Source organism: Asparagus officinalis, chromosome 4 (genome assembly GCF_001876935.1).
Source record: "Asparagus officinalis chromosome 4, Aspof.V1, whole genome shotgun sequence".
Classification (NCBI taxonomy): Eukaryota; Viridiplantae; Streptophyta; class Magnoliopsida; order Asparagales; family Asparagaceae; genus Asparagus; species Asparagus officinalis.
Window position 1 is genome coordinate 21,137,397 of NC_033797.1, and position 72,089 is coordinate 21,209,485.

The following is a 72,089-nucleotide window of genomic DNA, read 5'->3' on the forward strand; positions in this document are numbered from 1 at the left end:
TGTTGAGTTATTTCATAAAGTTAGGTAACATTTAAGGTACCTTAGGTTACACAACTCAACGTAACGGGTTATGAAATGGATTTTATGCAACATAACGAGTTAGGTAATGGGTTTTTAACCGAAAGCGTATTGTTACAATGTAGCGATAATGAAACAAATAATTCCAACTGAGCAAAAATAATCTAGTTGCATGTAAGTGTTGGAATAGTAATAATAATTTGCCCTTGAACATCCAATACAAATTATGTAATAATATTGTAATGTTAATAAATTTAATTGTTGCACATATAATTTGTGTGTTATTTATATAATTGTTATATATCCTTAGAAGTTATTTTGTTAGATCATGCACTGTGATGGTCACTTGCTTGGAGATATGATCAAACTTAGAAACTTTCTTAAATTTGTGCTTAACCTATAACTAGTAGAGGATAACTTTGTTATAACATGTTATTATGCATGACACTGATATATGAGATGTGGTGGTGGGTCTCAACCACCGAGAATGGGGATTCTCCGGGTGTATGTCATAAGCATACATTATGATGTGTGTAGCACTAGACCGTATTTGAATTCTCTAGGACGAGTCACCTAAGAAATGGAGAATTTAAATTGTTACATGGTCCTTTTGACTTGATGATATTGTTATTTTCGATTTAATAATTTAGTATGCTTTGATGTGATGGTTAAACTTGTTTAGCAAGCGCTACACAACCTGAAACATTGGGTTGCTAAATTTCGTTTAGAAAAATGATAGATGTTTAAATAGGATCCAGTATGCTCATTATGATGAGTTAATTTATTATGCAATCCCATGAAGCTATTAAATTCCTACCGGAAGGTGGTTTTAAAAATATTTTTTAAATTTACTTTCTTATAAAAATAAAATATTTTGATGTTTCAAAATGATTTTTATTCATGTTCATGATGAGAATTGCAATTTAGGCAAATATGTGAGTTGTCTTTCTTAAAAGAGTTGCCTATAAAATAAATAATGCTGGAGGGGGCTGAATGTAAGATATTATTTATTAATAATTAATCCCATATTATGGAAGAGCTTTTATGAACAGTTGGTCGGATAGGGATTTAATTGTTAAATTAAAATTATTAATTTGATTAATAATTGGTTCTCGATATGGGACCCAATTGGTCTCACTAATGTCATTAAAAGAGGTATACATGCAATGCAATTCTATTTCTATCCTTAATTGTTATGGATAAAGTTTTTGAACAAATTAAATTCTATTTCTACCTTTAATTGTTATGGATAAAGTTTTTGAACAAATTCTATTTCTATTCTTAATTGTTATAGATAAAGTTTTGAACAAATCTATTTCTATCCTTAATTGTTATGGATAGAGTTCTAAATAATTATGAATTGTTTAAAGTTAAAATCTCTATGACTAGTTTGGTCCTATAAATAGAGTTCATATGTAGTCTTATGATGAGACATAAAATCTTACGAAGATAATATGAAGAAATAGAAATTTGAGAGCCTATCTCTCAGTATTGCTCCTCTTCGATGACGGGTGGATTTCAATTGGAGGTGTTTCAGTTATAATTCTAGATTTTAATTAATTTTAATTAATAGTCATGATATATGCTTGACATCTGCGACCTCTCTAATCTCCTTCATCCGCTAACTACGTACATTGGTGAGGCACCAAACGTATAGAAATTGAGTTGAGAGGAAGAAGAGGTCAAAGCCAACAGCTTCGTCCAAACATGTGTCTTCAATTTTCAACGGAAGCCCCCTGAGTCCCCGCGCAATCCTTGGACATAAACTTAAGGAGAGCCATCCCCTCGTAGTGAAAACTCCTCTTGTTAACACAACGAACTCTCCCTCCTCAAAATTACAAACTCCTCTCCATCCTCTTTACTCTTCATCTCCCATTAGCATTCGTAACACTTCAGGTTTATGTTACCTCAGCGTTAGAGAGGTTTCAAGAGGTAGAAGAAAGAAATAGAAAGATGAGACTGGTCGTCGTCTCCGTTGTCCTCCTCTCCCTCCTCGGCCTCTCGCTCGCTGAAGACCCCTACCTCTTTTTCGACTGGAATGTCACCTACGGCACGATCAGCCCCCTCGGGGGCCCCGAGAGGGGGATTTTGATCAACGGCCAGTTCCCGGGTCCGGAGATCAACTGTACTAGCAACAACAACATCGTCGTCAACATCTTCAATTTCCTCGACGAGCCCTTACTCTTCACCTGGTATGCTAGCTAGTAGCTCGTTTTCGCATTATTATTCTTGTTCCTCCACATTAGAAGTTTAACATTAAACGTGTTCGACCTCAGCTAAGCTACTATGCATAGTATATGTCAATCGTATATAAATATCCGCTTCGCTGGAGACCATAACGAGATGACTAGCAACTTGTTTGCTCGAACAGCATCGAACCGTATATGGAAAAAAGAAAAAAAAAATCGATTTTATGAAAATTCTGAAACGCTGACTTTGACAGTATCTGCACATGCATCGATCGTTAAAATTTTCGAGTCTCGCTTCTAAAGATTTGAGTTCTAGAGGGAATTACGTCGAACGATGCATGTTTATGTAGGAACGGTATCCAACAAAGGAAGAACTCATGGATGGACGGAATGCCGGGAACAAACTGCCCGATTCTCCCGGGCACAAACTACACTTTCCACTTCCAAGTGAAAGACCAGATCGGCAGCTACTTTCCTATTTCGCCCTCCGTCCCTCAATAGAAGCCGCGGCGGCTACGCAGCCTCAAAATCCACAGCCGCCTCCTCGTCCCCGTCCCTTCGACCTCCCCGCGACGACTTCTCCGTCCTCATCGCGACGACGTACTCCAAGAACGCACAGGCGTCCCTCGGCGCGCATCCTCGACAGCGCCGCAGCCTCGGCCCGCCCCTCCGTCGTCCTCTCAACGGGAAATCCAGGGCACGGACGTTCACGATGGAGGCCGTCCCAAAACCTACCGTTACCGCATCGCAACGTCCGGACGAGGCTCCACGCTCAACTTCCCGGCTCAAAACCACGACATAGCGTCGTGCGAGAATCGACGGGTCCCAACAACCGTACAGAACACGTACGGCTCGCCGACGTGCACCCGGCGGCAATGCTACTCCGTCCTGGTCACGCCGCAGAGCCGTCGCGGACTACTACATGCGTCGACACGACGGTTCTTGAAACGCGTGACGACCGGACGGCCGTCGTCACAGTATCGAGGCGTCGCACGGATCCCCCCCCCCCAAGAGGCGATCCCGACGCGAGCCGCGACCGGCTGGGCGTGGTCGTTCAACCAATGGCGGTCGTTCCGTTGGAACCTGACGGCGAGCGCCGCTCGGCCTAACCCGCAAGGGTCGTACCATTACGGGTCGATCAACATAACGAGGACGATCGTGCTGGACAGCTCGACGGGGATGGTCGACGGGAAGCGGAAGTATGCGCTCAACGGGGTTTCGCACGTCGACGCCGAAGTGCCGTTGAAGTTGGCGGAGTACTACAACGCCAGTGAGAGGGTGTTTCAGTACGATTTGATCGGGGATTTGCCGCCACAGAAGGAGAGTCGGGTTATTAAGGTGGCGCCAAATGTGGTTAGGATCGAGTTCAGGACTTTTGTGGAGATCATTTTGCAGAATTCGGAGAGGTCACTTCAGTCCTATCATTTAGACGGATACTCCTTTTTCCCTGTTGGGTAAGTTGCACATTTCTTTTTGCAGATAGACTCAGTGAGTGAAATCTTTAAAAACTTTTTTGCTTTGAGGGAAATGATAAAATTGTTTTGGGAAAATTTACAAAATAGGCCGTTTTGCTAATTATTTAGCAAAATAGACCTCTTTTTTGGCCAACAGGCCAAAAAGATGTCTGTTTTGCAAAACAGCTCAGAAAACATACGGGACTAGCAGTCCCGTATGTTTTAATCACAGATTAGTGAACTCAGAAAATTTCACAAAACATTGAGATGAACTCAGAAAACATACGAGACTACTAGTCTTGTATGTTTTCTGAGTCTTGTTTTTCAAAATCGACCTTTTTTTTTTACAAAAGAGGTCTATTTTGCTAATTATTTAGCAAAACGGTCTATTTTGCTAAATAATTAGCAAAAACAGACTATTTCTATTTTGCTAATTATTTAGCAAAACGGTCTATTTTGCTAAATAATTAGCAAAAACAGACTATTTTGCAAATTTTCCCATTATTTAGCAAAACGGTCTATTTTGCTAAATAATTAGCAAAAACAGACTATTTTGCAAATTTTCCCAATTGTTTCCTGACAAACAGACCCTCTGAGGGTAAAAGAGCCTCAGGGGATCCATCCGTCAAATAGACCTCAACTTCTTCCGTGAAACTTTCAAAATCACAGGATTCCCTCCTAAATTTGGGAAAGGTTTCAGAAATCCTATTTAAATTTCGAAAAATTCTGCAAACTGAAACACCTCATATATTTCATCGGTGGGTGATTGTGATCCGTTCTAAATTCTAACACCTACCATATCTCATGGGCATCGTATGTGCAGAATGGGACCGGGCAAGTGGAAGCCAGAAAGCAGGCAAGGATACAATCTCCTCGACGCTGTCAGCAGGCACACCATCCAAGTGTACCCAAAATCCTGGACGGCGATCATGCTGACCTTCGACAACGCCGGAATGTGGAACCTGAGATCCAACATCCTGGAGAGATCCGTGCAGGGACAGCAGCTCTACATCAGCGTAGTGTCTCCGGAGAGATCCCTGAGGGACGAGTACAGCATGCGCAACGAGACTTTGCTCTGTGGATTCATCAAGGATTTGCCGATTCCTCCTCCATACACCTAAATGGTTCAGCATAGCACGTCGCAGTGATAAGAAATCGATTCTGGATGAATTGTTCTCGTTTCATTTTTTTTTCCTGCTCTTATTCTTTTTTTTTCTTTCTTTTGATAAATGTATCAGTGTAATCTGAGAAATTTAAGCTTCCATTAGGGCTGATGAATAAATAGATCGGGATCCGCCTATTTTCGTTACAAATCGTGTGATGTGAATAAGAACTTGTTGGGGATTTAAAATAATCAAATCAAATCCGTACCCTTCCGGATCTTGTGTTTGAGAGTTGAGCAAGATGTTGGGGATTTAAAATAATCAAATCAAATCCGTACCCTTCCGGATCTTGTGTTTGAGAGTTGAGCAAGAAAGAAATTCACCACAAATCAAAGATAAAAACTTGTAGGAAAGTAAACAAGAAAGAACACACCAGATTTAACGATGTTCGGCAACGTGCCTACGTTCTCGGGAGTCACACCACACAATTCTTTGATTACTTGAAGAAGATTACAATGCTTGCAATTGGCCTCTCTTTCTCTAAGATTTCTAATATCAAAAAGCCCTCAAAACCCTCTTTTTCGTGCTCTTTTTCTCTCTTAAACAGATTAGGATTCTAAAACAGATTAGGATTCTAAAACGAGTCTGTCATACCCTGGTGTGGCGCAGACCACACCCATGACAAACAGGGCAGACTCTGCCACACCCTGGTGTGGCGCAGACCACACCCATAGCAGACAAGGCAGATTCTGCCATACCCTGGTGTGGCGCAGACCACACCCATGGCCTGTCTTAAATTTTTATGTAATTGTTGATTTTGATTCTAGGTTTGGGTCTCCACTCTCAAGACCAACAATCTCCTACTTGGAGATCAAACCATCATCAATGAGCTCTCCCAAACTCCACCTTCTTCGCAAACATCTTCTCCTACTTGAAAAATCCATTTTTCAATCATCAATATCCCGACGATCTCGCCAATCCTCGTAGTGTGGCTCCGCCTTTGTTTTCTACTTGTGAAGGCCAACTGAAGTTGCGCACAACTCCAGTTTTTCAATGGTGACTGTCTTTGTCAACATGTCCGCAGGATTTTGACTCCCCAAAATCTTTATCAAATACAACTTTTCGTCTTCAACTAGCGAGCGTATAAAATAATATTTGACGTCGATGTGCTTCGTTCTGGCATGATATACTGGATTCCTAGCAAGATGTATAGCGCTCTGGCTATCACAATAAAGAACTCCTCTCCCTTGCTTCAGATCCAACTCTTCATAAAGAACTCCTCTCCCTTGCTTCAGATCCAACTCTTCCAAGCACCCGTTCAACCAGATCATCTCCTTGCTTGCTTCAGTCACCGCGACATACTCAACATCGGTTGTAGATAAAGTCACAATCTTCTGCAGACGTGAGATCCAGCTCACTGCTGTCGACGCTAAGGTATAAACATACCTCGTGGTGCTTCGCCTCGTATCATGATCACCGACGAAGTCCGCATCCATGTATCCCTGCAGCATCAACTCCTTCCTCCTGAAACATAATAGCTTGTTCGTTGTCCCTCTCAAGTACCACGTTATCCATTTCACGGCCTTCCAATGCTGCTTCCCTGGATTGCTTGTAAATCTTCTCACAACTCTCACTGCATGGGCGATGTCCGGTCTTGTGCAAATCATCGCGTACATGAGACTCCTAATGGCCGAAGAATATGACACCCTACTCATATGCTCTCTATCTGCATCTGTCTTAGGCGATTGCTCCTCAGATAGCTTGAACTGACTTCCAAGGGGTGTGCTAATAACTTTAGCATTATGCATGTTAAACCTCTGAAGTACCTTCTCAACGTATTTAGTTTGGCTCAATCTCAATGTTCCTTCAGCTTCATCCCTACTGATTCGCATCACTAGAATCTGCTTCGCTACCCCAGATCCTTCATTGTAAACTCCTTTGCTAGCTGCTTCTTCAAACTGTTTATCTCCTCTAAACATGGACCTACTACCAACATGTCATCAACATATAATAACAAAATAATAAAGCTGGACTCGAACCTTTTGAAATAACAGCAATGATCCGAATTACATTTTCTGCAGCCATTGTTCTGCATGAAGTTATCAAACTTCTTATACCACTGTCTCGGAGCCTATTTCAAACCATATAAGCTCTTCTTGAGCTTGCACACCATCTCTCCTTTCCTTCTTTAATAAAGCCAACATGCTGCTTCATGTAGATTTCTTCATTCAAATTACCATGAAGAAAGGCAGTCTTCACATCTAACTGCTCAAGGAAGAGGTCTTCTACAGCTACCAAACTTAACACCACTCTGATGGTTGTGAGTTTCACAACAGGGGAAAATATCTCCATGTAGTCCACTCCTTCCCGCTGTTGAAACCCCTTCACTACTAATATGGTCTTAAATCTCTTGTTTCCATCACTCTCCTGTTTGACCCAGTAGACCCATTTGTTATGTAAGGCTTTCTTCTGTGCAGGTAGCTGGGCTAACTCCCATGTCTCATTAGTGAGTAGAGAATCTATCTCCTCCTGCATAGTAAGCTCCCACTGCTGAGATTCACTCACTTGCATTGCCTCTTCATAGCACTCCGGCTCACCGCTATCTGTCAACAATAGGTAGATAAGAGATGAAAGATATCTGGGATTTGGTTTGGGTACTCTGGATAACCTCCTAAGCTCCACGTCCTGGGTAGTTTCTTCTGCACCTGAATCCTTCTCCATTCTCTGATCAGAACAAACATCATCACCCCTATCTGGAAGTTCCTCTAAATCCATGTACTCGGATCCACATGTATCCGTAGTGCTGCTCCCACGGCTTTGGCTATCCTTAGCATTTTCCTTGTTCTTGTACATCACCTCCTCATTGAATATCACGTCCTTGCTTCTGATGATCTTCATGTTCTTCTCATCCCAAAGATGATACCCGAACTCATCAATACCGTATCCAATAAATGTGCACTTCTGTGACTTAGCTTCTAGCTTGTCTCTGACATGGTCACTGATATGAATATAAGCCACAACCAAATACCCGCAAGTGTGTGAGATTTATCTTCTTTCCACTCCAAACCTCCTCTGGAATCCCAAAATCCAATGAAACTGATGGCCCGTGATTAATAAGGTAAGCTGCCGTATGCATCGCATCCGCCCAAAATGTCTTAGGCAGACCTGCATGTAATCGCATGCTCCTGGCACGCTCTGTCAAGGTTCTGTTCATCCTCTCCGCAATGTCGTTCTGCTGCGGCGTCCTTGGAGTAGTCCTCTCTAAGCGAATATCATTCGTAGCACAGAACCTCTTGAACTCCTCTAGCTCGCATTCTCTACTCTCTAAGCGAAAGTATTGAGTCAGTCGTAGTAGTATTAAAGACTCAAACTCGAGCTCCCCTCGAACAAAGATGTCCTCGACCAAGATTTCATCTTAAAAAAACCCTTAAATTTTGAAATTTATGTTCCTAATTACAATGCTAGGCGACCAATAACATGTAAAATTTAAATAACACAAACCAATAATGTAATGATCATAATTTTCTGATGCTGGTTTAAATAATTTTTCTGGTATTTAAATATTAAATATTATTTTCTAAAGAGTATTTATATTTTTCCCTAATTTTCTAGAATTTTCTAATGCAACTGTATTACAGTCATTAGTATTAGTCATTGTTTAGTCACTCATACACGTATTTTCTACATTAGTCACACACATTTCAATTTGCATATTTTATACTATTTTCACATCAGTAGTCTCAAAAACAGTGACAAATTCAACAACTAATATAATATCACACTTATCTATATTTTTATATAACAGCTAGTATCACCACACAACGTAAGCATCAGTATCACACAAATCACACACTTATTTAATAACAACTCTCTCTCTCTCTCTCTCTCTCTCTCTCTCTCACTCCCTGTAAAAAGAGAAAGAACCTATAGTTCTTCGTCTAGACAGAGGACAACTCAGCACACCCACTTCTTTTGACAAAACACACTCCACCGAAGAGCCGCACGCAACCTCAAGCCGCCCACGAGGTACACACCGACTTCACCACCTCCTGTCGCTCTCTCCCTCTCCTACAAATCTCTTCTCTACGTTCTCTCTCCAACTCCATCTCTCACTCCCTCTAATCTCTTCCTCCAACTCCTGCTCCTCTCTCTCCCTCTAAACCCATAGCCCCACCTCAGACCCGCCTCCACCTCCAGGCTCGCCGCAGCTCACACCCAACCATCGTCACCTCTCTTCTTCGCTGTCCAACTCCACCGCCCTCAGCCCCGACGACAGCCGTCTCCTCCTCCCTCCTCAACTCCTCCCTCAACCCTTCATCACCCCTACCTCCATATGACGCCCATATTTTCACATATGACTGCAGTCCAAGATGAACCCAGATATGTTAAACCTGCCATGCACTCACACTGTGTAACAATAAGTTTTACCAATCATAACAATATCCTCTAGTGGAATCAAAATAAAATACAGGTACAAAACAAGCAAAAGAAAGGAAATAACTACAATAGACATGATATAGAAAGAAAGATCTCATAAATAAATCATGTCTCAATGAATAACCTGGAATACATCTGATATCCAAAATGAATAAATATAACTCGACAAGAAACAACTGAAAATCGTACTAAGGCATACTGTCTTTACACTATGAAATAAACTCTAAGGCCTGAAAAAAAAATATAAAACTACGGTAGAGCCTTTAATAAATCTCATGTGACGGCGACTATGTAAGAACTCCGTCATCCTGTGACTCTCTGGTACTCTGAATTACCTGAAAGAATATTAAAAGAAAAAGAGCAACAACAAGAGCGTCAGAGCGTTATAGCAAGATCACCTCCATCCGTCCCCAGGGAAAGGGCTGCTAGAGGGAGTGGAGGCTCTATCTATTAAGCATAGTCTATCAAGATTATTTTCCCCCGTATCTAATAGAATTAATATTTAGACACCTACAATATGAGACATATTACGTCGACCGAAATAATCCAAACAAGGAAATCCTTATGTATATACCATATATCCCAAATTGTAAACATCTAAACATTAATACCGAACTAAAGATAAACAATCTAAATAAAATCAACAATTAAAAATTCACAACACGAGACTGGTACGACGAGCCCCGCTGGAGCCCACCGAGACACCCCGACAACCCCGGAAACCTCCTCCCACCTTCGGCAATCCCAGATAACGGGGAAAGGCTTCGAACAACGAGGAACAAGCTCGATCGGTGAACAATTGCACTACAGAAAACTGTAGCTTTGTGCCGATTTTACACGCACTTTCCGATCACCCCGACCTTTGTTTCTGTCGATTTCTTCTCCTATGAGTAGCCCTATATGTTGTCTATTACCTCCAATTTGTATCACGATCTAACTCACTCTCTATCTCTCTCGGTATCGTTCGAAATATCGCCCGACGGTAAGCAGTTCGCAGATTCTTACAGTTTTGTGCCGACTTCGCACGCGCTTTCCGATCATCTCCGTTCTCTATTTCCATCGATTTCCTCACCGGTGTGTAGCCATTTATATTATTTATCACACGATATCTCCCTCTTACTTGGGCTCATTGTCTACCTCTTGTTATATCACTTTGAATAGCGCTCATCGTTACTAACATCTCTCTTTCGTATTCTAACCGATTGACTTTCCACCGAGCTCGCGGAACCCGTTGTGACCCGTGCAGTCACCCCGACGACCCCCGCTGCTCCTCGACTACTTGAGGAAAGATCTCACTTCTTACAATTATCTATAATTCATCTTTCTTGAAAATAGGTACAGTTCAAGGGAAAAGAAAAAATAAAAGAAAAGAAAAAATCACTGTTCACAAAAAAAATCTAATTTTTTTTTAAAGATTAATTAGAATAATTATAACGAGAAATAATTTAAAAGAATTTATTTTTGAAAAGAGTTATTTTGAATTAATAAATTTATAATCATGTAATTAATGGTTGTAGAACATGACATTTCATGTGTAAAACAATCGTTGATTTCAGATTCCTCTTGCACTGTTGTTATACTAGATGTTACCTAGTTACTACTAATTTCTATGAGAAGTTTAGAGATCCGAATAGTAGAATATTGATGAAATCGGTTTGCATGCATAAATATATTAAAGTTACTGTTCACAGATACTGTTCAGGATTTACGGTTCTTGATTTCAATTATGTGTCATTGCATAAAATTAGTTGTATTTATTTATTATTTCTTGTTGTGATTGAGAATCATTAGGAGTTCATGATTTTAGTGACTTTGCACGTCATGAACAAAACCTAGAGACATGGGATGGGAAAGTCATGGTTCATATGATCGGATGTGGTTGTTGATGTATCTTCCAGATTCGCACCAGTGACCTGTTTCGTCCTGGGGTTGGTCTGTTGGGCCAGTGGTGTGTTTCATCACTTTGGTCAGCGACCTGTTTTGTCACCCGAGTTTTGCTTGAGTTCAAATAGGCCGAAATTGGATTGCGTGTAGTCCTCTCATCGACTGTTTCCCGGGATTAGATACGCATAGAGGATTTGTGAATAGTCAGTTATCCGATGATATGAACGTTGACTCTATGTGAGATGTGGACCAGTGAACCATTACATGATGGCTAGTTACATGACCTTGTTACTTGGATGATTATTGTTTCTTCTGATTGTTATACTTTAGTGGTGGATTGCATCTAGATTGTTAGTAGTCTAGTTGTATGCTTCTTTTGTTATTATTGTTATTGCATTGGTCGTTCAACCATTTATATTCTTCCTTGTGGGATCTTTGTAGGCGTCAAAAAATGCTGAGAGGTATCCAAACACAGCTCAAAAGGAAGTCATCCAAAATGTCAAACGCAGCGAGACAGTGTTTGCTGTCCCGCCAGCGAGACAGTATTTACTGTCTCGCCAGCGAGACAATGTTGAAATGGTCAAAACCGCCTTTGTAACTGCCCTACACGTGTCCACTAACTGTTCAAGAATGTGGGAAACATCGTGGGCGAGAATCACGTTGATAACTGCCAAAAAAACGGGTTTGAAATGTGGAAAGGCAGTTACAGCGAAAACTGCCAGGAATATTCCTTTTTCGAGACAGTGTTTACTGTCTCGCGGGCCGAGACAGCAAACACTGTCTCGCCCGCCGAGACAGTAAACACTGTCTCGCGGCCTAATTTCACCGTTTTGTTGAGTTTTGCAGTTACAGACCCCTGAGGCTATAAATACCCCCCTAGGGTTAGTTCTGACAAAGGCTGATCATTTTTGAGCACTTTGGAGCAGACAGAGCAGAGTTCTTGAGCTTCTGGCAATTCCTTAAGATTCGAGCTTTGACTTGATCTTAAGAAGAACGACTATCTTACTTTGATAAGATATCGTTTCAAGTTCTCACTTCGATAAACGAAGTAAGAATCAGTAAAACCCCTTCACGATCTGTGATTCGGCGGTCCACGAACCAAAGCGTTCCCGGTACAGGCAAAGATCCCACACAAGCAGCGATCCAAACAACGATCCTGCGTTTGTTTCTAAGAACTTGTAATTTTTATTTTGTTATATAAAAGAGGTCTTATAAAAAGACCATTTCTTTGAATTTATTATAATCGATCGAAGATATAATGAATTCCACAGCAAGAGCAACTTTTGACGCAAACAAGCTGGCGACCACAGTGGGAGCCAACGGTCTCGCTGCCGAGCCGTCGTGTCACAGCCGATCAAGATACTGGTTGAGTCCATGGTTGAATACGAATTCGACCAAACCAAGTTTGAGGAATATCTCTCATCATCCTCTTCAAGATCTTCATTGTCTCGTAAGTACAAGAGGATCTCACAATTGAGGAAGACTTACATGCCAAAGAAGGCACAAAATAAAAACTCTCGCCTGATTGTTGCTGAGGATTTTACTTGCAACACCTCTGCTCATAATGACTCTTATCTAGTTAAAGATTAATCAAATAAAAGCCCACCGGCACTGACGAAGAGGGCTCGTCAGAGACAACGTCAGCGCCACGCTCGTCAAATAGCTAAGACCTTGGAACAACCCGACGGAGTTCGTTATCATGCGGACTTAGAGTCGAGGAGGCATCGAGTGGTTCAGTTGTCTCAACGACCAATCATTCATGTCTCTGCTAAACTCACGACAGGGGAATGGACTATTGTCAAAAGGACTCGTTCGACCCTCAAAGAACGCATACAAAAACGTCGTGCAAACGCCTGCTAATGCCCATGCTCTCTCACAACAAAGACGAGAAAAGAGAAAGGAAATGGTGACCAAAGAATCACCAAAACTTCGTCAAGTTTGGATTCCAAAGTCTGGACTTAGACGAGAAAGGAAGAAGGAAACGGTGGCCAAAGAACCACCGAAACTCTGCCAAGTTTGGATTTCAAAGTCTGGACTTATGCAAAATCAGCATTCGGAGCCCGTTAAGACTCCATACCCGCAAGGGGGTGGTTTTAAACGTGCGACTCCCGACATAACCTTGGATCGCTCAAAGACAGAAATAAGTTGTCTTGAGAATGCCAACAAGGTTTTACACCCCCAGAAGAAGACGCATTCATCAAATGATATCGTCATACCTGGGAGGTCATGCCAACAGACGATACGATTTTTTGGCAATCATACCGATGAATCGTATTATCAAGTTGGGGTTGTGAATAATTTTTGAAAGAGAGTTATTCGAGAAATAAACTCTCATTGTTCCTGTGCGCGACTCGTTAAAGCAGCATTATCAGAATGTGACTGTTTCAAACGAGAAGCCATCCCACGAAGAGTCTCTGTATCGTTGAAGCCTAAGCCGAGACATTTTCACAAAAGAAAATCAGCTGCCCAAGATGATGAATTCCCTGAAGTTACCATCAACGTGGCTGATAAAAGAAAGTCTAAGCGGTATTCAAGTGACTCAAATCCTGACTTTTCCCCGAGAGGAAAAGTCAATCCAAGAATTGCTCAAAGGATGTCTCGACTCCAATTAGGAGCCATCAGACGCAGAGATTACAAAAGAATGCAAGAAGGAATGTCCTCGGAGGATGAATTCTCGGACACTTATTCTGCAATCGCTTCTGATGATACAATGTCTAGCACAGGACAAATCAGAGAAGTATTCACAATCACTGCTGATCAGTTCACTCAAATACTTCAGGAAGCTCTAGCCAAACAACGTGAAGAAATTAGAGCTGAAGTGAAGACAGAAATGAAGTTGGCTATCCAACAAATGAGAGAACTGTTAACTCAACAGCCTCAACCTCCTGAGTCCAATCAGCAATTTGAATCCAGCCACCACACTCGGAATGTTGTAGATGACAGTGATCCAGAGGTGGATGAAGTCATTATGGCTGATACACCTCCCAATGGCAATAACGCTGGGGGTGGTTTAACGGATCCTCCCAATAACGATATTGGGGGTGGTTCAATAGCACCTCTCACTGGGGGTGGTCCAATTATCTTTACTCGACATCATTCAGAAAGAAATGAAGACGATGACGGGAAAATGCAAAAACTTGAAGACAAAATCAATGCTTTGATGACGGCTCAAGAAGTTAAGAAGACGGGTATTCCATGTCCTTATCCGAGGGAATGGGATTCAATACCATACCCGACCAAATTCAATCTGATTAACTTCACACCGTTTGAAGGGAAGAGTTCGCCGATTCAACACTTGATTTATTTCAAGTCTCATTTGGGCATAATCTCTGGAAACGAGGCCTTAATGATCCGGTCATTCGTTGGCACCCTTCGTGGGCCCGCCTTCGATTGGTACCCCATCCAAAACTTGGAAAGATTTAAAAATACGCGGTGAACAAGCTGAATACTTTCTTAAAAGAAAGAAAGTTGAGAGAGGTCAACCGACGACATCCACAATTCCAGTGAACGCGACTCTCGATCCGAGGTTCCAAAAGGAGTATTCTTTCGAAGATGATGAAGCTCCAACCATATTGGAATACCTCCTCGCCAATGACAAAATTGAGCTGTCACCTATTAAAGATCAGGAGGGAGATAAAATGATTACAGATCCAAACTACTGTGCATACCACAGAAGGGTTCTTCATCCCACCAATATTTGCTTTGGACTCAAAAACAAAATCCAAGCCTTAATTAACTCCGGCGTCATAACGGCAAAACAAGCCGATTAAAGACGACCTTACTCCATTGGATACACGAGTATAAACTATTTTCCTTGACTCCGATGAGTATACGAGTATAAACTGCTTCTTCACGCCACTCCGAAGAGTATACGAGTATAAACTGCTCCTCGATACTCCAACAGGTATATGAGTTTAAACTATTTCCTTTCTTTCACGGGAAATTCCTGGAGAGCGCCATGCATAGTACTCTTAAGGATAACCTGATCATGCAGCTGAATATAATGATAAATCCAGTTTCATGAGAAAAGCTGGGGGTGGATGGTTCATGTAAACGGGAAGTTCTCGGAAGAATGCTATATGTAATTTTCTTAGGGATAACCCGATCATTACAAACAAAGTGATAAACACTACATCCCCACAGACCAGGAGATAGAATATAAAATTCTTCCTCTCCATCATCGGGTTTATCTCTACCAACAAACAAGAGACCAGGAGATAGAATATAAAATTCTTCCTCTCCATCATCGGGTTCATCTCTACCAACAAACAAGAGACCAGGAGATAGAATATAAAATTCTTCCTCTCCATCATCGGGTTTATCTCTACCAACAAACAAGAGACCAGGAGATAGAATATAAAATTCTTCCTCTCCATCATCGGGTTCATCTCTACCAACAAACAAGAGACCAGGAGATAGAATATAAAATTCTTCCTCTCCATCATCGGGTTCATCTCTACCAACAAACAAGAGACCAGGAGATAGAATATAAAATTCTTCCTCTCCATCATCGGGTTCATCTCTACCAACAAACAAGAGACCAGGAGACAGAATATAAAATTCTTCCTCTCCATTATCGGGTTCATCTCTACCAACAAACAAGAGACCAGGAGATAGAATATAAAATTCTTCCTCTCCATCATCGGGTTTATCTCTACCAACAAACAAGAGACCAGGAGATAGAATATAAAATTCTTCCTCTCCATCATCGGGTTTATCTCTACCAACAAACAAGAGACCAGGAGATAGAATATAAAATTCTTCCTCTCCATCATCGGGTTCATCTCTACCAACAAAAAAGAGACCATATTACTCTAATAGGTCCACGAGTCTAAACTGTTTCCCTACCATCAACAGGAATTTTCTGGAGAATATCACTCAAAATATTCTTAAGAATAACCTGGCTACCTCCCAACGGGTATACGAGGTTAAACTATTTCCCGAGAACTCCAAAAAAATACATGAGTATAAACTGTGTTCCTATGAAGACTGATACAGTGATTAACAATGCAGTATGAATTTGATGACAAAAGCTGAATTCACAAGTATAAATTCCAGCTTCAATTCAAGATCTCGACGACGGTCAAGCGATGAACGCCATGCCGAAAAGACCTTAGCTATTCTACAAAGCACTGAATAGACTGAGAGACAAAGAAATCAAGTGTTGAAGCCATCTACAGGTTTTTCTATACGGTCTACCCAACCAAGCATTGAAAGGATCATAAGTAAGACCTATCTTATTCAAAGCATCCCAGAACTCCTCTATAAAAGATTGAGTCTGGAATACTTTGGAGGGGGTATCTGTAGGCGTCAAAAAATGCTGAAAGATATCCAAATACAGCTCAAGAGGAAATCATCCAAAAAGGCGCCATGCGAGACAGTCTTTACTGTCTCGCGGGTGAGACAGACTTTTACTGTCTCGCCCACGCGAGATAGTCTTCACTGTCTCGCCGTGCGAGATAGAATTTACTGTCTCGCACGTGAGACAGCTCTCAGAAGGTCAAAACTACTTTGCATAACCGCCAACACGTGGCCACTAACTGTTCAAGAACGTGAGAAACTTCGTGGGCGAGAATCACGTTGATAACTGCCAAAATAACGGAGTTTGAAACGTGAAAAGGCAGTTACAGCGAAAACTGCCAGGAATATTCCTTTTCCGAGACAGTGTTTACTGTCTCGCGGGCCGAGACAGCAAACACTGTCTCGCCCGCGGCAGCCGAGACAGCAAATGCTGTCTCGCGAGCTTGTTTTCCGCCAACTATTCCTGGAGGTTATAAATACCCCCCGAAGGCCATTTTTTGAGGGAGGCTGATCATTTTGAGCACTTTAGAGTAATCCAGAGCAGAGAGAGAGCAGAGTTCTTGAGCTTCTGACAATTCCTTGAGATTCGAGCTTTGACTTGATCTTAAGAAGAACGACTATCTTACTTTGATAAGATATCGTTTTAAGTTCTCACTTCGATAAACGAAGTCAGAATCAGTAAACCCCCTTCACGATCTGTGATTCGGCGGTCCACGAACCAAAGCGTTCCCAACACAGGCAAAGATCCCACGCAAGCAGCGATCCAAACAATGATCCTGCGTTTGTTTCTAAGAAGTTGTAATTTTCATTTTGTTGTGTAAAAGAGGTCTTATAAAAAGACTATTTCTTTGAATTTATTGTAATCGATCGAAGATATAATGAATTCCACAGCAAGAGCAACTTTTGACACAAACAATCTTGTCGTGTGACATGCACGCTGACGTACTCCTATTCTCTCGGGTTGTATGTCAAACTTAGAGGACGGACAGGTTCAGCAAGAGCCAGAGTATTCTCAACAGGAGTGCTTTGCAGGTAGAGCAAAAGAAGAAGCCGAATCTTAGTTATTTCTCTTAATTAGTTGACGGTCCTAATTTACTTTAGTAGCACTTTTCATTTTTGCTTGATTAATGTATTTTTATATTTCTCCAGTATTTCAGTTGGATAGTTTTGTATCAGGGCATGTTTGACCCGAATACTATGTCTAGGATGATATTTTATTTGTGATATGGATCATTTTGTTCTGAGTTGTTTATTATATTCCTACTAACTGTGATCGAGGACCTGTGACTACGCATTATATTGCTTGACGCTTAACGTATTAGATTGAGTAGAAAGTGTCTAGTACTATTTCTCCTCAGTCTAATACGTCGCGAGCTTATTCGCATTCTGGTTCCCTAGTATTTTGGGAAGCGGAGCGTGACAAATAACATCTTAAATCTAAACCCTAATCATATTCCCAGAGGAATAACAACTTGACATGAGGGGGGGGGGGGGTTATTGGTTGGTGTAATTTTAGGGTAAGTTGGATAATTTTTGGGACTTTACTTTATGGTGTTATTCATTGAAACAATGAGATTGAGATTTTATTTTAAGATGTTATTCATTAGGAAAATAAGATTGGGACAATTACCCCCCACTTTTCTCAAATTTATCCCACTTCTACACAAGCTTTTTGTCTCAACATCCAAAAATTACCTCATTCTTAACTTTGGGGCAATTACTAGGAAAGTGGGATAATTTTAAAGCACTAATTTATTAAATATCTAATATATTAATTGTATTATAATATATAATATATCTTAATTATATTATATTATATATTTCTATTATAACGTAAGATAATAAAATATTATATAATATTATCTAATATAACATTATTATATATCATTATATATATTTAATATAATAATATATTAATTATATTATAATATAATTTATTATATAATAATTTTCTATTTTTTAATTATACTTTATTATATTAATTAATAGTCTTAAATGTATTGCCAATATTATGTTAGTTATAATATTAAATAATATTTTAAGACTACATAAAAATTATAAGGGAAAATTGTATCCATGCCCCAAAAGCAAAAACTTCATGTGACAAAGCCCCTCATATTTTTCCCATGTGGATCAGCCCCTTGAAGTGTGACACTTTATACTGCAGCCCATTTTTATTAATTATCACATGCCAGCTAAAGTAAAATTTTCAAACTATCCTTATCCTCTCTCCTCTCTGACCCAACACTCACATCATCTCTCTCTCATCTCTCCTTTCTCTCTCTCTCTCTCTCTCTCTCTCTCTCTCTCTCTCTCTCCCCCACTTCCTCTCTCTCTCTCTCTCTCTCTCTCTCTCCTCTCTCTAAAACTAAGAGCTTTATTAAGCTCGTCGTCCTGGCCGAGACGCACAGAGCATTAATCTATTAGCTAGAAGAAGAAAAGAAAAAAATAAAAAAAGAAAAAAAGAAAAAAAGAAAAAAGAAAGGTAAGGAGAAGTAGAGTAGAAGGGGAATGAAGAGAAATATCGTAATTAAGAAATAACGAAAATGTGTATTAATGTATCTCTATGAATGAAATTGCCACGGTGCCGCCGAGCGATATTCGAAACAATATAACGAGAGGTAGAAAATGAGCCCAAATGAAAGAAAGATACCGTGTGATAGACAATATAAAGGGCTACACACCGGCGCAGACGGTAGTGAAAACGGAGACCGGAGGTGGACGTAAAACACGCGCGAAGTCGGCACGGCGCTGCTGTTTTCTGCTCGTTGCTACCGCCGAGCGATGTTTCGGATATTACCGAGAGATATAGAAAATGAGTTAGAGCGTGATACAAATTAGAGGTGATAGGCAACATGTAGGGCTACTCACCAAAGAAGAAATCAGCAAAAACGGAGATTGGAGACGATCAGAAAGTGCGTGCGAAGTCGGCACAAAACTATAGTTCTTGCCCACATCCCACCAGTTCTAACTTGTATCCCACCAGTTCTAACTTGTATCCCACCAGTTCTAGCCCACATCTTGCTAGTTCTAATCAAAGCCATTGTTTTTTTCATGCTAAGTTGTTAATTCTGGGTTCCACGTTAGTTCTAGCCCACATCACACCAGTTCTAACTTGCCCACCAGTTCTAGCTCACATCTTGCTAGTTCTAATCAAATACCTTGTTTTTTTTCATGTTAAGTTGTTAATTCTGGGTTCCACGTTAGTTCTAGCCCACATCCCACCAGTTCTAACTTGTATCCCACCAGTTCTAGCTCACATCTTGCTAGTTCTAATCAAATACCTTGTTTTTTTTCATGTTAAGTTGTTAATTCTGGGTTCCACGTTAGTTCTAGCCCACATCCCACCAGTTCTAACTTGTATCCCACCAGTTCTAGCCCACATCTTGCTAGTTCTAATCAAAGTCCTTGTTTTTTTATGCTAATTTGTTAATTCTGGGTTCCACGTTAGTTCTAGCCCACATCCCACCAGTTCTAACTTGTATCCCACCAGTTCTAGCCCACATCTTGCTAGTTCTAATCAAAGCCATTGTTTTTTTCATGCTAAGTTGTTAATTCTGGGTTCCACGTTAGTTCTAGCCCACATCCCACCAGTTCTAACTTGTATCCCACCAGTTCTAGCCCACATCTTACTAGTTCAAATCAAAGCCCTTGTTTTCTTCATGCTAAGTTGTTAATTCTGGGTTCCACGTTAGTTCTAGCCCACATCCCACCAGTTCTAACGTGTATCCCACCAGTTCTAGCCCACATCTTGCTAGTTCTAATCACAGCCCTTGTTTTTTTCATGCTAAGTTGTTAATTATAGGTTCCACGTTAGTTCTATCCCACATCCCACCAGTTCTAACTTGTATCCCACCAGTTCTAGCCCACATCTTGCTAGTTCTAATCAAAGCCCTTGTTTTCTTCATGCTAAGTTGTTAATTCTGGGTTCCACGTTAGTTCTAGCCCATATCCCACCAGTTCTAACTTGTATACCACCAGTTCTAGCCCACATCTTGCTAGTTCTAATCACAGCCATTGTTTTTTTCATGCTAAGTTGTTAATTATAGGTTCCACGTTAGTTCTAGCCCACATCCCACCAGTTCTAACTTGTATCCCACCAGTTCTAGCCCACATCTTGCTAGTTCTAATTAAAACCCTTGTTTTTTTTCATGCTAAGTTGTTAATTCTGGGTTCCACGTTAGTTCTAGTCCATATCCCACCAGTTCTAACTTGTATCCCACCAGTTCTAGCCCACATCTTGCTAGTTCTAATCACAATCCTTGTTTTTTTCATGTTAAGTTGTTAATTATAGGTTCCACGTTAGTTCTAGCCCACATCCCACTAGTTCTAACTTGTATCCCACCAGAATAAGCCCACATCTTGTTAGTTCTAATCAAAGCTCTTATTTTTTTCATGCTAAGTTGTTAATTCTGGGTTCCATGTTAGTTCTAGCCCACATCCCACCAGTTCTAACTTGTATCCCACCAGTTCTAGCTCACATCTTGCTAGTTCTAATCAAGTTAGAACTGGTGGGATGTGGGCTAGAACTAACGTGGAACCCAGAATTAACAACTTAACATGAAAAAAAGCATGAAAAAAACAAGGGCTTTGATTAGAACTAGCAAGATGTGGGCTAGAACTGGTGGGATACAAGTTAGAACTGGTGGGATGTGGGCTAGAACTAACGTGGAACCTATAATTAACAACTTAGCATGAAAAAAACAAGGGCTTTGATTAGAACTAGCAAGATGTGTGCTAGAACTGGTGGGATACAAGTTAGAACTGGTGGGATGTGGGCTAGAACTAACGTGGAACCTATAATTAACAACTTAGCATGAAAAAAACAAGGGCTTTGATTAGAACTAGCAAGATGTGGGCTAGAACTGGTGGGATACAAGTTAGAACTTGTGGGATACAAGTTAGAACTGGTGGGATGTGGGCTAGAACTATAGTTTTGTGCCGACTTCGCACGCACTTTCTGATCGTCTCCAATCTCCGTTTTCGCCGATTTCTTCTTTGGTGAGTAGCCCTACATGTTGCCTATCACCTCCAATTTGTATCACGCTCTAACTCATTCTCTATATCTCTCGGTAACATCCGAAACATCGCTCGGCGGCAGCAGCAAGCAGAAAACAGCAGCGCCGTGCCGACTTCGCGCGTGTTTTACGGCCACCTCCGGTCTCCGTTTTCACTACCGTCTGCGCCGGTGTGTAGCCCTTTATATTGTCTATCACACGGTATTTTTCTTTCATTTGGGCTCATTTTCTACCTCTCGTTATATTGTTTTGAATATCGCTCGGCGGTACCGTGGCAATTTCATTCATAGAGATACATTAATACACATTTTCGTTATTTCTTAATTACGATATTTCTCTTCATTCCTCTTCTACTCTACTTCTCCTTACCTTTCTTTTTTCTTTTTTTCTTTTTTTCTTTTCTTCTTCTAGCTAATAGATTAATGCTCTGTGCGTCTCGGCCAGGACGACGAGCTTAATAAAGCTCTTAGTTTTAGAGAGAGGTGAAAGAGAGAGAGAGAGAGAGAGAGAGAGAGAGAGGAGATGAGAGAGAGAGAGGAGAGATGAGAGAGAGATGATGTGAGTGCTGGGTCAGAGAGGAGAGAGGATAAGGATATTTTGGGAATTTTACTTTAGCTGGCATATGATAATTAATAAAAAGGGGCTGCAGTACAAAGTGTCACACTTCAAGGGGCTGATCCACATGGGGAAAAATATGAGGGGCTTTGTCACATGAAGTTTTTGCTTTTGGGACCTGGACACATTTTTCCCAAATTATAATTTATTACTATATATTAAAGTATGATAATATATATATAATTAATATAATATAATATATTATTTAATAATATTATTTTAATTAATAATGTTGAACATATTAATAGTATATTATAGTTATTATAAATATTATATTTTAATAAGGAGCCATGCCATCAATTATTCTATTTAAATTATAGTAATTATTATAATAATAAAATATTATATTATATTTTAATAATAATATAATATTTTAAATAATATTATATTGTATTAAATAAAGGGAAAATTGCTTGGAGGAACCAAAAAAAGTTGGCTCAAGCATCCTCCTCCCCAGCCCCAAAACTCTAACCCCCAAGCCCTAAAATTGAAAAAAAAGTGCAACCAAGCCCCACATATTAATAGTATATTATAGTTATTATAAATATTATATTTTAATAAGGAGCCATGCCATCAATTATTCTATTTAAATTATAGTAATTATTATAATAATAAAATATTATATTATATTTTAATAATAATATAATATTTTAAATAATATTATATTGCCTTCTCAGCAATTATTTTATCTTGAAAGTTCAGTTGCTGTAACAGGTCTTCCTCAACATGAATTTCCTGCGTCAACTCAGACTCCAAGACATCAAGAGCATCCTTGGCCATTGCAAGTTCCTCCTCTAAGCGAGCTATTTCCGCTCGACTCGATTTTATATCTCGGCGTAGGTTGACCTTGGCTTGTGTCCTTTTGCCAATATTCACCCTAAGCTGGTGACTATGGGCTCTTAATTGTTGGAGTTCAGAGTTGGCAGATTCTTGAGAATTACGCCACGCTTGCAGCCTGGATTCCATATGAGAAGCGATGTAAAAAGGTACGCCTTTGGTGCGAAGAGTTTGCAGAAGTTCAATATGTTGCCTCAAATCAACCAAATAAGCGGTGACTGAATCGGCTAAGTCGTTATACCCTTCCTCTCTGAACCCTGATATAAAACGCTCAAAAGATTTTTTATAATTCTCAAAATACGATCTTTTGAAGAGAATGCGATCGACCATAGAGTTCAAAAAGGAGATGAAGCCTTGGAGATTAGAGCAGATAACAGACTTGTCCGGATCGTCATCAACCAATAACGCTTGGATTTGAGTTGATAATGATGAAGGAACTGCGAGAAAGTCAAATAAGTCAGTACAGTATATATATATGCATACAAGACAACAAACTAAAGCATACCAAATTCGACGGAAGAACCTTCAGCATGACTTGGTTCGCTCAAGGATGATAATCTGGATTCCTGAACAGTCAAGATTGGTTCAGGAATGGTAGCTGTTGATGCACCCGCTACATCAGGGACTTTTTCAACTAAAGTCTCAGAGGACGGCGGGTCCAAACTAAGAGACTCTTTAAGAGGAGATTCTACAAACAGGAGGATTACAATGAGCATAATGATAATCCGAGCTTGAAACAAACGATAAATGAAACTCACCAATTCTAGTCACAACATCGGCCGATGTACCAACTTCTTCAGTTGGTCTCGCTTTTGTTGCAACTGGACTAATCTGGGGAGTGACAGTGACTTCTATCATCATGGGGTCCATAGGAGTAGAAGGTTGAGGTTCAAGAACTGATGATTGCAAATCAACTTCGGTTCTTGTCCACGGCACAAGTTCACTACCCTCCAGTCGATCAGACGTACCAATGATTATAGTAGTATCAGTTCCAGCAACTGGTCCTATAATTCAAATACTTATATGGTTAATCAAGTTAAAATATATATGTATGCATATATGGAGTTTACAGAATAAAGGTCTTACTTTCAGAAGGACCTGCTTCTGTTGGACCGACTCCAACGCTGGATTCCGTGGCTGCACCAGGAGTTTTCCCCGATAGTAAGTCGGAGATATACTCATGGTCGCCTTCAGAGAGATTGAAATCGAGGTGATGTTCATTGAATTCCTCGACCTCTGTTGTATGCGTGGTCTCTCCTCCAACAGATTCGTGCATTGTGACATCTACAAAATGTGTTGAGTCGTAAATGACACGTAAATTTAAACAAATTTGCTCAAGACAAAGATTGATTTTACCTTCATTGGTCGGGGCGGATTCGAGAGCTTCACTATTTGTACCTGCTTCTTTTAATTTGACTAAAAGGAGAGAAAGCGCACAGGTCATTAGAGGAGGCACACGGTCCGATTCATTCATTTCTCGGATTTCTCTTCCGAGAGGAGAAAGATCAGTACCTGCGTCCGTAGCGGATGGATCAACGTCAGGAGTTGGGGCAACGTCAGTTGGTCCTTCTTTCAGAACATCTTGCATTTGCTGGACGAAGCTGGTCTCCTCAGTCTCCATACCTCCAGGAGAAGCAGCTCCAACTCGATATTCTCCCTCTTCTTGACTCTCTACAGAAATTGGAAATGGAATGAGTTCAAGCACTCGATATTCTCCCCCTTTTTGACTCTCTACAGAAAATTGGAAAGAAAAGAGTTTGAGCACAAAAAAAAAAATGTAAGAGAGATAAAAATAAATAATTACCTAGTTCATCAGAAGAAACATTACGACCAGAGGTATCTTCTACGGCAGGAAGATGAACGCGCGGTTTAGAAGCAGATTTCTTTTGTTTCTTCGGTGGATGTGCTTCAGGACCTTCGTGACGATGTTTGGTGCGTAATTCAGTTCTGGGAGGAATCTGGGTTTGAGCTTGAGTGGAAGGTCGTGATCTTTGTCGACGAGCAAGAGGCACTTCATCCTCTTCATCCTCTTCGTCCCCACTGAGAATGTCTACCGTCATCCGGTTAGGATAGGTCATGACGACCCTCTCTCCCCGTTTTCTCGAAGTAGCTTGTGATTGAGTAGGAGCAACAGATGGGCACACAAGTCCTCTTTCAAAGAAAGAATCAGAAAGACCCGCTCTTTCATCAGAACTTGAGCTAGTCTCACCCGCCTCCTCGGAAGTCTCCGTCTCCTCAGAGTCAAATTCTTCTTCACTACCAACTGAATGAGCCGGTTCCTTTCCTTTCCTTGATGATTCAGCAGCCTCTTTTCCTCGAGGCGACATCACAGCTTCGCGAGGCAGTTCTGCTGCTTGCCGTGGAGCTATTTCTTCCTCTGAGTCTGATATCCTCCTACGTCGAGTGACAATATTGGTAGCTATCAACCATTTACAAAAGAGGAAAGTCATCCGTAGAGGCGGCGTCTCTAAGGGGAGATCAAATTCAACATTGGTGCAGCCGGCAATGCTCCAAAACCAAGCTCTCGCCCCGTCGATAAGTCCACCTCGAAAGCTGAGGTGACGATTCGGGTTGCCGATGTATATCTGATCATACCCGAACTGACGGGCGAATCGACATGGAAGATAGGGTTCGATGTGGCAAACATCCCTTATCCTGAACAACAGATATCCAGGTCGAATATTCATCAACCATCTGAAGCACCCGACATCCAAGATGGTACGATTCTGCCTTGGGTCTTCAGCATCCACTAAGGTAGTGTTGTAAGTACCGGAGAACTGAGGGAAGCAAGGAAAAAATTCCCAACATTTGTGAATTTTAAACTGCCTCGTTATGTCCGGCTCTCGATGTTTGCTCCATTTGCAATTCTCGAGATTTTGCAACAGAGGGACACTGAGATCTACCGTATCAGGAGCCTCCATTAAATCTGGTCGATGAAGTACCAACCAGGCCATTAAGTAAGTATAGGGCAGCTCCAGCTTCGGAACGGACAGGCTGGCGGAAGGTTTCTTTTTCTCCTGGGTAAATGCGGAGATTAGTTGCCGCAATCCACTATGAATATCGGCCACCATAGCGGGAAGCAAAGATAATTTGCGACCTGTAGCCAGCTGGACGGCCGGATACAACACTTCCATTGGCATCGCATCTGCGGATTGATGGGGAACTACACATCTCTTTAACCATAAGGCTAGAAAACCTGCCAGCAGAGCAGTAGGGCTAATCGGAACACCAGCTTGCCACAGATAAGAGCGGAACTTAGTGCCGTGCAAAAATCCATCTTCTGAGCGCGAAGTATAAGAATGCGCGTTGGTTTTCTCTAACAAACGGTTAATTTCATCCGTACTCAAGGGAGACAATCCGCACACATCTGCCGAACGGACATCCAGATTCTTGAAGAGATAATCAGCGAATTGTTTTAAACTGACTTGAGGAGACTTCTTTCTGGCTTTGGGCTCCATCTCGGCCATGGCTATATGATAATGACAGGTCAATTCCCATAGAGTGTCATAGGTCGCAGTCGAGCTATCTTTCATCTTAATCAGCTGATTGGTGGTCGGAAAGAACTCTTGATATGGGACATCGCCCATAGGCAAAGCAGACACTTGCATCATTTCATGCAGTGGTAGTCCAAGTTCCCCGTTCTTGGTAAAGAATGTATTGGTGTCCGGGTTGTAGATCTCGAACAAACAAAGGAAATGACTTACACTGCTCTGCAAGCCATGCATGGTGGCACGAATCGGGACATCCAACCCTAATCCTGCTAATTCTCGCCCAAAACGTTTCAACACATATTGGGTCATCCTGGTCCACCACCACTTGTTCCCAGAATAATGGACCCATCCATAACACCTGAAAGTCTCTCTGGGCAATCTTTTTCCTGCTGCCGCTAACCGGTTCTTCACAGTGTTGGCTTGCACTATCTTTTCGTTCTGAGGAATATTGTCTTGTCCTAAGACACCCGGATGAAGTCCTCTCACATGAGCTCTTTCACTGGAACCTGGAGTTGCTTCCTTTCCAATGAAACCACAATGAATGTGCTCGTGGTTTTCGGTTAATTTCCAGAACATCTCTCGTCCAACTGATAGGTTCCTGAACATTAACAGTGAATGATCCCGAGGGATAAAAGGCAGATATAAGAATGATGATCCACTCTGGTGCAACCATTGCGCAGGCTGGCAGAAAGCAATCTTCGGATCTTTTACCGAGTCACCAAATAAGAAATCTGGCTTCCTTATGCATTGATTCGAGTCTTGCTCCGAGATCAAGGGCGCATCTGTGATTAATCGTCGTAGAACACGACAACTACCTCGCTGGATTAATTCACTATCACTTCCGTTATAATCAGATTTAAACTGGGGAGAGAATTCAATTAACGGGATCCCCTCGTAATAAGAGTGGGTCACGCTACTCCGGCCAGTAATCACATCAGCAGTAAATGTGGTAGAAGGAAATCGGACTGATAAAAGAGGCATACACATAAATGGTGTAAGTGTCATCCTAAAATTTTAGAGAAAAACGGTATATCTCATTCTATAAGATATAGTCGTTATCTCATAACAGGTGTGACGATTTTCTATCCACCATATGTATAAAGGAGGTATGCGGGCATTATAACGGCATACCAAAACCTTTCAATACATATGGGATGATGTAAAATCGCCCCTGTGTATTATGAAGTGTGTTTTGTCAAAGCAAAACAAACACTTTTAAGCGTCGATCCCCTCAAAGGAGGATACCGGCTCTTCTCGAAGGTACCTCAAAGGATACAAACGAGGATCTGCAAGCAAATACAGGTGCATATATATATGGAATGGACGAAATACAATATTTAAATTCGTGAAAAGGTGAAAGAAATATACCTCCACGTGAGATCGCAGCAGGGGCAGCCTCCTCAGGGCTCTGAACAGTCGGTCGGATTCCCTTCCCTCGAGCTCTACGTGGCGACATGATGAGTATGTGATCTACATTGAAATCCAAGAGGAAGGTTAAGATTTTGAACATGAAATCGACAAAAAAATAGGACAAATACAACTGAAATGCTGCATGCACAGTCACAGGTTGCCAAAAGTCAAGATTTTGAAGAAAAGAGGGGAAACAGACCTTTCAAATCCAAATGAAATCTCTTCAAATCGAAGCACCACCAAAGTCAGAAACGAAGAGAAGAAGAAGAGGTGAAGAACTGGTCGAAAATCGCTCGAAAATCGCCCAAGAATCGCCTGAAAATCGCAAAAAAGTCGACGTGAAAAAACCCTAAAACCCTAAGTCCCGACTTTTATAGCCTCTGCCTCGCTGAGCGAGACAGAAAACTCTGTCTCGCCGAGCGAGACAGTAAACTTTTCTGTTTTGCACTATGGAACAGTGGAATACTCCAATGGGTACACGAGTCTAAACTGTATTCCCACCCTCAACAGGAAGTTTCTGGAGAATATTAATCTGAATATTCTTAAGGATAACCTGAGGAATTCTCAATGGATATACCAATTCAATGGTAAACGCTGAATTCACAAGAGCAAGTATCAACTTCAATTCAAGATCTCGACAACGGTCAAGCGATAAACGCGACGCCGGGAGAACGTTAGCTATTCTACGAAGAACTGGATAGACTAACAGCAGAAGAGGTTAAACATTGAAGCCATTTACAAGTCCTTTCATACGATCTATTCAGCCAAGCATTGAAGGGATCGTAAGTAAAATCTATCTTATCCAAAGTATCCCATGCTCCTCTATAAAAGAATGAGTCTGGAATACTTTGGAGGGGGTATCTGTAGGCGTCAAAAAATGCTAATAGATATCCCAAGCATAGAGAAGATCATTCAAAAATTCACAAGAAAGGATTTCATACTGTTTTGAAAAAAAAATCAAAACAAGTATGAACTGCCTCGCCAGCGAGGCAGTCTTTGCTGTCTCGCCAGCGAGGCAGTCTTTGCTGTCTCGCCAGCGAGGCAGTCTTTGCTGTCTCGCCAGCGAGACAGTCTTTGCTGTCTCGCCAGCGAGACAGTGTTGAAATAGTCAAAACTACATTTGTAGAGACAGTCTTTGCTGCCTCGCCAGCGAGACAGTCTTTGCTGCCTCGCCAGCGAGACAGTGTTGAAATAGTCAAAACTACATTTGTAACTGCCCTACACGTGTCCATTAACTGGCAAGGGACGTGGGAAACATCATGAGCGAAAATCACGTGGATAACTGCCAAAATAACGGAGTTTGAAACGTGGAAGAACAGTTACAGCGAGAAACTGCCATTTTCCGAGACAGCATTTACTGTCTCGCTGAGCGAGACAGCAAATTTACTGTCTCCCCGGGCGAGACAGCAAACGCTGTCTCGCCCAGCGAGACAGTAAACACTGTCTCGCCGTACTGACTTCTTCGATTGTTAAGTTTTTGCAGTTACTGACCCTTGAGGCTATAAATACCCCCCTAGGGTCACTTCTGACGAGGATCGAGCATTTGTTAGAGCATTCCAGAGCAGAGAGAGCAGAGATTTGAGTTCTTTTCTTGCAACGCCTTGAAATTAAGCTTCGACTTGATTTTAAGAAGAACGACTATCTTACTTCGATAAGATATCGTTTCAATTTCTACTTCGATAACGAAGTTAGAATCATAAGCCCCCTCTTCACGATTTGTGAATCGGCGGTCCACGAACCAAAGCGTTCCCGGCACAGGCAAAGTCCTACGAAAACGAGAATTGATAGACGATTTTCGTGTTTGTTTCTCAAGAGTTGTAATTTTTGATTTGTTGTGTAGAAAAAAATCTTATAAAAAGATTATTCTTTCGAATTTGTTGTAATCGAACAAAGTTATAATGAATTCCACAGCAGCGACTTTTGAACCAAACAGTTTACGATTATTGATTGATCAAATGTGTGTTATTTGTGATTGTGATTGCATTGTAGATTGATAAATGTGTACTATTAGTTGGAGGATCGATATGTATTAACAACAAGAGTTTGATTTTCCAGCTGAAACTGGGGAAGAAGAGCTCTGCAAAATGGTCGGGGTTGAGAACCCCAACCATTTTGTGCACCTACACGAAATGGTCGGGGTTCCCAACCCCGACCATTTTGCAACTCCGATCATTTTGCCTTAGCCAACTTTTGCTTAAAAAGTCTCTACTAAATGATTGATGTTGGGAACCCTGCCAATTTCGAAAGAGATTTCGAATTGGTCGGAGTTCCCAACCTCGACCAATTAGACAACGTGCTAAATTAGTCGGGGTTTCCAACCCCGACTAATTTAGACTGTATATTACCAGGGGCATGCAAAATAGTCGGGGTTGGCAACCCCGACTATTTAGTGGCGAGATTAAAAAAACAGACTCATTTTGTGGCCACGGTGCTGACGTGTCCACGAAATGGGTCGGTTTCTAGACATAAAATAGGAATGGGTCGGTTTTTAAAAATAAAAAATGGAATGGGTTTAAATGGAAAATTTCTTCTTTTGGAATTACCTCTGACGAGGAGGAAAAAAAACCCCAAACACTCATCGCCTAATGCGCCTCGAGAATCGTGATATCCATCGTCATTTGCCGTTTTTTTGTCGGGACGCGCATTTATCTGTGCTGATCTTTCTTTTTAAACTCGACCGGCCAGCTAATTAAAATAGACGGGTTCCTCTAATCCCATGTCAATTTTCTTGTAAAAAAAAGTCAATTATTAAATTTGACGGGCATCAAGTTTCTTGTATTTAGTCTTCGTTCATAGATGACTCTCTCCCTGAATTATATGATATTATCCCCTTTATTTACCCCAACTCAAGATCCTCTTCTCATAATCAAGTTCAAAATTAACCATGGGGAGTAGCTCGGCGTTGCCCGCTACTGCTAAGAAGTAGAAGCCGATCTCCTATACATCGTACCATTCCATTTTATTTGTTAAGTTTATTTACGAAGTTTTGTTGATCGATTTGTATATAGGTTAGAAGGGAAAGTTGCTCTGATCACCGGCGGTGTAGCGGAATCGGCGAGTGCACGGCGAGGCTCTTCTGTCAGCATGGAGCGAAAGTAGTCATCGCTGATGTCCAAGACGAGCTCGGTAACTCCGTTTGCAGCGATCTCGGCGGCGCTGCCTCTTTCATTCATTGCGATGTCACGAATGAAGACGATGTCAGCAAAGCAGTCGACCACGCTGTGGAAAAGTTCGGGCAGCTCGATATCATGTTCAACAACGCTGGTATAGTATCTCCGGATTAGTTCTCAGTTGCTGGATTCAAAATTTTGGATAAAAATATCTTTTGAAGTCGTTGGACGGCCCTTGTCGTGGCCTGAATATGCGCAAATATTTTCTGAAAATCTTGCTGGAACCGACGACCCTGCAAAAGTCTAAGCTGGATTGAAATATAAATAGAAGAGTTAAAATTTCCAAACTAATATTGTAAAGTGTTTGATAAAATTTGGAATTAGGACCTGAGATTATTACTTCATTAAGAGCTATTGATTTGTCAAGTAGATGATTGTGATTCATTCAAATCTATCGCTCGTTATACACCCTATGAATTACACTTATTCCTAATTTGCACCAAAGACGAATCACAACCATCAACTAAATAAATCAACGGCTATTAATAAGTAGTTGTACTATTATTTTTTGGTATGAGTATTTAATAAGCAATCATCAACTATGAATTACACTTATTCCTAATTTGCACCAAAAAACTAATCACAATCATCAACTAAATAAATCAACGGTTATTAATAAGTATTTGTACTATTATTTTTTGGTATGAGTATTTACTAAGCAATCATGACATATTTGATTTTTAATTTGGTTTTTTTATTCCCCCCATTCCCACAAAAGGAAGGAATGAATGATAAATGAGAATGTGTGTTCTAACTTCCAAACAAATTAGGGTGTTTGGTTGGCATGAATGAGAAGTGGAAACAGAATTTCACTCCCACACTTTCCCGCACACCAAACGAGGCAACAGTATTATGTTGATTCCTAACAACCTCACTCAAACTAATACGAACAAACAAGAATTATTACACGAAACAATCCAAAATTAAGTTTTATTAGAGAAACCTATCATAAGTTTTTTGTACGAAATTATCACGGGAGTTTTTGTTAGTGAAGACTAACTAACTATGATTAATTGTACAGTTGTTACCCTTATTTAAAACCTTTTAACAAGAAAATTTTTTAGTCGAGAAGTTAAAACATGAATACTAGAAACCTTGTTGATTGCATTTGCATCATAACGTTGTCACTGATATTTTTTTCTTCCGTTGACTTTGAAACTTCTGCTTAGTTTTTTATTTAAAAAAAAGTTGTAGATGATTATTTCTTGCAATATATCTAACGGTTCGTGATTGATTTGTGAATTATAGGTTATTTGGATACTAGTCGTTCAAATCTTCGATAATTCCATATTAGTCCCTCAAATCTTTGAAATTGATTATAATTTNCCGCACCCCCCCCCCCCCCCCCCCCCCCAACACACACACACAAAGACACACACACACAACAGAAAAACATAAACTAAGGACTTGACGGACTTGTGAACAATTTCAAAGACCTGAGGGACTAATATGGAATTATTGAATACGTGAGGGAGTAATAGCCAAATAACACTAATTTTAAATCAGCCGTATCCTTGCCAATAGAGGAAGAGGTCTCTTGAAAAACTAGGTATTAAAGTGAAATAGGATTAGAAGTTTAAGAAATAAGATTAAAAGTTTATGGTATTAAAGTGTTAAAAAACACTTTCGAATATTAAGCAGTTAAGTGGATAAACTTTGGGGTATCAAAGTGAAAATAAATCTTTTTTATTTAATATATTATATCATCTTCTTCGTAGATGGGCCGGGGAGAGTCGCATCACCTTATAAATGTACATATTTATTATAAATATCATTACATCCAAGAGAAACTCACACTAAAAACAACATGAAACATAAGACAGGTAGCAGGAAAAGCATGAACAGTGTACGATAAGCTAGACTTTATGTGCAACACCCTTTCTTAATTAACTTCGAACTTTAACCGTTGTGATACATCTTATAATCTCATTATACTCATCCAAGATTCAAAATCATTATACAAGAGCCGATCGATGGCTAGCGCGCTCTAACAAAAGCATTCTGATATTTCTGGACGCAGGTATCACCGGTCCCGCAATTCCCAGCACGGTTGACTACCCAAAATCCGACTTCGAGCGAGTCCTCAGCATCAACTTGACGGGCGCGTTCCTCGGCACGAAACACGCAGCCCGCGTCATGATCGCGCGCGCGCAGAGGCGCATACGTCGCCACCATCAAGCACTCGCTCCGTTCAGTGGCGCATCGCCTCGCACGCCTACCACCTGCCAGCACGCCCTCCGTCGGGCTCACAAGAAACGCCGCTTTGCGAGGCTGTCGGTTTGGTGGGTCGTGTCAACTGCGTTCTGCCCCGGCGGCTCAGCTAGCGCGCTGCTCTGGGATTTGTCGGACTGACCGCTGAGGCAGTTTGACGGAGGCGATGGCGCGGGGCGACTTGAAAGGGGGTCATCCTTAAGAAGGAGGACGTCGCGAATGCGCTGCTGTTCTTGGCCAGTGACGATTCGAGGTACGTTAGCGGGCATAATCTGGTGGTGGATGGGGCCTTTTCGGTCGCGAATGGGGGGATTGATGTGTTCAAGGGGATGTGATTTGGTCGTGGTTTATGTTTTAAGCCATTTAAATATGTGAGCTCAGCAAATATTAGCTGGTGTTGCTGCTAGCCACTTACATTTTTAAGGTTGTTAAATGATTCTCCGCAGTATGGTGAAATAATTGGATTGAGGTGTGTTTGCCTAAACTGATTGTTGCGCTACCATAAACTGTTGTCCATGTGTCGCCATTATTGGATAGATATTTTATTTTAGTTTTTCTCTGACAAGTTGGCATAATCCACAATCAGTAAACGCAAGCACAAATTTTTAAAAAGGAATCTTTTTTCAATTTTATATAGCAAAAACAACATCATCAAATATAAACAAGCACAATGGAACTTATAAAGTATACTGAGTGCATCCTCATTATGTATTATAATTTTATAATATAACATTTTTATTTTTATGTAACTAGAACTTGTTGTACGCCCCTTCCCCTATCTAAGAACATTAAATAAGTTAGTCGCAAATTAAATTAGCTCATTAGAAAGTAAAATCCATTTAACTTTTCAACAATCAATCAAACAGGACAAATGGATCTCATAAAGTGGACTAAGTACTTCCTCATTAGGTACCATAATTTTATAATATTATATTTCTACTTTTAGATAAATGCAACTTATCCCGCCCACCCCAAAACACCCACCCCAAAAGAAAGTTTTCTAGATCTGCCACTGCTGCTAATAATTGATTTTAGTATCACATCATTTGAACATTTTAAATCATTTGTGTTTAATTTCTTGTAAAGTTTTTTCAAATTTTAAATTTTTTTGGAAATTTCCTCAATTTTCTAAGTTATGTTAATTCTTTTTTTTCCTTGGGCCAATATTTTTATCTCTTTTCCAAAATCTTACATTGTAGTTGCGTTTAGGATATATTTTTAAAAGGAACCTTTTTTTCAATTTTATATAGCAAAAACGACCTCATCAGAAAATAATCTGCAAAACCGATATTTTTCTTCGGAAAAGGATCGGTTTTGCAATCGCGAAGTTTTTTGAGCTACACGGGACTGCTAGTCCCGTGTAGTTCGGCCAGCAATTGAAATGCACGGGACTAGCTGTCCCGTGCATTTTATTCTCTCTCGGGATCAATTGTAGAAGAAGAAGCACGAGACTGTTAGTCCCGTGCATTTCAATTGCTGGCCGAACTACACGGGACTAGTTGTCCCGTGTAGCTCGAAAAACTTCGCGATTGCAAAACCGACCATTTTTCGAAGAAAAATATCAATTTTGCAGATTATTTTCTAATGAGGTCGTTTTTGCTATATAAAATTGAAAAAAAAGGTTCCTTTTAAAAATTTATCCTAAACGCAACTACAATGTAAGATTTTGGAAAAGAGATAAAAATATAGGCCCAAGGAAAAAAAAGAATTAACATAACTTAGAAAATTGAGGAAAATTCCAAAAAATTTTAAAATTTGAAAAAACTTTACAAGAAATTAAACACAAATGATTTAAAATATTCAAATGATGTGATACTAAAATCAATTATTAGCAGCAGTGGCAGATCTAGAAAACTTTCTTTTGGGGTGGGTGTTTTGGGGTGGGCGGGATAAGTTGCATTTATCTAAAAGTAGAAATATAATATTATAAAATTATGGTACCTAATGAGGAAGTACTTAGTCCACTTTATGAGATCCATTTGTCCTGTTTGATTGATTGTTGAAAAGTTAAATGGATTTTACTTTCTAATGAGCTAATTTAATTTGCGACTAACTTATTTAATGTTCTTAGATAGGGGAAGGGGCGTACAACAAGTTCTAGTTACATAAAAATAAAAATGTTATATTATAAAATTATAATACATAATGAGGATGCACTCAGTATACTTTATAAGTTCCACTGTGCTTGTTTATATTTGATTGTTGAAAGTTAGGGTTAGAGTGTGATGGACTTTTACTTTCCAATGAGCTAATTTAATTTTCTATTGACCTATTTAGTGTTTTTGGATAGCTTAGAGTATAATTTTATTAATTTATAGAGGGCCAAATTGTAAATATTATAAGGACTTCTATGCAATTAATAAATTTGCAGAGGTGCAACTACCCCGGGACGCATAAATCACTTTCTAGCTTCGTCACTTTCATTTCAAGCCAACAGAAATTCAAAATCTCTTTAGAGACCAACATTGCATTCAACCATCCTCCAAACAATGCGAAAAGTAAACAATTTGAACTTTGGATTTCTAACAAAATCATAAACCCAAAACATAAATCCTCGAACTGCCCCTTAACTCATACGCCTATATATTGAGGAGCTGTTTTTGTGGATTGTATTTTGATGCATGTTACGGATCTATAACAACCCATACTCAAAATCTTGTTTATTTATATTCATATTGTGGAGGATTTGATGAAGGACAAATCTAACAAAAAAAATTAGTGTTTGATTACACATGAATTTGTTGAGAATAATATGGTGTAATATTCCTCCTTTTTTCCTTTTAGATAACCCTCCACAAAAATTAGAGTGGAATCAACACATTTTTAAGGAATTAGAATCAATGCATTATCCATCTGTATGAGAGGATGCATCCATTCTAATTCCCTAAAAATGTGTTGATTTCAACCCAAATAAGTTGCACCTTAATAAAATTCTAGCACGAGTTTCAATAAAAAAATAAAAAGGAATTGATACATTTATCTCATGAGGCAACTCCAAATTCATGATACTAAAAAATGCTAATCAACAATATATTCAATAAATTTTAGGATTTTAATCTTTTGATTCCCATTTTTCCAATAAAAAGTTACAAAATGCAAGGAAACAAAAAGGCCCTAATTGAACGCATTTTTCCCTTTCCATATCAGTCTCTTAAATCTTTCATATTTTGAATTAGTTCCTCAAATCATTAGAGTCGCTATTAGATCCCCTAAACCTCAAGTTATTCTGAAATTAGTGTCTCAAATCATTAAAATTGCTATTACGCTCCTAATTTTCCAGTTACTTTCAATGTAGTCTCTCCAATCAATGACTAAAGGAATGATATGAGAAGAAGTAGTAATTAGAGAGATAAATTTAAAACAACGCATGAGAAGTGTTGGGGAAAATCCGTGTCGAGGAACCAAACCAATCGTCGATCAAAGAAGGCAAAATCCAACCAAAATCAATGCACAAACACCAAACACTAGTTTTAACATGGTTCGGCAATTGCCTACGTTCACGGGGCAAGAAGGGGATGAAGTTTTTCACTAATAGAGAATAAGAGTACAAATTAAGATTACAAATCACTCGAAGGAACAAACTAATCTCACCACAAAGCTCTTAATCTCTCCAAATAAACCCTAAACAAATAGCTCAGAAAATGCCTCTTTTCTGTACTCCAAATATCCCAAACTTTAGCCTTCAGAAACCTTAGAACGTATATTGGTATTTATACAAACACCAAAATCCAAATCAGAACAGGAAACTCAAACTGGGCCTGACCCATTACGCAATCGACCGCCACGGTTGACCGCGACCAACAAACAGAACCTGGAAACTCCTACAGGGTCTGGCGGTCGACCGCGACAAACGACAGAGCCCAAAAATGTCCTACAGGGTCTCGCGGTCGACCGCGCCAAATCCAGACTCCTCCCAGCAAGTACTTCTCTCTCTAGGACCTCCAAATCTTCTTCGCCGAAGTCCATTGCATCACAATCATATTTTAGATCTTGAGTGAGACAAGACCTAATCACACCACACGTCGTTCTATTTATTTTCTTCCAAACCTTCTCATCAATGTCGTCCGGTTTCCCGTCCAACTCTAACGTATCTTCCAAATTCTGCGCATTGAGCGCATCCACACTCTCGCATCTGAAGTTCAAAATTGTTAGTGCATTGAACTTCTCCACGTCAATCTTCATCGAGTGGATATTTCAAACTTTGACAATCTTCACGGCCTGAAGAACCACCCTCAACATCTTTTCTCCCGGCCATAATCCTCAACACACCAATAAACAATTGCAGAAACGAATAAGAAATAGATCCAAACTTGAAAAAGATAAAATCTTTACCAAAAGATCCACCTTTATCACAACTGAAACCTAGACGAGCTTCCAAATCGATCTACTCCTTCAAATAGCCTAAGCGTAGCCGAGCTCTGATACCAATTGTTGTGGCAAGGTGGTCGACCGCGCCAAATCTAGACTCCTCCCCGAGTCTGTGCACGTTCGCGGTCGATCGGCCTTGCGCCGCGGTCAACCGTGCAGCTCCCAAACCGATTCCTGCGGATCCCAACACCTGTTCTTCACCAAACTTCTTCACGGTTTGTTCAATTCTTCACCTCGGTGAAGTTTCTTCCAAAACTGAGCCGACACCAACCAAACCAAATGCCTCACTTGTTGCGTCCAGTACGAAGTGAAACTATTCACGACAATGGACTCAATCCACAACATGTCGAGATCGAAACGGGAGTACGAACACTCACCCAAATGTCAATGTCTCTCACCAAATCGGCCGTATCAAAACTGACTGCCTACGTATCCTCTTACCTAAGGAATCAAGCATTCACGTAATTCACCCAATGACCTCCAAAGGCCCTCAATCCAATAGAAGAACACGCAACCCTCCTCCATCATCACCAAATCTGCGACTGATAGCACCTCCAATGACCTCAAACTGAAGCGATCCAAACACCTCTGCCTAAGGTGAACCAATGGCCATGTCCAAACTACGCCTATCAGCTGCACTCAAAACAATCAACATGTCATCTGCATCCGAAACCGAAATACCCCCATGCTGTATCACCTCAGCTGAAGTCCCAAATAATACAGAATGACCTGGAGTATGTGGAGTAATATCCACCCAATATGGAGTAGCATCACCCTCCACCCGCTGCAATATCCAACTGATCTGATCAACACTCTCCACTTGCCGAGAGTGAAAAGTGACATACCTGCTCATAACAAAATCAGAAGCTCCCAAATGATAGCCAAACGAGTCTCTGAATCCTAAACGCGCAATCGGATCAAATTTTACATCCTCGATGTAACCAAGTGCTGGGTAACCAAATATCCGATGCCAATCAAAATCTAAAGCAGCTCCACCAGATCCAAAATCACTAAATACAGTAGTCGACAACCTATGTATAAGATGACCCAAATGTGTCGAAGCCCGAATACCAAGTCCAATGCTCGACAACCAACGCCGATCCTCATCCAGAAAGGAACAGGTCATCAAATCTGCCATCTCATATCGTCGCCTCAATATCTCCTCTCCAATGAAGTGCCTCCAACTGCCATGAGCTCGGCACAAATACAAGAAGAAACCCCTACTCGAGCTAGTACGACGGATAACCTTTTTGCCAACACACTTCTTCCAACTGTTGAGGACTACTAGGACTTCAAACCAACGGGGCTTGGTTGCGACCCATAAATGCCTAGTACAATCCCCAACTACAGCAACCAAAAAACGATTACCTCCCAATGATGCCTCCTTGGAAGGCCCCAAATGCCTGACTGAACACCTCCTAAAAGACCACTCGATCGATGGATAGAAGTGCCAAACTCCACCACGGTCTTATCGCTCATCCCAATATGTTCAAAGGACTTCCATTTGCAGGTCAACGCACTCCTCAACAACTTATGCACGACATTGCCTATCAAATACCCTAGCGTCAAACAACACCATAGTCTAGCCAAATCCAATGAAGTCGTCAGCGCTCTATCAATCACCATGGTCCCAAGCAAACAGTACAAGTTACTCATTCTGATGTCCTTCATCACAATCATGGACCCAAATATAACCTTCAAACGTGCATCCGTCAAGGTCACCCTATAGCCTGTTGCCTCTAAAACTCCAAGTAAAATAATATTCTTCTTCAATTAAGGAACGAACCTTACTTCAACCAACTTCCGAATCACCCCGTCACTCATCTGAATACGAACGGTACCGATACCATCAATAGGTCACCCATGAGCACAACATCCCCTCTTTCCAACTCCTGAAAGCTGGAGAACCAATCCCTCCTAGGACAAATATGGTATGAGGTACCCCAATCCAACATCCACTCAGTGGAGTCAGCAACACAAACTGACGAAAGTGCTAGACACGAATAGCCAGAAGAATCTGAATCTGAAATATCACCACTAGCCTTGGCAACATTCACCTCTGAAGCTTCAATCACTTTCCCCTTATTCTTCCCGGCTCGATCATTCAATTTTGGGCATTCGGCTTTCCAATGTCCATCTTCTTTACAAAAAGCATACTGATTCCTACGAATTCCAAGATGTTCCCCTCTAGTCTGTGACCTTCTACCTGGGTTTGGACTCTTTGCTCTTGCAACCAATGCCCCTGCTACCGGCTCAATAGAAGTCTCCTTATCCTTCTTCCTAAGTTGGTAATTCACAAGTGCAGCGGTGACCTCACTATATGAAAGAGATGTCTTCCCATTAATAAGAGTAAGGACGAAGGTCTCATATTCCTCGCCGGGTAAGGAACTTAACAATAGCAACGCCTTGTCCTCATCTTCAACAATAATATCTACATTCGCCAAATTCGTAAGAAGCTTCGTATAGTGGTTCATGTGATCACCAATGGATGTCCCCTTCTTCAATTGGAAGCGATAAAGCCTCCTCTTTAAATGCAAGCGATTTTTGACGCTTTTCGTCAAATACTTGCCCTCTAGGACCTCCCAAATCTTCTTTGCTAAAGTCTGAGTGAGACAAGACCTAATCACACCACACGTCGTTCTATTTATTTTCTTCCAAACCTTCTCATCAATGTCGTCCGGTTTCCCGTCCAACTCTAACGTATCTTCCAAATTCTGCGCATTGAGCGCATCCAACACTTCGCATCGCTGAAGTTCAAAATTGTTAGTGCCATTGAACTTCTCCACGTCAATCTTCATCGAGTGGATATTCAAACTTTGGACAATCTTCACGCCTGAAGAACCACCCTCAACACCTTCTTTCCCGGCCATAATCCTCAACACACCAATAAACAATTGCAGAAACGAATAAGAAATAGATCCAAACTTGAAAAAGATAAAATCTTTACCAAAAAGATCCCACCTTTATCACCAACTGAAACCCTAGACGAGCTTCCAAATCGATCTACTCCTTCAAATAGCCTAAGCGTAGCCCGAGCTCTGATACCAATTGTTGGGGAAAACCCGTGTCGAGGAACCAAACCAACCGCCAATCAAAGAAGGCAAAATCCAACCAAAATCAATGCACAAACATCAAACACCAGTTTTAACGTGGTTCGACAATTGCCTATGTCCACGGGGCAAGAAAGGGATGTGGTTTTCACTAATAGAGAATAAAAGTACAAATTGAGATTACAAATCACTCGAAGGAACAAACTAATCTCACCACAAAGCTCTTAATCTCTCCAAATAAATCCTAAACAAATAGCTCAGAAAATACCTATTTTCTGTGCTCCAAATATCCCAAACTCTAGCCTTTAGAAACCCTAGAACATATATTGGTATTTATACAAACACCAAAATCCAAATCAGAACAGGAAACTCAAACTGGGCCTGACCCGTTACGCGGTCGACCGCCACGGTCAACCGCGACCAACAAACAAAACCTAGAAACTCCTAGAGGGTCTAGCGTCGACCGAGGCGGTCGACCGCGCTAAATCCAGACTCCTCCCAGAGTCTGTGCACGTTCGCGGTCGATCGGTCTTGCGCCGCGGTCGACCGCGCAGCTCCCAAACTGGCTCCTGCGGATCCCGACACCTGTTCTTCACCAAACTTCTTCACGGTTTCTTCAAGAAGTACATCGATGTTCTGAATTGTCCAGCTGATGTTGTGAATTGTCCGTCCCCCTCTGATATGAATTTCAAATCAATTGATTGATCAAGAAGAACCTCAACCTTCTTTGATTTCAACCAATCCAGTGTCTTGGTAGCAGCCTTCTTCCAATGAATTCGAGTAACCTCGGTCCATTGTGTACTAAAGTTACCTTCTTTTGTGGAAAGACCACTGCAAGCTCTGCAGCAAGTTCAGCACCCGTCGGTCCTCCCCCAATTATTAAAATAGACCCCGAATTTTTCTATCTTGACATTTTCTGAAATTGGAAAATAAGAGCAATGGGATGATTCATAGAGAATATATGAAAGCATTACTAGAAAGATCGATACTTCAGGCTTATAAAGCCCACCGAGATGTTACGTACCTTCCTGAAATTGTTCCATCCTATCTCTCCTTGATCTGGGATTCCTTTATTTGTGGCCAGTAGCAATAACAAGACAGTTGCATGGAACTTGATGCCTGTCTGTTGTGAAAACCGCTGTTTGAGTGACATTTTTTGTGTTGGATATAAAAATTTCACCCCTTGTCAAATACTTGGAATGGTTAAATAGTGTATTCGCTGCAAATGATGGATCCACCTTTGCTCTCAAGTTCGCCCAAGGAATCTCAAATTATTCTTTCCTGATGTTATCAAGGACGGCATTCAGAAAATGGCACAAATTGTACAAAATATTGCGCAGCGAGTATAAATGTTCAGTGGAAAATAAGGCTCAAATATAATCAGAGAAACGAAAGCATGGGAATATACACTTAAGATGTCAGTTTTTCAAAGAGAAATCCAAATGAGAACATGACTTGCTACCTTTTATAGACATTTGTGTTTCCTGAGTTGGTGTGCACTGTAATATTTTCAGTCCTGAACTCGGGTTATCTGTTACTATTTCAACTTTTTAGCCTCTACATCCACTAACATCTGTGAAAAAATTATGAATATAGTTTTATATAAAATCAAGGACAAATCTATATAGTTTGTCGAAATTAAAACTAAAAAGAACTCTTTTTCTCCAATCAGCGTCACGCATATCACATTAGAAAAGTTAACTAAGAATACTTATTGTGAAATTGTTCATGAAAAGGTTATTCGTAGATCCCAATCCAAAAGAAATCTCTACTGAACGGTCAATACATTGTCAGCCAACAATTGATCACCTGAAGCTCTTGCGGAAAAGCGGACCTAATAAATTAACAGAGCATTGTTTATCGACCTATTGTCAAACCTTACTATTGAAAATTTTCATTACATCTATTAATCTCCATCGCGCAACCATGAGAAAATGTTTTTGTATCAATTTAAGATAAGTTTCATCAGATTCTCATTAACAAGAACTAATTAATTCACCTTTCTGTCTAAAAGAGTCAATATACCATCGAATCATTATAAAAGGGTAATGTAAGATTTTTGTGTTTGTGTCCCCGTTCTAAGGGGGTGTTTGGTTCAATTTCTACAAATTATAAAAAATGATTTCCACCCAAAATATGATTTCCTTGTATTTCTTAAAAAAATTATAGGAAAAGTTTTGAGAAGTTAAAAAGTAGCAATTTTTTTTACTTTGCTTGTTTGGTTCTAAATAAGAAAATGACCCATAACTTTATATAAATAGCAAGATTTCCTATCATTTGTAGAAATTAAACTAAATTTATAGAAAATAGTCAATTTTATAGAAAAGTGTTAATGTGGTGTCAGATTTCTAGGTGATTTCCGCCCATTTTGAGAGGAAATTAATTTCTGTAAATTTTTGTACTTTACAGAAAACATTTCTATAATTTTTTTTTGAACAAACACAATTTACGAAAATCTACAGAAAATTTTTAATTACAGAATTACCATTGTCAGACATTTTGAGAAAATTTTTCTATAAAATTGTGCAACCAAACACCCCCTAAAAACAAATGAAAGAACCTACCAAATAGTGACACCAAAAAGGCCTAATAATATTCCACACATCCACCAACGCAATGCCTCATCGATATCCCTCATGCAAACAGAGACACAACAAGGCCTCAATTTGTACAAAAATTTAAGCACTGACAACTCACTTGGACATTTTGTCGAACATATGACGTGCGTATCTAAAATTCGACCAAAACCCATAAAACTAAATAGGGTCGAAAGAAATCATACGGGTCAATGAGGGTGACATGCGCATAGTCCTGAATACGGCTTGCGAGGAGCGATCCTGCGATTCCTCCTCCGACCACAGCCACACGTTTTGCTTCCCAGTTGCAGCAACCATTTCTCCTCTTCCTCCTTCCATTGCTGTTCCGAATAACGCTTCCATTGTGATAAATCTTAGTTGAGGTTGTTATTTCCAACTTGTTAATTTTGAGAAGGCTAAATTCTAACAATGGCAAACTTTATTGTTAGTTACAAAGCTATTATATACTTTTTAGGAGTCGAATCCAAGCCTCCCACCAAGAAGCAATATGGCTTTGTCATGTGACCTACTCCTCGAAACTATTATATATTTTTTTACTATACTACTTCATACTTTTTATTATAACGAATAGTAACGATAATTGTACACAAGAATTACACTAGTTTCATACTATCAATTCAATAAATAAATAGATATTTCATTGTAAATTGTAAAGAGAAATTATTATTCAAATGCGTTGAATTTTGTAGACCGTTCAATTTTCCACCTATTTGATACCAATGGGATGACATTCAAATTGCTTGAATTTTCATCAAAAGGTAAATTGGTGAATGATGAGCATGATGCAAAGCGTCATTAAACATTTAATTAGTGGTTTGAGGTAGTTGTTGGGGATGCCGGCTTTGATGTCTGCTTGTACACGTAATGCTTATTGTTTCTTCAGACAGGAAAATAAGTACTTAAATATTTCGTTGCTAGTTATGAACCCATTATCATTTTGGTCGCTGTCAAGCCTATGGGCGCATAAATTCGTGCAGAAATTTCATAAAGAGCAAATTACACCAGACCCCGTGAACTTTAAGCATTTTTCGGTAAACCCCTCTAAACTTTCAGGATCATTTTTTTTGAACTGAAGAAGCAGGAATAGACTTCCTGCTCATAAAATTTTATTTATATCAGAAAACATACATATAAGCAACTATACTTAGCACACCCAAAAGGAGGCCAGTATACAGTAGAACAAGAAAAAGGCCAGAAACAGAAGATAACACCATCAAAAACAAAAGAACAACAAAAGATTCACTACACCAGTAAGACTTGAAAAACTTTATATTGTTTTGGACCAAATCACTGCTCCTCTAGAAGAGAGCTACTTAGAAAGGATCTAACCACTTCAAAAGACTTGCCTGAGCTTCTAATCTGCAGAGAAATTATCTCCCACCTCTGCTGCAGCTTTTGTCTTTGCAATTTCGTCGAATTTCAGCTTAATTGCTGCCCTTCTGATCCTTTTTGCCAGCTTATCTTCATGTGCACCTGTCCAATGAAGGGTATACCTAGCCACGTTAGCAGCTACAAGTTCTGGATTTTGCTGAGAATCTTTAAAGATGAAGTAATTTCGACTGTTCCAGATCCACCAACATAAACATGGGAGAACCACCTTCCAAATACAATTTATATGAATACTGTCTGCTGTTGGTGCTTTAAAGAGAATCAAATCATGCATGTTATGCGGCAAAGTGGCTAAATCAATACTAGGGAAGAGTAAAATCCATATTGAAGAAGCAAAAGGGCAAGTAATGAATAAATGATCCTGGCTCTCCACTTCAAGGTAGCAGAAAGGGCACCTTGGATCACCTTTCCATCCCTTAGAGACTAGGTTTGCCCTTGAATTAAGCTTGTTGTTACTCACGAGCCAAAAGAAAACTTTCACCTTCAGAGGGATAGGAGATTTCCAAACAAACTTGTAGAATCTAGATAAACACCCACCTGATATAATGGAAGAGTAAAGAGATTTTACAGAAAATTTTCCTGTTGCATTGAGCGGCCACCATAAGGAGTCCGGGGTTGTAGAGGAACTACAATCAAAGGAGCCAAAACTGGAATGCAGGTCAATGACCTCTCTCTGATCCTCCGTGGTAATACCTCTTCTGAGGATGGGATGCCACTGCCAAACTTGGTTTTGAAGATAACCCTGAGATGAGATGTTGCAACCTTTTGAAAAAGCAAGGGAAAACGCCTTTGGGAAGAGACTGCTTAAGGAGTTTGAACTAATCCATTTGTCATACCAGAAACTACATGTCTTTCCATTACCAACGGTCCATCTCACAAAGAATTGAAAGACTGGGTACACAGAACTTATGTCCTTAATCAAGTTAGATGATTTAAATCTTGATATGGACACTACAGGATTGGATCCATCCTTAGAATATAAGGAGAAGATCACTTTACTAATGAACGAGTCCCTGTCAAAGATTTTCCAAATCCACTTAGATAAGAGGGAGATGTTGAAGACTTGGAGATTGATTATACCCAATCCCCCTTCCTGTTTCGGTCTGCATACTAGTTTCCATGAAGCCAGACACTTGATATTAGAGTGGTTGTTACTCCCAAAACTCCTTTTTTAAGGGGAAGACCCAAATAGGAGGATGGTAAAGATCCCAGAGAACAATTGAAAAGACTAGCTAATCGGGGAGCCTTTCTGTGGGATCTACCAAGGTAGAAAAGATGTGTTTTGTTGTAATTGACCAGCAAGCCTGAGATATGTGCAAAGATGAGAAGAATTGCTTTAAGGGTGGACATATCTGAAGGGGATGCTCTGGAAAAGATAATTGTGTCATCAGCAAACTGAAGCGTCCTAATGTTGTTAAGTTCTCCTTTCAACTGGAGATCAGAAAGATCCCCCGAAGCAACACTAGACCTTATCATTTTATTTAGAACATCAACAACCAAGAGAAAAAGCATGGGGGAAAGGGGATCCCCTTGTTTCAAACCCCTATGACAGGAGAAGAACTTGGTAGGAGAACCATTAACCAGAACAGCTGATTTGGAGGATGAAAGGATGTGTTTGATCCAGAGACACCAATTCTGACTGAAACCTCTAGCTTGCAAACAAGGGGTTTATTGCAGGATCATAGTAAACCCTGTTGTGCGCAGCGGAAAATTCGGCAGCACCTCCGGTGCGCAAGGTGCACAACAAGAGATTAGATCACAATGAAATTCTTGCTTCTCAAAGGAAACAAGAACCAAAAGCCTGATATCTCATCAAAGTGAGATATCAGCTCTTCCTCTCGTCAGCTCTAGGACTGCGCGTCGAGGGATCCTACAAGCTATTACAAATCACGGCAAGAACACAAAATTTTACGTGGTTCGGCAAACTGCCTACGTCCACGGGGCAAGGAGGGGGAGATCTACTATTAGAGGGAGAGATACAACTGGGGTTTACAATCACACAACCTAAACCCTCTCACAAATTCTCTAATCCCTCATACAAATATCTCTCTCAAAACGATGCACAAAACCCTAACAAAAGCCTTCTGCCAGCGCCACCAAAGAAAAGAGAACAGCCGACTTCAAATGCCGCCTCTGCACACCCAACGAAGAGACAGCCGCTGCTCCTTCTTTTCTCCTGCTGTAGCCGCCAATGTAAACCCCAAACTTGCGCACCTCCTTCGCGAAACCCTAGGCAAGGGTTTATATATAATTCCGCCTCTGCTTGTGGAACCCTAGAAAATCTCGTGGGTATAAATAGCCTAGTGATGCGGTTTACAACCAATGCGAACTTGGGCCTCAGGACTTGTCCGCTGGATCTTAGCTTTGCCTTCACCCGTGGTCCATTATCATTTCACGTGAATCATTTTCACGCGGTTTACTTGGCCAACACTGTGGCCCCCACCCATTCACAATTCTCCACCTCGGTGAAGTTTTTCCAAAACTGAGCCGACACCGACCAAACCAAATGCCTCACTTGTTGTATCCAGTACGTCATGGCAACGGACTCATGACAACGGATTCCATCCACAACAGGTCGAGACCCAAACGGGAGTGCGAACACTCAACCCAAAACAAATAGTGTCTACTCACCAAATCAAACTGAGCCTACACCGACTACACCAAATGCCTCACTTGCTGAGACCCAAATGGGAGTGCAAACACTCACCCCAAATGTCGATGTCGCTCACCAAATCGATCTCACCCCCATCAACTAATCCAAACCCGGCTGCATCATAAAGACTGCCTACGTATCCTCTTGCCCAAGGAATCAAGCCGAACGTAGTTCACCCAAATGGCCTCCAAAGGCCCTCAAACAAATAGAAAAGTCTGCAACTCTTCTTCAATATCACCAAACGATCTGCAACTAATTTCGTCAAATTTCAGCTTGATTGTTGCCCTTCTGATCCTTTTTGCCAGCTTATCTTCATGTGCACCTGTCCAATGAAGGGTATACCTAGCCACGTTAGCAGCTACAAGTTCTGGATTTTGCTGAGAATCTTTAAAGATGAAGTAATTTCGACTGTTCCAGATCCACCAACATAAACATGGGAGAACCACCTTCCAAATACAACTTATATGAATACTGTCAGCTGCTGGTGCTTTAAAGAGTATCAAATCATGCATGTTATGCGGCAAAGTGGCTAAATCAATACTAGGGAAGAGTAAAATCCATATTGAAGAAGCAAAAGGGCAAGTAATGAATAAATGATCCTGGCTCTCCACTTCAAGGTAGCAGAAAGGGCACCTTGGATCACCTTTCCATCCCTTAGAGACTAGGTTTGCCCTTGAATTAAGCTTGTTGTTACTCACGAGCCAAAAGAAAACTTTCACCTTCAGAGGGATAGGAGATTTCCAAACAAACTTGTAGAATCTAGATAAACACCCACCTGATATAATGAATGAATAAAGAGATTTTGCAGAAAATTTTCCTGTTGCATTGAGCGGCCACCATAAGGAGTCCGGGGTTGTAGAGGAACTACAATCAAAGGAGCCAATACTGGAATGCAGGTCAATGACCTCTCTCTGATCCTCCGTGGTAATACCTCTTCTGAGGATGGGATGCCACTGCCAAACTTGGTTTTGAAGATAACCCTGAGATGAGATGTTGCAACCTTTTGAAAAAGCAAGGGAAAACGCCTTTGGGAAGAGACTGCTTAAGGAGTTTGAACTAATCCATTTGTCATACCAGAAACTACATGTCTTTCCATTACCAACGGTCCATCTCACAAAGAATTGAAAGACTGGGTACACAGAACTTATGTCCTTAATCAAGTTAGATGATTTAAATCTTGATATGGACACTACAGGATTGGATCCATCCTTAGAATATAAGGAGAAGATCACTTTACTAATGAACGAGTCCCTGTCAAAGATTTTCCAAATCCACTTAGATAAGAGGGAGATGTTGAAGACTTGGAGATTGATTATACCCAATCCCCCTTCCTGTTTCGGTCTGCATACTAGTTTCCATGAAGCCAGACACTTGATGTTAGAGTGGATGTTACTCCCATTCCAAAGAAAACTTCGTCTGATTTTGTCTATTTCTTGAATCAGCCACTGAGGGAATTTGAAAAAAGAGATATAATAAAGAGGGATAGAGGAGAGGACTGAGTTTACCAAAGTGAGGCGTCCCCCTATAGATAAGTGTTTATTTTTCCAGAGGGACAGTTTCTTGGAGAGAGAATCAAGGAGAGGCTGCCAGTCTTTTTTAGATAAAACTCCTTTTTTAAGGGGAAGACCCAAATAGGAGGATGGTAAAGATCCCAGAGAACAATTGAAAAGACTAGCTAATCGGGGAGCCTTTCTGTGGGATCTACCAAGGTAGAAAAGATGTGTTTTGTTGTAATTGACCAGCAAGCCTGAGATATGTGCAAAGATGAGAAGAATTGCTTTAAGGGTGGACATATCTGAAGGGGATGCTCTGGAAAAGATAATTGTGTCATCAGCAAACTGAAGCGTCCTAATGTTGTTAAGTTCTCCTTTCAACTGGAGATCAGAAAGATCCCCCGAAGCAACACTAGACCTTATCATTTTATTTAGAACATCAACAACCAAGAGAAAAAGCATGGGGGAAAGGGGATCCCCTTGTTTCAAACCCCTATGACAGGAGAAGAACTTGGTAGGAGAACCATTAACCAGAACAGCTGATTTGGAGGATGAAAGGATGTGTTTGATCCAGAGACACCAATTCTGACTGAAACCTCTAGCTTGCAGGATGGATAGAAGAAAATCCCAATTAACACAATCAAAAGCTTTGAAAAAATCAACTTTTATGGCACATATTTCCTTTTTTCTTGATGAGCAGAAATTAATCATCTCATGAGCTAGCAGAATAGAGTCAAGGGAAGATTTTCCTGATATCTCATCAAAGTGAGATATCAGCTCTTCCTCTCGTCAGCTCTAGGACTGCGCGTCGAGGGTCCTCTCGTCAGCTCTAGGACTGCGCGTCGAGGGTCCTCTCGTCAGCTCTAGGACTGCGCGTCGAGGGATCCTACAAGCTATTACAAATCACGGCAAGAACACAACTTTTACGTGGTTCAGCAAATAGCCTACGTCCACAGGGCAAGAAGGGGAGATCTACTATTAGAGGGAGAGATACAACTGGGGTTTACAATCACACAACCTAAACCCTCTCACAAATTCTCTAATCCCTCATACAAATATCTCTCTCAAAACGATGCACAAAACCCTAACAAAAGCCTTCTGCCAGCGCCACCAAAGAAAAGAGAACAGCCGACTTCAAATGCCGCCTCTGCACACCCGAAGAGACAGCCGCTGCTCCTTCTTTTCTCCTGCTGCAACCGCCAATGTAAACCCCAAACTTGCGCACGGAACCCTAGAAAATCTCGTGGGTATAAATAGCCTAGTGATGCGGTTTACAACCAATGCGAACTTGGGCCTCAGGACTTGTCCGCTGGATCTTAGCTTTGCCTTCACCCGTGGTCCATTATCATTTCACGTGAATCATTTTCACGCGGTTTACTTGGCCAACACTGTGGCCCCCACCCATTCACAAACCCCCAATAACTTTCAGGATCATAGTAAACCCCCAATAACTTTTCTATTTTGCAGAAAATTCTCACTAAGTTTCTACATTTTGTAGATAACCCCCATAAATGAGAACAAGAAAACAACATAAAAAACGAAATTTGAAAATTATTGGGGTTTATTGCAATTTACTCAGGACATATTGAGGTTTTTCTGCAGAAGTTGTTATTGGGAGCTTAGTGTGATTTTAAAAGTTTATAGAAATTTACTGCAAAATACTAAAAGTTCATGGCCGCTGGTGTAGTTTACCCTTTCATTAAAGCCTGTAATATTTTAACAAGTACACGCAAATGAATTGAAAGATAGTCGGCAAGTAGGACAAAGCTTTGATTTGGCACTGAAAGAGTATATAACAAAAAAGTAAGAGGATTTTATATAACCGTATCAAATTCTTGCTGCTTTCAGAAGCCATCAACTAGCAATCATCATCATCATCATCATCATCATCATCAACATGAGCCCGTGCAGCTCAGTTCTCTCAGGTCTTGGAAAAAGGTACAAGGCTATAGCTTAGTAGTTAATATGCGCTAGTAATTCTCTTTGCTCTTAAAAAAGAACTGGATTTTCACATCTGATTGGAATTGTGATAGCACTACACTTACAGTTTGATGTTCGCTGTCATGTCTTAGAATTATAATTTTCAAGTTGAATCTGAAACTTCTCATGATCCGTGACCATTTGGCCAAGAGATTATAAAATTCATCTGTGCAATCTTTCATAGCAGAGTAGATGCTAGTATCGATATAAGACATAGTCAACTATGTGCGCGACGAAGGCAAGAACAATCTATGTGTTGGTTGAGTGCCATATCTAATTAGACATGATCTGTTACAGATTATATCTTGGGGATAACCATAAATTGATTAACAGTGATCGATATGATCAAATATCTCAACAGTGTTTTTTGATCATTAACTAACTGATTCTAACCCCCCCCCCCCCCCCCCCCCCCCGATTGATGATCAAAGGTAGAGTCACGTGTCTGTGAAAATAGTACGGTGTAATCTCATCCATGGTAGTTTCCTCCACCATTAGGAACCAAGCTGACCATTGCTAGCTGCATAACGGAGTACCGATCCAAGGTATAATTTCTCCTTGCCTCTTACAGCACTATAAAACTATCACATTAGCACATTAATCACCAAATTCTTAGGTTTTGTAATTTGTGCTGGTCGGTTGAAGACTGGAGATTTTTAGTGTACCAACCATTTGGTGAATATGCTCTATTGAATCGTTCTTCATATGATTACAATTGATGTAGTTTAACATAAAAATTGACAAGTAAGAAACTAAATAAAAAAAAAAAAAATCTGGCCTTGAGTCTGTTGAAGTCTAAGGGTAGACTGAAAGTATGATGGAAACGGTTATCGTTCTGCTAGTTTTTGACAGTCCCAATCCAGTTAGAACGACGAAGGCCCTAAACTCCTTGACACATTCATTCTACTGCAGACTCGAGGGCAAAGTCGCCCTGATAACTGGTGGGGCCAGCTGCCGACATCCGGGATGACCGTGGCCGCTCCGTCTGCTCCGACATCGGTCCTTCCTCCGCCTCCTTCGTCCACTGTGACGTAACCAACGCCTCCGACGTCCAGAACGCTGTTGAGACTGCCGTGTTCAAGCATGGCAAGCTTGATATCATGTTCAATAATGCGGGCGCCATTGATACCTACAGGTCCATTGTGGACACTGACCAGTCTGACTTTGATCGAGTCCTGCGTGTTGTCGTCACAGGAACTTTTCTCGGTATTGCTAAATACAATTTTGATTTCATAGGATCTTTTACCATAATTTTTATGGGATTTTTTTTCCCAACATTTCTTTATCGATGTATTGCAGCATGTTTTATACACAATGCGTTGTTCAGCCACACAGACATTAAAAAATGTACAAACCTATAACCCTCAACCTGCACCATATGGTAGATGCTTTTGACATAGTATCAGAACAGTCCAGCTTCAAATCTTAATTATAGGGGACAAATTTCTAAAATTGTTCATTGAAGTTCAAATTTTTGATCAACAAATCGCACAGTTGTACTTCTAGACATGAAATAGGGCACATGAACCCTCCAGAAACTAAATTATCAATGATTTCGACATACTTTTAGTCATATGTCAAGGGATAGCATTTAACGAAATTTGTGAAAATTAAGAAATGTTCATCTTGACAGCATGTTACATGCACGGTTACAATGCCTTGAAACCATTCAAGATCTAGTTGATATATAGTACATTTGTGTAAATTGGAAATCTAGCTAGCTTTTTAATTTCAACGTATAGTATTCGCACCTTCAATGCTGTCAACCAATTTTCCTCTTCGGTTAATCAGAAGACTAATTTTTTCCAACTCTTACCAGGCATCAAACACGCAGCCCGCGTCATGATCCCCAACGGCCGAGGCAGCATCGTATCGACCTCCAGCATCGCAGGCGTCGGCGGAGGAATGGGCACGCACGCCTACACCAGCGCCAAGCACGCCGTGGTCGGACTAACGAAAAACGCAGCGGTTGAGCTTGGGCAGTTCGGTGTCAGAGTCAACTGCGTGTCTCCCTACGCAACGGCAACCCCGTTGGCGATGAACGCGATGGGGTTTGCAGATAGGGAGGAGGGGAAGTTCGAGAGAGCGGTGAGCATGTGTGGGAATTTGAAGGGGACGACGCTGGAGAAGGAGGATGTGGCGGGAGCTGTGATGTATCTGGGGAGTGATGAGGCTAAGTATGTGAGCGGACATAATCTTGTGGTTGATGGAGGGTACACTGTGGTTAATACGGGGTTAAATAGGGTTAATGATTTCCGTTAAATGATTTTTTGTATGTCTATTGAAATATCGCATTGCTGGAAATATATAAGGGCAAATTAGAAATTACTAATTGGATGTTTAGTCCAAATTACTAATTGGATGAGATCGTGTTTCTTATTATGAACTTGAAATCGATACGTGCAAATGCACGTTAGAAAAAATAATAATAAGGGTTTTTTTTCGATATATACCCCTTACATTATACGTATTTTCAGATTTACCATTCAAATTATTGTACTTCTAAACTTACCCTTCAAATTGTATTACTCCCTCAAACGTACCCCTCATCTAAATTAGTGTGAAATTTGAACAGTTTTTAGGAAAAAGATGACCACTATATCCCTATCCTAGTTGTTTAATAAAAATACTAAATCTGCTATGATCTAAAACTCGATTGGGATCTGTTGTTCTATCATATAGTTTACATTCTCTCCAAAAAAAGTTTTTTTTGAGGGAATTATACAATTTGAGGGGCGAATTTAACCATGATAACCGTTCAAATTTATTATTAATTAAATGATGGGTAAATTTGAGGGAATAATATAATTCAAGGGGAGAATTGAAAATTATAATAATTTGAAGGGCAAATTTAAACGTACCTACAATTTGAGGGGTATATTAAAAAAACCCCAAAAGATAGGAGTTAAAACTTTTAGTTAGAGGTATTTGGGGACTTGTTTCAAAATGTCAAAATTTCAGGGATTTTTTCTTCAAAATACATGAGATTTTATAGGAAAAATGCCTTAAGGACCCAAAATATGGGACCAAGAGATGGGACAGGTGAGATGTCCCCTTCTTATTGCATAATGATCTGGTCATGCCAGCTCATTATGCAATAGGGAGGAGACACCTCACATGTCCCCTCCATTGGTCCCATATTTTGGGTTCCTGTAGCAGCGCTCTTTTTTATTGTTGCCATAATCTTCTTGTCTAATGTGACTATTTCCATGTATTTTTTGCCTATTATTTGGAAAAGAAGATCCAAAAATTACGAAAAAAAAATATATTGTAAGCAATTTTTAATATATTTTTTATTATTCATTTTTTATTTATTCAAGTTATGTTCGTGTTTTGAGCAAAAAATTATATCATATACATGAAATTTTGATCATTTAACTTTTATTGATTGTTGCCCTGATCTTCTTGCCTAATATGACTATTTTCATGTTTTTATTGCCTAATATTTGGCAAAAAGAGATCCAGTAATTACAAAAAATTATATTATCTAGCATTTTCTAGTATATTTTTACAAAGAAAGGCTTAAGGATCTATCATCTCACTTAAAAAGTCACTCCAATATCAGGAAGAAATGAAGCGAGGTAACTCTCCAGCTCGGTGGGCCTATGCAATGCCGGCCCAGTAATAAAGCCCAAGCAGTGACGATACCAGTATCGATAAAGATCAGGCCACTCTCTCCTCCTCCTCCCAAGCTCACTCCCAACTGCCTTCATCCATGAAAAAAGAAGCTCATTTTCACAAAAAAGGCCCCAACAAATAATGTATTTACTTTCCCGCCCTACTTTCTTCTCCCCAACAAACTTCTCCTCCGAGTCCCACAAACCCTCCCCTCCTCACCTCTCCGGTTCCATACGCCGCCCAATTATCCCTTCACCCCCACAGCCCCAAGAAATTACCCAAACCCCCCTCAAGAAAATTTCAAAAAACCCCCTCAAAGCCCTGCAACCTCGTCAAAAACCCCCGCCATCGTCAAACCCTCTCTCTGACAAGCTCTTCCTCTCCAGCAAACTCTCTCCACCACCACCTCCTCCTCCTCCTCCCCCCATTCAACACCCAGAACCCGAACCCGAACCCGAACACGAATCCAAACCCGACCCGAACCCAACTCCGGCCGCATCAAAGTTTGTGCAGAAAGAGAAGATCTATGTAGGGAACTTGCCCCTATGGATCAAAAAGAAAGAGATTGAAGAGTATTTCAGGCAATTTGGGCCTATCAAGAATGTGATTCTTATCAAGGGGCACGATGACCCAGAGCGCAATGTTGGGTTTTGCTTTGTTATTTTTGGTGGGCCCACGGCCGAGGAGTCCGCGGCCATGGCGGTGGAGTTCGATGGTGTCGAATTCCATGGAAAAGTGCTGACAATTAGGTTGGATGATGGAGGGAGACAGAGGAAGAGGGAGGAGGAGAGGGAGAGGTTGAGGAAAGGACAAGGGAGGGGTTATATGAGTGAATGGAAGGAGAATCGAGAAATTGCCCGCCAGAGGTTTCGAGAGGTGGCTGAGAGTACGCCAGAGAACTGGCAGAAGGTGGTCTCGGAATTCGAAAAGATAGCAAAGGTATATATGGCCTTTTTTTGGCATAACTGTGATTGAATTGTACATGTTTGCTTCACTTTATCAATACATGGAAACTTTATTACAGTTATATCAGAATATGTTATTTGGAAAGTTTTGTTGTTGACATTGCATTCTTCTGAGTAAGGATTCTATCATAACACGCGATAGAAATGGGTGGTCTGGACCATTCACGGGTGGTTAGAGGGTTAGTTTGGGAATTGCAACTCTTCTATTTATGGTGTAGATCACCCTGCTTCTATAGGGCTGGTTCTGATAGCATCCCTACAAGCATTCTTCTGGCTATTATTGTAGAAATTGTTTCATTTAGTGTTGTCTTGTGTCGATGTTCATTTGAGCATTTTTATGTCCAAGTTTTTATAGTAAGTGTTTTGGAGTCTTGCAGCTTGACATCAACCTTCAAAATTGGTTTCAAATTTCTGGCGACATTTTTGGTAAAAGCAGACGGACATGATATGGTGAACTGTTACATGATCCAAATATTTAAGACTTCTCATGAAGTAGTATTTTATTTTCCTTAGTGTTGTCTTCTGCTAAAATATCTGATTTTGTGCTGTCAAAATTTCTCCCTGCTATACACTCTATCTGTCATAGTAATTATATATAAAAACCATGAGAAAATAGTTCATCATTAGCTTTTCTGGTTGAACTGCTAAATGTCTAAACATTATGTTCCTTTTTTTCTTTTTCTTTTTTTTCTTTTCTTGAAAATTTACCAATCAACTAACTTATCAGTAAATTAAGCTAAAAGGGTTTCTTCCTCCTGTCCCGTCAATTTAGAAGTGTGAGAAAAGGAGGGAGTTTTTGCTTTTATAGGGCATATTTGGCTAATACTTATTTTGTGAAACATTGAAACTCATAAGTTACTTATTACTTATTTTTCGGAAAAGTAGTCTTTTAACATCAATAAGTAAATCTCCTTGTAAGTGCCAAATGAATATGTTGGAATATCCCAAAATTTACCTAACATAATTTAGGGGCCTTATGAGCATCTACCTACTTATAAGATAAAAGAAGTAGGTTGCCAAACATGCTCTTAAGATTGAATTTTTTTTGTAATAGTCCAAAAAGTGTGTTGGGGATTACAATATGACAGAAATATTAAATATTATTAATTTAGTATGTGTTTTTGGTCCTGATCTGTTATCGATTTATATATGAAATATTTATTCATATATTCAGACTTTATTCATGTAAGGTTTAGTGTCTTACATAGTGAAAATATGCAATGGTGTATTGTATAGAAATAAGTAATAGGTGAAATTAAACTATTTAACAAACTATATGTGCTTCTACTCTGAACTCATGAAAATTTCATTTCTGTTCAGCCTTCTAGAAGAGAATTTGGATTGATGGTTAAATATTATGCAAGGAGAGGGGACAAACATCATGCTCGTGCGACTTTTGAGAACATGAGAGCAAGAGGAATAGACCCAAGTTCACATGTTTTTACTAGGTAATATACTATGTTATGTTATGCTTATTTTTATATTAGTTTGCTTCCAAATATGTGATTGTTCTTGTTAGCCTAGGAAACATGGTAGGTTGATATCTATTTCTATTTCAAATGGTACACCTTTGATCTAACACTGTTCATGAGTTTCTCTAATATATACAATTTGGCATAAAATATGCATTTGGAATTACAAACCCATCACTTTTGTGTTAGCAAAAAATTAAAGGATTGATATAGACCCAAAATTATGCTCATAATTAGACTTTCTCAAATAAAAACTTAGTTGTTGTGATTAACATTTTGGATCAGTCATCTTGAACGCAATGATTGGGGAAACCATCCTATATGTAAAGACAAAAATCAAAGGAAAGAGAACAATTGAGGCATCTCTGAGATTAAAAGTTTCCGGATCAACCAGCCCCACCTCCTAATCCATGTGCTCACCACCAAAAAGTTATCATAATAATTAGTGACAATTCAGAAAATTTTAAATTACTAAATGACTTCTACTAAAACAATAACAACATCAAAATCTTTATTCCAAATGTTTGGGGTCAGCTAAATGAATCATATTCTTCTATTCCATTTTGTTATGGGATATCTCCTCTGTTAAATTAGACATAATCATATCCTTCTTAATTGTTTCTAACCAAGTTCTTTTAGGTCTACCTCTAGACCTCTTAGCCCCATTAACTATAATACTATCATTTTTCATAATCGGTGCACTAAAAGGTCTCCATTATACATGACCAAACTATCTTAGTTGATTCTCTCGCATTTCATCCTCAATGGGAGCAACCTCTAATTTACTATAGATGCACTAATTTTTTATCCTATCTTTTAGTGTATACCCACAAGACATCGTAACGTTCTTATTTGTGCTACACTCGTTTTTTGCACATGTTTTTTTAATTGCCCAACATTCTGACCCATGAAGCATTGTTGGTCTTATAACCATCTTACTCCCTTTAGTTTCATTGGTATTTTGTGCAGTCAAAATAAGTAAATGACTATTTAGCTAATTTCATTGGTGATTTAATATTTTATTTAGATACACCTACCCGGTTGCATATGTAGTCTTTTGCGGAATTATGTGGCAAGAAAATGATGTGATCCGATGCATAGAACATGAGTACTTTAGATGCTTTTGGCATAACTAAATTAAATGTCATAAACAAGAAAAGTACATGATGTTGATGAACACTTGTAGTGAAAACATAATTTAGCTTCCAGGTATCATTGGTTTCCTCAAGAATGCATAATTGCTGGTATGATATGCTGGTAGACACAGGTGAATTGTTCAAATAGGACTCTTTCACTATATTTCATCTATCACTTTCTTCTATTATATGCTGAAGATATATCATTTCACGCAGCCTTGTTAACGCCTATGCAGTTGCTAGAGATATGCGAGGTGCCTTATCATGTATCGATGAAATGAAAAATGAGGGCATTGAACTGACTGTGGTGACCTATAGTGTCCTCATAAAGGGTTTTGCTAATATTAATGATGCGAAGTAAGTACAACTTTTAAGGATTATGTGTCTAGTTTTTTTCATTTCAGCTACTCATCACTCTGTTTAACTCCACATTATAATTCTCTTGTTTTGAAAGATCTGCAGATAATTTATTCAGGGAGGCAAAGCAGAAGCTGCCATCGCTGAATGCCATCATATATGCCAATATTATTTATGCTCACTGGTTAGTATTTTCTTAAAGATGTAAGAATTCATTGGCTTCTCGTTATGTTCTTCCATCTGTCTTGACTAGCATTTTCTAGAAAAGAGAGGAAGATTCTACTCATTTAGTTGATCTTCCCTCTGAACCATCTCTTACCTGTTATGGTCAAATTCTAATTTTTTATGACATTGGTGAAAATTTCCCTAATGATGCAGCCAAAGTGGTAACATGACACGAGCAGAAGAACTGGTTAGGGAAATGGAAGAAAACGGAATTGACGCACCTATTGATTTATATCATACAATGATGGATGGCTACACAAACATTCGTGATGAGGAAAAATGTTTGATTGTATTTGAAAGGCTGAAGGTAAGCAGCTTTGTTTGGTTGAATTTATCGATCTTGTGCTTGTCCTTCTCTCTCATGATGATGATACAATTTCCCTGCTTATGTGGTGATGATTATTTCTTTTGCATATTTCTCCAGGAATGTGGTTTCATGCCTTCAGTGATAAGTTATGGGTGTCTTATAAACCTGTACACAAAGGTCGATATGTTTTTGTTTTTTTTGTTTTTATGTAATTAAAGATGTCATCTATATTATGCATGGTCTTGTTAAATTCTAATCTGAATTCCCACTTGGATGCTATTTTCAGATCGGGAAGGTTTCCAAAGCTGTAGAAATTAGCACAACAATGGAATCATGTGGCATCAAACATAACCACAAAACTTACTCAATGTTGATTAATGGATTTACACAATTAAATGATTTTGCAAATGCTTTCAGCATTTTCGAGGAAATGCAGAAAGCAGGACTCAAGCCTGACGCTGTCCTCTACAATAATATTATCGAGGCGTTTTGTAAGATGGGCAATGTTGAGCGAGCACGCCATATTGTTGACAAGATGCAGAAAGAGAGACATAGGCCTTCTTCTCGAACATTTAGACCAATAATATCTTGCTATGCTGCAGCTGGAGATATGAAAAAAGCTTTCGAAATTTTTGATTTAATGAGACAAAGTGGCTGCACTCCCACTGTAGAGACCTACAATTCTCTTATTAAGGGCCTTCGCAAGCATCAGGTAGGTTGCATAAATGTTTTAGGGTAAGTTGCTGATAGCATCCCATATATATCTTCGGTAACACTTATCACCTCTGGATTCACATTTTGAGAAGAATAAATTGCAGATTACCCCATCTTCCTTATGAATTGAGGACTAGTAAGTGCTACTGAAGTATATGTTGGAGGTTTAGTGGGGATTATCTGCAAGTTACCCATTTTTTATATTATTATTACTGTGGGTATTAATAATCAGACGTACTGATCTTTTTCTCAGATGGACAAGGCTGTTGAGGTCATTGACAAGATGATTTTAGCTGGCATTGCTCCCAATGAACACACATACACAAACATAATGCAAGGTTATGCTGTTGTTGGTGATACAGGCAAAGCTTTCGAATATTATACTAAAATCAAAGAAGGAGGCTTGAAGCTTGATGTATATACGTATGAAGCATTACTAAAGGCATGCTGCAAGGCTGGTCGGATGCAGATTGCTTTAGCAATGACAAGGGAAATGAACATGCAAAAGATTCCTAGAAATACATTTGTCTATAACATTTTAATTGATGGGTATGTGTTGATCATCATATTATTTTTACTAAATAGATTAGAATGGTTGGTGAAGGTTGCCCATTTGTTGATTCATCATCTATTATATATTTTTTCCATCATATGGCACTATTTCCTGGTGCGAAAGTGACTTGAGGTCTATTTTTTCCTAACCTCTTCGTGCTCTGGTTAGCAAAGAAAAGTGATAATATTATAGTAATTGAGACAAAAGAGATATAGAGATATACCTAAAAGAACATGGTTGGAAGCAATTAGGTATGATATGCTTATAGTTCTTGGAGGAGATGGCCCAGAATGGAACTGAATGGAATAACAGGATTCATATAGCCGACCCAAAAATTTGGAATAAAAACTTTGTCGTTGTTTATTTGTAAAGCTATTCTCTTCCTTTCCCTTCCCTTTTGAATATATCTGGGTGTATGTCATATTTACCTTTTAAAGTCTATGTTGATCAAAATTAACATTATATGCGTTTAATTGCAGTTGGGCTCGGAGAGGAGACATGTGGGAGGCTGCCGATTTAATACAACAAATGAAGCAAGATGGAGTTCTTCCCGACATCCATACATACACTTCGTTCATAAATGCGTGCTGTCGAGCTGGGGATATGCTGGTAATTTAACATATTAATGCAAAAAGCTTTATTAATTTTGGTTTGTGAAATGTGTCTATGGAGTTCCTGTTCTGCAGGAAGAAGCTTATGGTTTCATATGAGAACATAAAAAATTATTCTGTAAAATTCCAAGTGAAGTTAGGTTAATTATCTTGAGCATGATCACATCACTATACAATGTAGAGACGCCATAAAGAAAGCTGTATTCACTTGTTACATCTACTCAGTGATGTCTGAAATGTTATTGATTACAAACTGAATCTGAAACCTGCATATCTAAAAACATACATTTCCCCGCTTAAAAGTAACTCTTTGATATTTCAGGAAGAAATGTCTCATCATCTGCGAAGATCTTAATCTGCGATCTTTTCTTGGTGTGCATCACTACTCCACTCCAATAATTTGTTTCCCATATGTTATCCGGATATTTCTGTTGTGACCCATACACGACACGTGCTCATGCCTGCACCGACAGTTCATTGACACTAATTGAAACATATGCATACTTTTATTCAGACATGCACTTAATTATATGATATATGTTTAAATTACAAACAATTTTTATATACTTCTTGAATGTATATGCTACAATTCACATCCATTTGTTGAGTGAGACATGGGTTGGGTTCGTTTCAGCCCATGCCTAGGTCAGAACTATGATCTTAAAGGGTCATTTGGTTATCTAGCTCAACAACATGCAGTTTCCAATTTATAATAAACATAATAATAGAAACATAAAAGACACTCAAAATGTAATGGGAGTTTTAATTCTGATAACATATGAATTAAAAAACAACATTGATCTTATGCTATTAATTTCATATATATATGTATGTATATGTAGTCATGCCCTTGTATCTTGCATTTGTCAAATTTGTCATGTCCCATACCCATTCCACTACCTGTACCTGTTCCCATGCAAATTTGGTTTCCCATATCTTATTGTTGTGAGGTGAGAAACAGTTAAGGGGCTAAATATTATATTTAACGAGATTTTATTAGAATAATTCATATGCAATAGGGTAATCTGTATCAATCATGTTAGTTTGGGAATTTTGAGACTATTCTGTTTATGGTGCAAACTATTCGACTCCTACAAGTTGGTTCTGTAGGGTTTGCATTCTTTATTGCTGTGTTAAAAACTTAAAATTCTTCTTCCACGGTATCTCTATGTAGAGAGCAACAAAGGCGGTTGAAGAAATGGAGGCTGCTGGAGTAAAGCCTAACATTAAAACATATACCACATTAATGAGAGGCTGGGGCCGCACATCACTTCCAGAAAAAGCTTTGAGATGCTTTGAAGAGATGAAATTGGCAGGAGTTGAGCCAGATAAAGCAGCTTATCATTGCTTAATGAACTCTCTTTTATCAAGGGCAACCGTTGGTGGAGACTACATATATTCTGGAATTCTAAGTGTCTGCAAAGAAATGATTGAAAATGAACTGACTTTTGATATGAGAACAGCAGTTCATTGGTCAAAGGATTTAAGGAAAATCGAGAGAAGTGGTGGAGAACTGACAGAAGCACTGCAGAAGACCTTTCCTCCTGATTGGAATTCGCGTGACGTGACTCAAATAGATTGTGATCAAGTCAGCTATAGTGATGATGGTGATGATAGTGATTGGAGTGGTTATAGTGAAGATGAAGAAGATGATATAGAAGAAGAATTTTGATAATCTATGAATCTAACCACTGAAGAAACTGAGATTAAGATGATGGTGGACCCGGTGCTTGCAGCCATTAACCAAGCTGACAGCTCAAGCCAATGTAAGATGATGCTCTTTTTCATTCTTTATATTTAAGATGATGCTCAAAATGCACGACATCCAATTAGTTGTTTGTTTATTATTTTTTTCAAAGTGATATTATCAAATGACTGTTTAATCCATATAGAACTTACACGGACTATTTCAGTGACAACAAACAAGGTTTTATTCTTGTTTTATTCCCTTCTATGACAAGTGCCGTGACCATATATGTACTGTCATCATTGATAGGTTGGTATATAGTTGGAATGAATTGCATTTAGCTGCAAATACTATAGCTATTGCCATCATACTTTTCATAAAAAAAGTATTTTATTTGTAGGAGTGCAAAATAATTCATATTAGTTCTGTCAAATGCATTCATTTAGACACAATATTTGTTTATGCCATGCTCTTTTATATAAAACCAGACAGGATAAAACTTCTTCAACTGCAATATCCACGAAGTTGAGTATGTGCGTTGCAAATTCTGCCCAAAAACATATCACTTTGCAACTCAAGAGGAACAAACCATAAATTTTTATTTTTGCTCATCTGTTGGTTTGAGGGTCAAGAATTGATTTTGTGCAGTCAGATGCCACATTCAAACGACTTGACATCCCTGAGTAAAACTTGCAATCTTGGCATAGGAGTTCTGATACTACGGTATTATTTTATAATTTTTCTAATATTCTGGTGCTTGTCATGTGTGCATGATAAGAAACGTGGGGGAGTGATAGTTAAATTGTCAAGTGAAGAGTTTTTTTTCCTCCCCGAGTTGAGGGCATTTCTGTTGGTTTTCGAGGCGTGAGCATTTTTGCTGATTCTTTTCAAGGGTGAGGGCATTTCCTTTTTCTTCCCAAATAGCAAGGCATTTCTAAAATTCTAAATGAAGCTCATACAAAGCAAAAATGGTTTATTTTAAGTAGTAGTATATATTACATAGCTCAACCCAGTAGAATCAGAAATGGTTTGAGTTAGTTGGAATAATATGAGTTTGTACACTTGCAGGGCACTGCAGTCATGCTTCCACCTCAAAAAGATCAGCAATAGGAATAAGAGATATTCAGGGGTGCTGTATTGTCTCATTTGAATGTTGCCTCTTCTCCTGTAATACTTGCACACTTCCTGTGAGATTTCGCTAGTAAATTTGTTTCTTCATGGTCACTTTTTTGTCAAGGTAGTTGTACATACTACATATATACAACTGAAGACTCTTGGCCAAGGCATCCATTTTATTTATTTATTTATTTATTTATTTTATTTATTTATTTATTTATTTATTTATTTTTTTTGGGGGGGGGGGGGGGAATTGAGGGTGAATTATGCAATATGATCTATGCACTTTGTAACTTTCGAAGCATAAAACATGAGATATTATAAGTTATATCCAAATTTGAAATATTAACATGTACATGACTACTGTTTTTTTTATCTTAAAAATGGTTTATGATGCTTATTTTGGTCAACTGGCTTTTTTTTCCTTTTCAGTTCATGTTCTGTGTTTTATTTGAATCAGAAGTTTTCTTGTTACCCTTTATTTGTTTCAGCTGCTTCTCTCGAGGATCTCGCTTTCCTTTTGGCCTTCTTTATCTCTCCCACAACATTTGAAAAGCTGCTAATTTCTCTCGCATGGGTGTTGTAAAAAAATAATTTTTTGAAAAAAAATTTAAAATTCACTTTTATAATTGTGCTTTATCTCCTGTTGGTTTTTATACTAAAGTGTTATGAAAACTCTTCCCTCATACTTGCTCCCTAAGGTCATACCATGACCAGCTAGTAGGATCCTTTCACCATAGTAATGTACTGGTAAATTTTTCCTTTTAAAACGAATAAAACTTTCGAGTAGAAACTATATTAAAATACTTTATAAGCAAGCGTGATCATCTGATCCACTGAAGAGGTGGATGAGATGAATGTTTTGAGATTACAGTCACTTAGTGGCTCAAAATTCATTGTTTCCATGTTGGATGCTCTGATATGATTCACATTCAACTCTTTAGCTCTAAATACTTTCGGTTTTCTATAAGAGAGGGTTAGGTACCTAGAACTTAAAATTGGAACTGAGATAATCTATGAGATAAATTTTTAAGGTGTTAGTCACATAGAACAATAACTAGAACAAAGTTTTATAGTGTTAGTCAAGTAGAATTCTAACAAAACTAGAATTGGGATAATGGTACAAAATTTTTTCACTTTTTTTAATTTTTCAATACAAAAATGAGAGTTCTAGTCTCTCAAATTTTTCCAAGTTTTAACTTGGAACTAGGTGGTAAAAATCTAGAACTCATATTTATTTTGTTATTTTTTATTTTTTATATTTTTTTTTTCTTTACTTCTTTCCTATTATAGTTATCATCATCATTAGACCATAATTATAATAATAATTATCAAAATCTTATAGTCTAACCAAAAGTTATTTAATAGTAAAGAACATTCTTGTAAGCAATTATCAATCAATAATAGTAAGTTTAAAATACATAAATAGTATTTATATCTTTAAAATGCATAAATATATATTTCATGATTATAAAAAATTATCCCATATTATTTTATCAAAATATCCCGCTTCATAAAATTGTTCCTATTTATCCCACTAAAGTATTCCACTAGCGAAAAAGTATTCTACTTTAGCAATTATCTCATTTTGCATGAAAATATCTCAATTGACTAACACCGCTAAGTTGGGTTCTTAATAGGATTGTTTTGGGGGAGTGCGTAACTATGTATAGCATTGACAATCAAAATGAACAAAGGAACAACATTGTACGCACGAGACAGATTATCTGTACTTGGATACTTATTTAGGGGGCATTAATTGGAGTTTATAATAGGAAGTTGAGGTTGTTAGCTCTACATGCAGGATGCAGTCAGTTCATACTGCACATGGTACAGATTTAGTAAATGGGGCTTTGAACCTCCATCAATTTGCATTGAACCTAGAGATTTTTTATTTTATTTTTATTAATTCATTCAATCTCTTCTCGCTACAGTCCAGAAAGACCAAATTGAGGAGGACTGAATTTGTGTTTAAATGCTTCAGTTCAATTCTCATAAGTAAGGGCCGGTAAGTTATGTGAGGGTATGAGCTGTGACCTTGGTGGGTAGTCAATGACAAAATAAAAATCCTAGCGTCCTTTATGGAAACTAGTTTCAAGCCCGTGCGATGCACAGATTTCTCTAAAATACAAAAATTGATGTAGCAAAATAATACAAAATAAAACGGTAATAATATGTAAGTAGTCAGAAATAATACAACCTAAGCTGCATATATGTTTGACTTAATATTAAACTGTTAAAAAGAATGTAAATATAATTCCCATATTCTCATAACAAAACTGCTTAAAATGCCTAATGTCTTTATGATTAATGTTATAATATTTTGTTGTAGCAAGTAATTAGTATGAAGCATAATTTTTAGTTCCAAACAAAATATTTAAAGCACGTAGAGATACATGTCAATTATATATATTTGAATGAAAATAATAACTATCAATATATTGATAAACCAAATATCCAGCATAACATAATCATATCAAGTATTTAGGTTTATCAACCCAAAACCACCAAAATAATCTGCACTGATTACAAAAGCTTACTAAATATGGGTTCATACAAGAATACTAAATATAAGTTTCATACATCATTAATCAGATAGGTTTTCTTTCAAAAAGTAGCTTCTACTCTCCGTAGAATCTAGTAATTATCTTTTTCAATTTTGATATGTTTTTCCTTTTTATTGCTTGACATTTGCGGAGAGATCAAGTCCACTGAAACAGATTGCTCGACATCAGATTCGAATAAATTTCTCTTGCAAGGTGTAATGTTATCCGAGGAACAAATTTCAACTTCTGTATTGTCACAAGTGACAGATAAAGAGACCTGTGTTTCATAATTATAAAATAATAGTTAGCATGTTAATGAGGTGGTAGGAATAGATTGTTCTACAATTAATGTGAAGAATTAAGAAATCATAAGTAAGGTGAAAAGAAGTAGGCAATACAGAAGATTTTTATGCAAAGTGTCAAAAGTTAATTAGAAGCTTTAATAATTTGATAATGGGTCAATGACAAATAGAATATAAGACACAAATAATGTTAACTAAACTTCAATCTTTTATTTGATGTGAAAACTTCTAAAACTCAAATGGTTAAAAAATCTTGTATTGTTAAAATTCATTCTACTCAAATGTTAGATAAGAATCTAACAATATATAATGCATTCTTTTAAAAAACCTAACATTAAATTCATATTCTACACATTTTGGAAAAATAAAGGCATGTTTATTTTATCTATTTAGTTAGTATACTGATAAGATATAAAGAAAAGTATTTGGAACAGTTATTGTGAAGAATCAAGAGAGGAATAGTAAAACAAAATTCAAAGTGATAACTGTGTAATAAGCAGAAACATCAAAAGTGTATTTGAAAAATAAGTATTGTGAAATATACAACAAAAATTAGGTTTTCGAGAATTTTAACTTGTCCGGATGTCCCCTTAATTATGAAGACAGGTATTGAGGTGTTATTAGTTAATGTATTGAGCTTTGTTATGAACAAAGCTCGTGCACATAACAAAGCTCGTGCACAAAATACTGAGCAAGTTTAAACTGTACCGAGATGAATGCCAAGAACAGGCAAAGGTAAATAGCACAAAGAATTTCATTGACAAATTAAAAAAAGCACAAAGAATTAATTACTCCACTATCACATCATAGTACAAGTTTTCAAAATCAAAATACGCATAAAATTAAATGCCTAATTGTTTGCTTCATGCAACAGGTAACACCTCCTATTAATAAATTGTCGAATGAATGTTTAAACCTCGCTTGAACTTTCACAATTCACGTACCACTGGCTCAACCAAAAACAACAAAAGAGGACCATTATAAGTAATACAATGCAATTTTCATGGGCTTCTTAACTCTCTCCCTTCTTTGTAAAGCACAATATCAGACCTATCATTTTTCTGCTTACACAGACCATCCTTAAATTTACAACTATGTATAACAGAAATATATCTTCATCCACCAAATGTCAAGACCATGAAAGGTTGAAGTTACGTAATTCTTCCTTTCTATAAATTATAGACTGGCTTGCATATAATTTAAATGAGCTAATCAACTCGGTTAATGTTATGAATTATGCTTTAGAAGACATTTTTTTCAAACATGCCTAATTTCTTATCACCAAATTATCACATTTCATTATCCCTAACTGGTGAGATATGGATGATTGCAAACATTGTCAGTTTTAAAATATTCATGATTAGTTTAGTATCTCATAAAAGAGTGTAAAAGGAAAAAAGAACCACGCGTGTGCGGTCCAAATTCAACTTACAGGTGTATGCAGTTTACTGTCTTGGCCCCCCTCTGGAGAGTAACTTCGTAAGTCCTATCACAAAGATCTTGCAGAAATAATTCCAAAGTTTTTGCTGCATGCCAAAAACCAAGAAGAATGTCAGCCATTTAGACTTTAACTTTCTCATAAAACTTACTGCACTCATCAATTTAGATTACATACATTGGAAGTAAATTTCAATCTAAAGCCTCGATGGATATCAACTTCCATCAGCAGCTCATAATTACAATTTATTATCTATACTCGTTGGTACTGAAACGAAAATGCAAACTACCAGGACTAAACCATAGTTATGGTAAGACTTCAAAGTTGGATTTTAAACCTCCTTGCAAGACTATAACAACTGCGGTCCTAAAACATCCACAACTGTCTCCCCTTTTTGCTTTACTTCCTGCTCCAACTTTATAGTAGATAAGATGATTTTAGACGTAACACACACAAATATTCCATTACCATCTTCAACACTTTCTGAGAGTGAAGCCTTTCACTAAAAGTTTGGAATCCTGTTGTCTGATCATTTGATTATATGTGCAAATGTAGATCTACTTATATTACAAATATATAACTTATTTTGCTAGCTCATAAAAAATTCATTCAGCTTTTCATTAATTTTTTGGGTAATTTGTCCCATTTAAAAATTTCTAAAGCTGAATAAGAATAGATGGTTTTGTTGGATTTAATCTAATAAATCTATTTGTGGGCACATATGATTAAACAATGTGTATTGCTATCTTTCAGGATAACCCACTAAAGTGATCAATTAAGTTGGGTTAATTTGGTATTTAAATGATCATGGGGTCATATGTGCAGATACCAGGTTGTAATTGTAATTTATTGAGGGGCTAAATTACAAAAGTACAACATCTATAAATAAGGGGTTATGGTCCCTAACCTAGGGTTACATTCTCTAATTCTCTACACCCCCATCTAGCTAGAGAAATTCGGATTTAGAGAAAACCCTAAGGTTAGAAGATCCAAAACCCATCTCAAGGTTCATCCATGGATTCAGGTATAAGCTTCCGCTCTTTTGATTATTGTTAATCTCTTTGAATTAATCATGGCTATATGGTTTTAGATCTCAAGTTTTATGATGTAGATCTATCAAGTGGTATCAGAGCCACCTTGATTAATTCTTAGGGATTTAAGTTTTATTGGGTTTTTGATCTTAAATCTCTGGTTAAAGATTCAATTTTTGGGTTCGGATGAACAGTAATGTTCTCGGATGAACAGTAACGAAATTTTTTTCGTATGAACAGTAAAGTGTTTTTCGGATGAACAGTAACTGAAAAATATTCCACTAAAATATTCCACTAGCGAAAAAGTATTCTACTTTAGCAATTATCCCATTTTACATGAAAATATCTCAATTGACTAACACCGCTAAGTTGGGTTCTTAATAGGATTGTTTTGGGGGAGTGCGTAACTATGTATAGCATTGACAATCAAAATGAACAAAGGAACAACATTGTACGCACGAGACAGATTATCTGTACTTGGATACTTATTTAGGGGGCATTAATTGGAGTTTATAATAGGAAGTTGAGGTTGTTAGCTCTACATGCAGGATGCAGTCAGTTCATACTGCACATGGTACAGATTTAGTAAATGGGGCTTTGAACCTCCATCAATTTGCATTGAACCTAGAGATTTTTTATTTTATTTTTATTAATTCATTCAATCTCTTCTCGCTACAGTCCAGAAAGACCAAATTGAGGAGGACTGAATTTGTGTTTAAATGCTTCAGTTCAATTCTCATAAGTAAGGGCCGGTAAGTTATGTGAGGGTATGAGCTGTGACCTTGGTGGGTAGTCAATGACAAAATAAAAATCCTAGAGTCCTCTATGGAAACTCGTACAAGAAGGATTTGATCCGGATCGCTTATTATAGTTCTAAAAGTTGATCGTTGATAATCATTCAACTTTAAATTTTTTATGAAACACACCTCACTACGTGAATGGATTAATGAATAAGTAGCGTGTGAATAAATGTGATTTGCTAAAAGATGAATGTGATTAGTATATGATACACAAACAGATGTGAGATTTAGTTTCACATCAAAAACAAGATAAGAATATGAGTGCAACTGCGGTTGTGTTTGTTGAATCTCTCTGTCTGTCATCTTCATTGGAACCCTATACACCACTGCAGGATGCATATCTATTACTATTATAAAAGTGTGTTGCCATGTTAAAACATTTCTTCCAAAAGTACCCTCCGAAACACATACATGCATACATCTCTAGCACATCCATACATGCATACATTAAGATATATACATACTTAATTTTTCATAACCTTCCTATTTATTAGCATCAATTTTTATTTAACCACCTACTAATAACATTCCCCCACTAAGTCTTGACATTACACACTAATAATGAAAAACGTTATAACTATTCATCTTCCATAAATCACTATAAATTACTATTATAATATTCTCCCACTAAGTCTTGACATTACACACTAATAATGAAAAAGGTTATAACTATTCATCTTCCATAAATCACTATAAATTACTATAGAATCTTATCAAATTTCTCTAACCAAAATTCTAACTTTTAATCAAAATTGTTCATATTGAAAAGTAAGGAGACACGACTACAACACTTACAAACCGTAAAAAATGTGAGTGTGTCAATGGTAACATCACTGGTGGAGTACAAGCAAATTGAATGAGGAGATGGTAATGTAAGCATCAGTATAACAATTTAGAGAGCAGAGAAAAAACTGGTGAAGGCAACAAAGAAGGTGGTCATGTATTTTTGCCTTAGCATGTAATTAAATTGGTTTCCAACTACTAGGCATGTTTGTAAATATGCTAAATTGTTTGTATAGTTTGGTTGAATCTCTTAATGCATTATGCTTATTCTCGGGATAAAAAAAGCTTTATCCATAACAATGCATTATAAATGTAATTGTTTTTACTCTATATGTGTAAAGGGTTAATTTTCGTTCTATGGTCACTAAGGTAATACATTAATATTATTGGGTTATAAAGGACAAATAGAAAGTGTAGGAAGATCAATTTAGAAAATGATATAGTTAGTTGGTCCTGAGGATGCTTATAGAATGGATTACTACTACAATTTTAAGAGTATTATGAATTTTCTGCTATTAATCTACTATTTGAGTATAATAGTTAATGTATGATAATTATAATATATATTGATATCACATTAATATATAATATTTCTATGAATTATTAAATATGTGCAATTATCAAATATATAATGAGTAAAAAGTTATTTATTTACCAATTCAAATAAATTAATATATATCATAACATTACAGTAATATGAAAGTCATCAACTTTTCATTATTCCACTGTCTTCTTAACCCCCCTTCAATAAGGAACTCATTCATAAAGGGTTACCCATTTCTCCATTAACCATCTGTAAATTACATTATTATAACAAATAGGGAAAATTATACATAATTCTCTCTTCTATATCTTAAGTTACACTAAATCCTCCTCAATATTAGCACTTAATACCCTTAAAATGCAATTTTAAAGATATAAATTGTAAGTATCAAATATAAATTTGGGGACTCTAAGAGCTAATAATAAACTAGAGGAGGTTTAATAATTTCTAGAAAGATAATTTCAAAATGACATCCCTCTCTCTCATGTAAATGTACTTGAGCTTCTTGCTTTACAAGTAGTTTATATTTTATAATAGAAACATGTGTAAGCTAATTTTCTATGTAGAGAGTTATTGTTTTCGATAAAAATAACTTATTCATGACCTCCTACAAATATAACCATTTAATCTTTATGCATTAAGTCTCATTTCATTGAATAAATATTAATTCTTTATTAATTACTATAATATCTTAATATCTATTCACTTTCTAACCTAATAGAACCAAAAGAATTCCAAAAATAATTGGTCAACAAGTGTGCCTACGTGCAACGCACGTACACGATACTACTATTACAAAAAGAAGGACATCAACCTAATTGTTTTAAGACAAAGCCTAAATATTTGGAAACTTTCCATTCCTTTAAAAGTGAAATTTATGGTTTGGTTAGCTTTAATACAAAGCCTAAATACAAAAGATATTTTACTTAGAAAAGGAATTCATTTAGAGATGACTTGTGTTTTGTGTTCTAAATCTGAAGAGAGTCATACGCATTTGTTTGTTGATTGTGAGTTTGTTTTCTCACTATGGAGATCCATTCAGTTCAAATTAAAAATTGACAAAGACTTTAAAATGAAGTCTTTAAAGGAAGTTTGGATCAATTGGACTGCTAGGGGGGATAAGGTCTGCAAGATGGAAAGAGATGTTACTATTTGTGCTCTTATTTGGTGCATTTGGCAGGAGCGTAATGATAGACTCTTCTCTAATAAGAAGAAG

General features: G+C 38.7%; 4 protein-coding genes, 1 long non-coding RNA gene and 1 pseudogene across 5 annotated transcripts; 4 read left to right on the forward strand and 2 right to left on the reverse strand.

Annotated features, from left to right (window-relative positions):
- Window positions 1,859-4,974, forward strand: LOC109838325 (L-ascorbate oxidase homolog). The gene is made up of 4 exons (XM_020406776.1): window positions 1,859-2,210; window positions 2,558-2,696; window positions 3,186-3,661; window positions 4,485-4,974. Exons 1-4 carry the CDS (start codon window positions 1,972-1,974, stop codon window positions 4,780-4,782), a joined length of 1,152 nt encoding a protein of 383 aa, XP_020262365.1. The 5' UTR covers window positions 1,859-1,971; the 3' UTR covers window positions 4,783-4,974.
- On the reverse strand, window positions 8,940-24,236 carry LOC109838326. The gene is made up of 6 exons (XM_020406777.1): window positions 24,213-24,236; window positions 23,943-24,140; window positions 23,615-23,860; window positions 23,362-23,544; window positions 22,698-23,293; window positions 8,940-9,122 (listed from the first exon to the last, which is right to left on the reverse strand). The coding sequence occupies exons 2-6, from the start codon at window positions 24,130-24,132 to the stop codon at window positions 8,940-8,942; spliced, it is 1,398 nt and encodes a 465-aa protein (XP_020262366.1). The 5' UTR covers window positions 24,133-24,140; window positions 24,213-24,236.
- Window positions 29,544-33,681, forward strand: LOC109838327 (secoisolariciresinol dehydrogenase-like; the record flags this gene model as incomplete). The annotated part of the gene is given in 5 exon segments (XM_020406778.1): window positions 29,544-29,554; window positions 30,766-30,797; window positions 30,800-31,021; window positions 32,948-33,104; window positions 33,302-33,681. Coding segments are annotated over 5 exon segments (594 nt in total), but the record flags the coding sequence as incomplete, so codon positions are not given.
- Window positions 41,036-43,631, reverse strand: LOC109836899. Its single transcript, XR_002246119.1, has 3 exons — window positions 43,339-43,631; window positions 41,581-41,837; window positions 41,036-41,472 (listed from the first exon to the last, which is right to left on the reverse strand). It is a non-coding gene; the product is annotated as an uncharacterized LOC109836899 (long non-coding RNA).
- Window positions 50,586-52,976, forward strand: LOC109836898 (annotated as a pseudogene).
- LOC109836900 (pentatricopeptide repeat-containing protein At5g04810, chloroplastic) lies at window positions 54,348-63,595 on the forward strand. The gene is made up of 11 exons (XM_020404943.1): window positions 54,348-55,225; window positions 56,572-56,699; window positions 58,076-58,216; window positions 58,314-58,400; window positions 58,595-58,748; window positions 58,866-58,925; window positions 59,035-59,460; window positions 59,716-60,011; window positions 60,495-60,624; window positions 61,801-62,392; window positions 63,382-63,595. The coding sequence occupies exons 1-10, from the start codon at window positions 54,428-54,430 to the stop codon at window positions 62,296-62,298; spliced, it is 2,718 nt and encodes a 905-aa protein (XP_020260532.1). The 5' UTR covers window positions 54,348-54,427; the 3' UTR covers window positions 62,299-62,392; window positions 63,382-63,595.

What these genes read in the sequence shown, in the direction of transcription:
- LOC109838325 (XM_020406776.1), top strand. Translation starts at nt 1,972, where the DNA reads ATGAGACTGGTCGTCGTCTCCGTTGTCCTCCTCTCCCTCCTCGGCCTC. An exon ending in GAGCCCTTACTCTTCACCTG is followed by an intron (nt 2,211 to 2,557) that starts GTATGCTAGCTA and finishes ATGTTTATGTAG; the next exon opens with GAACGGTATCCAACAAAGGA. An exon ending in ACTTTCCTATTTCGCCCTCC is followed by an intron (nt 2,697 to 3,185) that starts GTCCCTCAATAG and finishes CCGTCGTCACAG; the next exon opens with TATCGAGGCGTCGCACGGAT.
- LOC109838326 (XM_020406777.1), bottom strand. Translation starts at nt 24,132, where the DNA reads ATGCACGAATCTGTTGGAGGAGAGACCACGCATACAACAGAGGTCGAG. An exon ending in AGAAGCAGGTCCTTCTGAAA is followed by an intron (nt 23,861 to 23,942) that starts GTAAGACCTTTA and finishes TTTGAATTATAG; the next exon opens with GACCAGTTGCTGGAACTGAT. An exon ending in CGATGTTGTGACTAGAATTG is followed by an intron (nt 23,545 to 23,614) that starts GTGAGTTTCATT and finishes TCCTGTTTGTAG; the next exon opens with AATCTCCTCTTAAAGAGTCT.
- LOC109836900 (XM_020404943.1), top strand. Translation starts at nt 54,428, where the DNA reads ATGTATTTACTTTCCCGCCCTACTTTCTTCTCCCCAACAAACTTCTCC. An exon ending in AGTTCACATGTTTTTACTAG is followed by an intron (nt 56,700 to 58,075) that starts GTAATATACTAT and finishes CATTTCACGCAG; the next exon opens with CCTTGTTAACGCCTATGCAG. An exon ending in AGGGCCTTCGCAAGCATCAG is followed by an intron (nt 59,461 to 59,715) that starts GTAGGTTGCATA and finishes TCTTTTTCTCAG; the next exon opens with ATGGACAAGGCTGTTGAGGT.